A 72,089-nucleotide genomic window follows, 5' to 3' on the forward strand; every position below is an offset into this window, starting at 1 on the left:
GAAGCTCAAAAATCCAGTCTCATACACCATGAAAACTTGGTGTCTAACACAGAACATGTAAGATAACAAACTCTGAACTGGTGTCATAAATGTGAAAGGTTTCTTCCATCTATTAATTTGGTTAAAATAATTCATTACCCACTCTGTAGCTGTCATCTTTGATAACAGTTTAGAAATTGCAACTAACATTTTTAGTTGCAATTTCAGTCCATTTTATAGGGACTGATGATAATTATGTCAGTCTTTTTGCTTACTCTTAGACAAATGCTTTATTATGATATTTATGTAATGCAACTGAGCAGGTAGACAATATTTTTGTTTGTTTGTTTGTTTAGTTGCATTCTTGCATGATAGCTAAGTAGTATGCACTGCTATTTTTATTGTTAGCATTATATAATGGTTTCAAATTAGGCTGTAATAACACAAAGATAGTTATATAAATCCCCCAAATAGATCAGAATAGAGGTTTATTACAGACTTCTGTAATATTAAAAATTATCTGTATGGTAGATGATGGTCTGATACACTGATTTACGCTTGTGGAAACTCACATGGAAATAACAGATGGTTAAAAAAAAAAAAAAAAAAAGGATTATCTTCAACTTAGTATCAGAAAAAGATGGACAAAACTTTTCTGTCTGAAATTCCTGTTTGTTTTTGTTGCTGTTTGTGTGTGTTTTCTTGTTTGTTTATTTGTTTTTGACTAAGTAAAATGAAAAAAAAATAGTGAGTTTAAAAATGTTTACATGAGCATTGTTATATTTTAAGAGACTTTAGATTTGAAAAAGCAAAAATAAAAATTGCTGTATTGTTACAAAGTCTGCAAAAGCACCCTAGTTCTAATCGGGAATATATCACAGACATCATTACATTTTTTTCTAAATTTGCATAAGTGTTTTATATTTTACCCTCAGCTAGATATCCTTAAAGAGTGGACATTTACTCATACAAACCAATTTTGTCTCTTATCTAAATGTTATAATTCTCCAAGTGGTAAATGTATAACAACTATTGTCTTACTACCACTTACTTAGCAAGTGATTGTGGCATGTCTCACTTTGAAATTTGAGAATTTGTGAGCTGATGCTTATTGTCCTAAGCATGTTGGAAGAGTAAATTTTAGTTTCATTCTAATGTTTGAATGAATGTGAGATGGAAAAGATGCTAAATGAAACATCTATTGTTTAAAATACACATAGTAGTATTTGTTGTTGTTGTTGTTTGGTTGGGTGTTAGAGTACTGTCTGTTAGGAGAGAGATTACTTTTTCTGTTATACAAATAATAAAGGCAAATTAGCTTGTGTCCATGTTTTAAAATGCAAGGAGATGTAGAGCACTTTGTGTTCTTCTGATACAGATGTTGTAGGATATATATATACATGTATTTACACAGATATATGTATGTATATATATATGTTTCTGGTTTTGTTGTTTGTTTTTTTTTTTTGTTTTGTTTTTGTTTTTGTTTTTACATCAGCTTGCCAGTTAATTCACTGGCAAATGCTCTTAGTGGATCCTTTCTCATTCAGAGTCTCAGAGGAACAATGCAGGCCACTAGAAGCGTGAGAAAAAGAGTGCTTCAAATGAAAATATCAGAAAATTCTAATTCTAATATTGAATGTTCTTGACTGAGATTTCCTCACATTAGGTCTTTTGGGAAATAGTCAAGACAGGTACATTCAGACAAATATCACACTTACTTTCAAAAATAGCTTGAAGTAAGATCCAGGGAACTAAAGGCCAGTCAGCATAACCTCTATCCTAGGAAGACTATGGAGCTAGTACTTCTGAAAATATGCCTATGCATATGAAGAAAAGAAGGAAATTGGGAACAGTCAGTGTGGTTTTACTAAGGGCAAACAATGCCTAATCAACCTGACAGTGTTCTAGGGTGAGATGAACCACCTAGTGAATAAGGGAAGAACACTGGAAGTTGTTCATCTTGATTTTGGAAAGGTTTTCAACTAGAGAATATTACAGATAAACAAACCTCCACACATTAATTGTAAAATATATATAGAACTGTTAAACTTTTGCCCAAGTGATCATTTTTGCCATCACTGTTTCTTAAAAATATATTACAATTCCTTTTCAAATTAAGTATCTCCCGTAACCAAATTCAGATTTTAACTGACATTTAACTAACATTCTGACATTACTCCCACATAACAACACAATACCCATATGTGTTCTCATATTCTACTTTCGGTTTATTTATCTACACATTTTTATATCATGGATGCTTATTGGGATACTTGCAGTCCTCTTCACTTCTGAAAGCAAAATAGATTTAGATGCTTCTGAAATGTGTTGAAAATCAATTTAAAATAATGTTCATCTACTGAGCTTATTAATTTTCTTCCCTGAATTTTCAAAAATCCTTTACTTCTGACTTCTGAAATACAATAATGTTTATAGTGATTTTAATCTGTGTTGACTAAACCTGGGAATGATTATTAATGATACAAAGCATCTATAAATTAGGAAGGGTTATCTTATGTCTCTTTGGTGTACCATTTAATATATGTATCAAGCTGGAAAGTTACAAAAACAATCAGAGCCTTAGAGATCCATACTCATTATTAGGGTAGAAAACGTTAATGATTTGCTACTTAATTTGCTCTTTCACTTACTCACCTGATTTTCATGCAATACTGAAAAAGTCAGCTTTAACACAAAGCCACCTTGAAAGATTCAGGGGATATCTGTTGCTGGAGGACCAAATAAAAGCTAGACAGAATGCTGCTTTTTTTCCTGAACTTCATATTGTAATCCTTTACTCAGAGAAATTGAGAATGATGCAAATTTTAGTAACTGATTCACAGTAATATCATTATATTTATTACACCTGTTGCATATGTACTTTTAATATCAGAATCTTGGGTTTTGATTTATTAAACCATTAAATAAAAAAAAAAAAAAAAAAAAAAGGAGTTTAACGGTTTCATTTAAATATTTAAAATACCTTTAATACCACTTTAAAAGGAATGACTTAATGGAGAATGTTTTGGGGGCATAATAGCATAATACAGATTTTAACAGTTGACATCAGTTAAACTTGAATACAAAAGTTATACGTAACCTCTCTAGATGATAGGGGTTGCAGCATTGAGTCAGCCTGTAATTAGCAGAAAGATATAGCCTGCTTATGAAATACAAGGTATGTAGAAGCAAAACATGCCATTTTTTGAGAGGACTGCACCTGTTATGCCCCAAAAATGACTGAAGTTTCTCTTGTTTTAATATAACAGTAGATTAAAATATATCCAGAACTGAAATAAAAGGTGTAAGTGGTAAGCAGAGAACAGTTGTACCATTAAGGTAAGCAAAATTATAGAACTTTGTAGTCTTATTACTGAGGGTTTTCTTTTATTATTATTATTATTTTATTTTTATTTTTTACAAAACTTAGAAGAAAAAATGGAAAAGTGGAAGGTTATATCAGACATAATGTAAAAAATACGTAAATGTAAATGTTTTATGTTTATGTTTGACATAAATGTAAAAAGGACAGCTGTGAGAGATTATACTTGGCTAACTGAGAAATATATTAATAGTTTTTCTGTGCATGTGTCCTTACCAGGTACTTGCTATTTCTTCAGAAGGATAGCACTCCTCATAGTATGTGGTTTTATATAGATGGATTTATATGTTTCAACATATCAATATATTAAACTAAGTTGTAAAGCTTCTGGTTCTGTATTTTTTTTGACAAAAAGAAACAGTAATATTTGAAGCACAAAATGAATATACCTCTGCTCCTAATTTCTGCAAAATACAATCTGAATGCTGGTTGTGTTTCAATAGATGTTAGCAAACATTGACTTTGGAAGTAAGAGAAGGATCTTCAAAATCATTAAATACAAAATCCACAAGTATTTACCGTATTTACAGTATGGGTGAATGAAGGTGACATAGTAATTGTACTGTGCTGGATTTTGTCTGGTGTACATTGTTTGTACAACAAAATGTCTAAATATAAGAAGGTTTCTATAATTCCTTAAGCTAAAATATCATGAATTCAATGAGAAATGACATGGCACAGAGAAATCTATACAGAAACAGAGAATATTGCCAGGGCTTCACATATAAGGTTCAGTATTATGACCCTGAAGGACAAGGTTCATAGTCATAGAATCATAGTATATGCAGAGGTCAAAGGTACTCACAAGAGTCACTGAGTCCAGCTCATGGTTCCACACAGGACAATCAAAAAATCAGACCATATCACTGAGAGCATTGTCCAAATGCTTCTCAAATTCCAGTGGGCTTGTTGCTATGACCGCTTCCCTGGTTAGCCTGTTCCAGTGCTTAACCACTCTCTTGCTGTAGAAACTTCTCCTAATATCCAGCCTGAACCTTCCCCGTCACAGATTCATGCCATTTCCTTGAGTCTTATCACTGTTCACCTGCCCTTCCATTCCCCTCATGAGAAAGCTGTAGGCCGCTGTGAAGCTTCCCCTCAGCCTGAACAATCCAAGTGAGAAATCCAAGTGATAACTCCCAGCCACTGGGGCAGGTGCTGTGGGTGTTCCCAAACCAGATGCTGGGAAGAGGGGGGACCAGCATGAGAGAGGCAAGTGCAGGGATCTGCACTAGCCACTGGAACAGCATGTGTAGGTTGCAGCCCATGTGCCTGGTGCTGGCTGCTGTCAGGGTGAGGGTTGGGGGGTTGGGGGAAGAATGTGGTTTTCCCAACCTTGTTTGCATGGGTGTCCATGTGTGTTCTATAGCAAGCTTGAAGCTGGACTAGCCAGAAAGTGATGTGGCCTTGAATCTAGACCAGGGTATGAGGTGGGTGGGCAGTCCATGCTGGTACACCCAGAGGGACTTGCAAATGTGGTGTACATGAGGGATTGGTGAGTGAGTACTTGTGTGCTTGCAGGAAACTTCCAGCCGGACTAAGCAGCAAGTAGGTGACCTGTGAAGTGGGTAAGGGGTCTGGGATCCAGGCAGGGATTCTGGACAGAGAGGCTGCACCTGTATTTGAAGAAGCCAAGCAAGGAGCCCAGGATGCAGGCAAGGGTGCTGAACAGACATGCATGCCGGGTACTCAAAGGATCCACATGTGTGGATATATGCTTCTGAACCTAGCAGGTGGTGTGATTGCATGTGCCTCCAGTAGGGACCTTCTATCCCTACCAACCAGAGAGGAGGAAAGGGGTCTCATCTGTCTGTGTCTCTTTCATGTGTGTTGTTGAAGGCAGACATTGACTGGGGCAGCCTCTATGAATGGTCATGCCGGTGTCTTTTCACTGTCTGTGTGTCTCTGGGATACATGCTCAGCTTTGCTACTGGCTGAACATGCAAAAAAGGAAGTGGCAGCTGCATCCCCCAGCCTGGGCAGAGACCCTTGTTTCCCGGGCACTGGGCTGGGTGCCAGTGGCCCCAGTGGCCAGATAGAAGCACTGCTGGTCCAGAGCAGCTGGAGGTGGAAGCCACATGCTTTATTTTCCTTAGCAACTATGATTTCAGTAAAATTAAAATAAAAAGTTAAAAAATGCTAGTTCAAGGCAAATGCAACTTTCATTTCTGAATTCAGAATAAAAGGAAAGAACAAAAAATCATAATGTCAGAACCCTTAAGGCACTTCTTTGCCTCACTGGCCCTGTCCAGCACTCCAGGGCTCCCCCAACACTTCCCGTGGCCCAGGACCCCATTTCATTTACCTTGTGCTGTCAGCCCCTGCTTCAGGAGTGTCCTGGTTTCAGTTAGCACAGAATTAATTTTCTTCCTAGTAGCTGGTGGAATGCTGTGTTTTGGCTTAGAATGAGAAGAGTGCTGATAACACCCCGATGCTTTAATTGTTGCAGAGCAGTGCTTATACTAAGCCAAGGACATCTCAGCCTTTGCTCTGTCCTGCCAACGGGCAGGCTGGGGGGTGCAGTAAGAGCTGGGAGGGGACAGACCCAGGACAGGTGACCCAAACTAGCCAAAGGGGTATTCCATACCATCTGACGTCATGCTAAACAATATATAGGGGTGGCTAGCCGGGGGGAGGGGGCCGGACTGCTCGGGGTTAGGCTGGGCATCGGTCAGCGGGTGGTGAGCAATTGCATTGTGCATCACTTGTTTGTACATACTATTATTACTTTCGTATTATCACCATTGTATCATCATTATTATTATTATTATTATTATTTTCCTGTCTTATTAAACTGTCTTTATCTCAACTCACGGGCTTCACTTTCCATTTCTCTCCCCCGTCCCAGAGAGGGAGGGGGGAGGGTGAGCGAACGGCTGCGTGGTGTTTAGCTGCCAGCCGGGTTAAACCACGACAGTCTTTTTGGCGCCCAACGTGGGGCACGAAAGGTTGAGATAACGGCAGATCTGACCAGAGTGTGTTAAACTAAAATTGGTATAAGTATTAGACCTGCTTAATAGTCACTTGTCATAATGCTGATTGCTTTAATCTCAACTGTGCTGCGCCTGTTTTCCAAATTGAGTATTATAGCACGTTATTTTCCGTATGTGCTCTCTGTCATGTTGTTTATCCTCTCCGGGCCCTGGTTTCAGACCATTATGGTACTGTGTGTTGTATCAGTGGCTTATGAGATGATGAAATATCTGGCCATGACTCTAACCTGGTATTTGTACTCAGTAACATCTTCGATTCTATACTTTGGAAACTGTATTTTGGAAACTATTAGCAATTGTATCTGTTGCCTTTTTTCATTAGGGAGTCAATCTGTGGAGGGGAAAGGGGAAGATAATTTTTCTTACTTGATCACTCTCCCTTTCTCCTTCACCACCCCTGTACCCTCCTTGATCACTCTCCCTTCCTCCTTCACCACCCTCTTATCCTCCGAGTTTATTACAATAGCTCTCCAAGATATTGAATATCCTTGGGATACTCAGACCAGCATAGTCCTGTTGTTCTGCCTCCTGAATGCACTTCAGGTTCTGCTTAAAGTTAAACAACTACTTAGGAAGCTCATCCGGAGATCTGCCCGGAGGCAGTATAGTTGTGGGTGGCAGGGAGTATGGGAGGATATGGGCAGGCATCTAGACCAGTTGGCACCCCCAGTGTTTTGGAAATTCACCCCTGAACAAGTGCAAAATCCTCAAAAACTGGCAGAATGCTTGAATAAAAGGTGTCGCGATTCGGGAAGTTCCAAAGTAACACAAATCATTGTAACATGCTGGGGCCTGGCTTACGCCTATCGAGCTGCCATGGATACTGCTATCAACTTAGTGACAGACCCTGCGGCCACTCCAAGTCCCGTGACAGATCCAACGGCCACTGTGACCCCTACGGTGGACTCTGCAGCCGCTCCAGCTCCAGCTCCTGCAGCTGCTCCAGTCCCAGTTCCTGCAGTCGCTCCAGTTCCAGCTCCGGCCGCTACTCCAGTCCCAGTTCCTGCAACTGCTCCAGCTCCAGCTCCTGAAGTCGCTCCAGCTCCAGCTCCTGAAGCCGCTCCAGCTCCAGCTCCTACTGCTGCTCCAGTCCCAGCTCCTGCAACTGCTCCAGCTCCAACTCCAGCTCCTGTAGCCGCTACAGCTCCGGTTCCTGCAACTGCTCCAGCTCCTGTAGCCGCTCCAGCTCCTGTGGCCGTGTCAGAGAAACGAGCTGTAGCAGTGCAAGTTGACCCTGCAGAGGGCATTCCAACCCCTGTGGCAGACCCTGTAACAAAGTCAGAGAAACGAGCAGTAGCAGTGCAAGCTGCCCCTGTAGAGAAGGTGAAAATATGGTATAGAAATTCAAGTCGTTTAGAACGCAGAGAGTCTTCTGCCAATCCAGGTAAGGCTTCTGCCAAAACTAAGTATAGAGATGACGAAGATGATGACGACGCTGGGCCGTCAAGGATTCAGGAGGAGGAAGATGAGGATGCCGAAAGAGCAACAGTAACTACCCGAAGCCTAAACGAGCGCGAGCTACGAGATGTGCGAAAAGATTTTGGTCGCTGTATAGGTGAGCAGCTTGTCACCTGGCTGCTCCGGTGCTGGGACTCTGGAGCCAATTGTGTGGAATTAGACGGCAGGGAAGCCAAGCGGCTGGGATCCCTTGCTCGAGACGCCGGCATTGACAAAGCAATTGCAGATGGAGCACGACCCACCAGCCTCTGGAGGCGTCTCCTCTCAGCTGTGAGGGAAAGGTATCCCTTCAAGGAAGATATTTTATGTCTACCAGGCAAGTGGACCACTATGGAGAAGGGAATCCAGTACCTGAGGGAATTAGCCGTACGGGAAGTGATTTATGAGGATCCAGACCTCAAACAAACATCCACAGATCCAGATGAAGTCAAGTGTACACGACCCATGTGGCGGAAGTTTGTACGGAGTGCACCATCATCATATGCCAGCTCATTGGCAATAATGGCCTGGAAAGAGGATGAGGAACCCACAGTGGGTGAAGCGGCTAAACAACTCCGGCAGTACGAAGAAAGTCTCTCCTCTTCCTTACAGGCCTGCGTCTCAGCTGTGGAGAAACTTTCTGAAAAGGTTCACCAACTTGAAGAGAATCTATTGTCCTCCCCACCTGAACCAACCAGTGCCCACCGACCAAAGGAGAACACTTGGGAGAAACTTTCTGAAAAGGTTCACCAACTTGAAGAGAGATTATTCTCCTTCGCACCTGTACAAAGCAGTGTCTCAGCTGTCAGGGGTAGGCGTTCACCCACACAAGGAAGACGATATGGTGGGTACTCACCCCGTGCCACCCTGTGGTTTTACTTACGAGACCATGGAGAGGACATGAGAAAGTGGGATGGAAAATCTACCGCGACCCTAGAGGCACGGGTACGTGAGTTGCAAAAGAAAACAATCAGGAAAAAGGGATTCTCCGAAAAGTTTGCTGCTCCAACTTCCAGCAGACAGTCCTTCAAACACAGAAACGAGGAAGATTCTGACCAGGATTAGGGGGGCCCTGCCTCCAGCCAGGGGGAGGAAAGGGACAATCGAGTTTATTGGACTGTGTGGATTCGATGGCCTGGCACATCACGCGCACAGAAGTATAAGGCTTTAGTAGACACCGGTGCACAATGTACTATAATGCCATCGAGCTATAAAGGACCAGAGCCCATCTATATTTGTGGAGTGACAGGGGGATCTCAGCAGTTGACTGTATTGGAGGCTGAAGTGAGTCTGACTGGGAATGAGTGGGAAAAGCACCGCATTGTGACTGGTCCGGATGCTCCATGTATCCTTGGCATAGACTATCTTAGAAGAGGATACTGCAAGGACCCAAAAGGGTTCCGGTGGGCTTTTGGTATTGCTGCCTTAGAGACAGAGGGCATTAAACAATTATCTACCTTGCCTGGTCTCTCAGAGGACCCCTCTGTTGTGGGGTTGCTGAGGGTCGAAGAACAGCAAGTGCCAATTGCTACCACAACTGTGCACCGGCGGCAATATCGCACCAACCGAGACTCCCTGATTCCCATCCATAAGCTAATTCGTCAATTGGAGAGCCAAGGAGTGATCAGCAAGACTCATTCACCTTTCAATAGTCCCATATGGCCAGTGCGAAAGTCTAATGGCGAGTGGAGACTAACAGTGGACTATCGCGGCCTGAACGAAGTCACGCCACCACTGAGTGCTGCAGTGCCGGACATGCTGGAACTTCAGTATGAACTTGAATCGAAGGCAGCCAAGTGGTACGCCACAATTGATATCGCTAATGCATTTTTCTCCATCCCTCTAGCAGCAGAGTGCAGGCCACAATTTGCCTTCACTTGGAGGGGAGTCCAATATACTTGGAATAGGCTGCCCCAGGGGTGGAAACACAGCCCTACCATTTGCCATGGGCTGATCCAGTCTGCACTAGAGCAGGGGGAAGCTCCTGAACACCTGCAGTACATCGATGACATTATTGTGTGGGGTGACACAGCAGAGGAAGTTTTCGAGAAAGGGAAGAAAATAGTCCAAATCCTTCTGAAAGCCGGTTTTGCCATAAAACAAAATAAAGTCAAAGGACCTGCACGGGAGATCCAGTTTTTAGGAATAAAATGGCAAGATGGACGTCGTCAAATCCCAATGGATGTGATCAACAAAATAACAGCTATGTCTCCACCAACTAACAAAAAAGAAACACAGACTTTCCTAGGTGTTGTGGGGTTTTGGAGAATGCACATCCCAAATTACAGTCTGATTGTAAACCCACTCTACCAAGTAACTCGTAAGAAGAATGAGTTTGAATGGGGCCCTGAACAACGACAAGCCTTTGAACAAATCAAGCAGGAAATAGTCCATGCAGTAGCCCTTGGGCCAGTTCGAACAGGACCAGATGTAAAGAATGTGCTCTACACTGCAGCCGGGGAGAACGGCCCCACCTGGAGCCTCTGGCAGAAAGAACCTGGGGAAACTCGAGGTCGGCCTCTGGGGTTTTGGAGTCGGGGATACAGAGGATCTGAGGCCTGCTATACTCCAACTGAAAAGGAGATATTGGCAGCATATGAAGGAGTTCGATCTGCTTCGGAGGTGGTCGGTACTGAAGCGCAGCTCCTCCTAGCACCCCGATTACCGGTACTAGGCTGGATGTTCAAGGGAAGGGTCCCCTCTACGCATCATGCAACTGATGCTACATGGAGCAAGTGGGTTGCACTGATTACTCAGCGGGCTCGAATAGGAAACCCCAGTCGCCCAGGAATATTGGAAGTGATCATGGACTGGCCAGAAGGCAAATACTTTGGGATATCATCAGAGGAGGAGGTGGGTCGTGCTGAAGAAGCCCCACTGTACAACCAGTTGCCAGAGAATGAAAAGAAATATGCCCTGTTCACTGATGGGTCCTGTCGTATTGTGGGGAAGCATCGGAGATGGAAGGCTGCTGTATGGAGTCCTACGCGACGAGTTGCAGAAGCTGCTGAGGGAGAAGGTGAATCGAGTCAGTTTGCAGAAGTGAAAGCCATTCAGCTGGCTTTAGACATTGCTGAACGAGAAAAATGGCCAGTTCTCTATCTCTACACCGATTCATGGATGGTAGCAAATGCCCTGTGGGGATGGTTACAGCAATGGAAGCAAAACAACTGGCAGCGTAGGGGCAAACCTATCTGGGCTGCTGCATTGTGGCAAGATATTGCTGCTCGGGTAGAGAACCTGGCTGTGAAAGTACGCCACGTAGATGCTCATGTGCCCAAGAATCGGGCTACTGAAGAACATCAAAACAACCAGCAGGTGGATCAGGCTGCTAAGATTGAAGTAGCTCAGGTGGACCTGGATTGGCAGCATAAAGGTGAATTATTTATAGCCCGATGGGCCCATGACACCTCAGGCCATCAAGGTAGAGATGCAACATACAGATGGGCTCGTGATCGAGGGGTGGACTTGACCATGGACGCTATAGCACAGGTTATTCATGACTGTGAAACATGTGCTGCAATCAAGCAAGCCAAACGGTCAAAGCCTCTTTGGTATGGAGGACGATGGCTGAAATATAAATATGGAGAGGCCTGGCAGATTGATTACATCACACTCCCTCAAACTCGCAATGGCAAGCGCCACGTACTTACAATGGTGGAAGCAACCACCGGATGGCTGGAAACATATCCTGTGCCTCATGCTACCGCCCGGAACACCATCCTGGGCCTTGAAAAGCAAGTCCTATGGCGACATGGCACCCCAGAAAGAATAGAATCAGACAATGGGACTCACTTCCGAAACAACCTTATAGACACTTGGGCCAAAGAACATGGTATTGAATGGGTGTATCACATCCCCTATCATGCACCAGCCTCCGGGAAAGTTGAACGATACAATGGCCTGTTAAAGACTACCTTGAAAGCAATGGGCGCTGGGACGTTCAAAAACTGGGATACGCATTTGGCAAAGGCCACCTGGTTAGTCAATACTAGGGGATCTACCAACCGAGCTGGACCTGCCCAATCAAACCTGTTACGTACTGTAGATGGGGATAAAGTTCCTGTAGTGCATGTAAAAAATATGCTGGGTAAAACAGTCTGGGCTACTCCTGCCTCAGGAAAAGGCAAACCTATTCGTGGAATTGTTTTCGCTCAGGGACCTGGATATACTTGGTGGGTGATGCAAAAGAACGGAGAGGTCCGGTGTGTACCTCAAGGAGATTTAATACTGGGTGAGAATAGCCCATGAACTGAATTGCACCATGTTAAATAGTATATTATACTGTATGTTATCACTACCATGATTACTATAGGTGACTAATTAGAATGTATGGAAAAGAGTGTAACCTGAGCATGACATAAATGGTATGGAATAAGGGGTGGATAGATGTCCTGGTTTCAGTTAGCACAGAATTAATTTTCTTCCTAGTAGCTGGTGGAATGCTGTGTTTTGGCTTAGAATGAGAAGAGTGCTGATAACACCCCGATGCTTTAATTGTTGCAGAGCAGTGCTTATACTAAGCCAAGGACATCTCAGCCTTTGCTCTGTCCTGCCAACGGGCAGGCTGGGGGGTGCAGTAAGAGCTGGGAGGGGACAGACCCAGGACAGGTGACCCAAACTAGCCAAAGGGGTATTCCATACCATCTGACGTCATGCTAAACAATATATAGGGGTGGCTAGCCGGGGGGGAGGGGGCCGGACTGCTCGGGGTTAGGCTGGGCATCGGTCAGCGGGTGGTGAGCAATTGCATTGTGCATCACTTGTTTGTACATACTATTATTACTTTCGTATTATCACCATTGTATCATCATTATTATTATTATTATTATTATTTTCCTGTCTTATTAAACTGTCTTTATCTCAACTCACGGGCTTCACTTTCCATTTCTCTCCCCCGTCCCAGAGAGGGAGGGGGGAGGGTGAGCGAACGGCTGCGTGGTGTTTAGCTGCCAGCCGGGTTAAACCACGACAAGGAGCATGCAGCAGGACTAATCTCCAGATCCCCACAGCCCCGTCCTGCTGTCATGGGCCCTGCTGAATCCATGTCCCATCCCAGCCTCTGTCTGTCCTTTTCCAAAGGGAGATGTTCAATGCCCAGGCTGGGGCTGCCCTCTTTGCCCTCTCAACTGCCCTGCTCCAAGCTGTGTTGTTGGAACAGGCCCTGCCCTGCCCAAGTGCCTGGAGAGCTGTCACCATTCCTGGCCCCAGCCCCAGGAAGCCACCAGACTGTGCTGTGCTAGACAACTAAATTAACCAAATTTCCTTTAAAAGAAATTATGTATATTTGAAAATTATTAATTATTTATTACACTTAGCAATCCATACAGGTTATGGTCAATTATTTTTGTTTGTTTTACCGTGTAAACTAATGCATGCCCTGAAAATTCTGGTTTCACACAGAAAAAAATAAAACAAAATAAAATAAAATTCCCTTGTATAAAATAGGAGCCAAGAGAGTATACTAGCAATGCAAATCTAATAGATAACTTTTTGTCAGTAACGACAAACAAATGGTTTCTTTCATTTCATGTCAGATATAATCTCTGTTCCCACAGTGAGAATAAGGGTAATCAAGAAATGTTTCCTAAGTTAATTTAATTAAAAAAAAAAAAAAAAAAAAAAAGAGTGATGTGATAAACATTTAATAAGAAAGAACACAGAACTCTTTGAGTTTCATGAAGCTGACATTAATTTTGTTTGTAAGATTCTAAAATGTGTGACCCAGACACAAACCTCCCTCCCTCATCTCTGTGGGAACACAAAACTGAGCATAGGACTGTTAAACAAAAAGTACTATTGTGAGGCCATAGACCTTTTACAGAAAGGCTATTGTATTCATTGTATTTGAAGTGCAGCATTTCTCAAAGATGCTGATTTTTGTCCAAAACTTAGCCTATAATAATCTATTGGACATTATCTTAGCTCTTTTGTCATGGATCTTCTTGGATCCAAATAAGTCATTTTTGTCAAACCTCACTACAAAATGGGAAAGTATAATTATGTTGCATAGTAACAATTTGTGTCCCAATCCTTGCTGCCCAATTAGACAAACATCAATACAATCTAAATGGATTTGCATTTAGCAGTATAAACTGAACAAATTCAATACAATATAAATGGATTTGCACTCAGTAGTATAAAGTAAACTGAACAAATTCAGAGTGGTGAAGTTCCTTCTACAATGTTCATAGACCTAGTCTGGCAAATTTTCAGGGCAGACAGATAAAAATGGTTTCCTCACTCATTGCTTTGCTGTCATGTGTGATCACCTCATCTGATCTCATAACACTATGTTATAATGCTTGCATTTCTTTGCAATGTTAATGATTTTTAAAAGACACAAAATTTTATTTCAATCATGCATTTTTAAAAGGTCATTTTCAGTGTTTTATGGTTTCCTCTATTTATTTATTATATTTTTTTTGGTATTATTTTCTCTCAGAAACCTAAATTAGTATTCCCTACGAATGACAATTATTTTTCATTTAGGTATTATTGATCTCAGCTCTGCAAACCACATTTAGTTGATAGTCTAGTGGACCCAATAGTGCATAGCAAAGTAGACTGAATTTTGAGGAGAAAAAAAAAGGAAAGAAAAAAAAAAAAAAGAGAGAGAGAATCATAGAATCATAAAATCACTTAGGTTGTAAAAGACTCCAAGATCATCAAGTCCAGCCATTAAACTAGAACTTCGAAGTCTACCACTAAACCATGTCCCTAAGCACCTACACAACTTTTGAATACCTCCAGGGATGATTACTCAACTACTTCCCTGGGTGTCCTATTCCAATGCCCCACAGTGATTTATTTTTTTTCTTAATATCCAACCTAAACCTCCCCTGGCACAACATGAAGCCATTGAACATGAACATGAGCCATGAAACCAGCTAGTGGCTGCCATTCCTTGTTTGTACCTATGTTACTGCAACAGTCATTCATAAAAAGCTGAAATCTCTATCTCCACCTCTGGAGAAGGAAGAAGAGGAGGACAGCTAACCTCACTGAAAGAAATTGTCTTGAGACTTTCCATGGGCTGTCTAGTGCCATATACTGTGGTGGGTGAGAGCCAGGGGAAGGAAGAGGGAAGAGGGAAGAGGGGAGGGGCGGGGAGGGGAGGGCCCTTCCACTGTCCCTAGGGGAAGGGCAGGGACAAATTCCACTAGACCAGGTGGCTCAAAGCCTCATCCAGCCTGGCCTACTTCTCCTGTTCCAGTGCCTCGCCACCTTCTGAGTAAAGAATTTCTTCCTTTTATCTAATCTAAATCTACTTTTTTTTTTTTTTTTTTTTTTTTTTTTTTTAAAGCCATTACTCTCTGTCCTATCACTACATTTCCTGATAAATGTCCCTCTCCAGCTTTCTTGTAGGCCCTCTTTAGGCACTGGAAGTCCACTATAATGTCTTCCCAGAGGCTTCTCTTCTCCAGACTGACCAACACCAATTCCATCATTCTGTCTTCATAGGAGAGGTGTGATTGTCCTCATGGCCCTCCTCTGGACTCATTCTAATAGGTCCATGTCCTTCTTATGCTGTGGGCTCCAGAGTTTAATGCAGTACTCTAGGTGGACTCTCATACAAGCAGAATAGATGGGGAGAATCACCTCCCTCGCCCTGCTGGTCATGTTTCTTTTTGATGCAGCCCAGAATACGGTTGGTTTACTAGGCTGCAAGTACACATTGCCAGCTCATGTTGAGCTTCTCATCAACATAATCTCCAAGTCATTCTCTCCAGGGCTGCTCTCAATCCATTCTCCACTCATCTTGTATTTGTGTTTGGAATTGCCCTGACCCAGGACCTTGAACTTGGCCTGGTTGAACTTCATGAGGTTAACACTGGCCTGCCCCTCAAGCCTGTCCAGGTCCCTCTGAATGGCATCCCTTCCTTCCAGCATGTTGACTGCACCACACAGCTTGTTGTCATTGGAAAACTTGCTGAGGGTGCACTTGATCCCACTGTCTCCATCACTGACAAAGATGTTAAACAGTGCTGGTCCTAATACCAACCTCTGAGGAATACCACTCATCACTGGTCTCTGTTTGGACATTGAGCTGTTGATCGCAGCTCTTTGAGTGCGACCATCCAGCCAATTCCTTATCCACTGACTGGTCAATCCATCAAATCTGTGTATCTCCAATTTAGAGACAAGGATGTTGTGCATGACATATCTCAAGAAAGAGAAAGTTTCCTTCCTTTGAATTAAAAAGCAGTTTTGTTTTTGCAGTTTTATTTTTCACACAAGAAAATACTTAGGGCTGTAGAGAGTGAAAAAAAAAAAAAAAAAAACCATTTTTGGATTCTGCTTATTAAGTTGTAAGAGATAAATAAATAAATAAATAAAATGTCATCTTTAGACAGAAAATGGTGGCAAAGAGAAGGGAAGAGAAAGAAACAAGCTTTGAAAAGGAGAATTCAGAAGAACTATGGAGAGGTAAAAGTGAAGAAGCTTGACGTTGGACAAAGGCACAGAAGTTATACATGTGAGAGTATGGAGGGATCCACATGAGAAACTGTTTTGTACACCACAAAAATTATCCGCTAACAACATCTGGTAACTATATATAAAGCCAGTTTCTACTGTACAGTTACAGAAAATGCTTGAATCACAAAAGATGTGTCACACTCTCCTACACATGTTTTGGGCAAAGGTCTTTCACCTGCCTGCCACAAAATACAAAGCAAGCCTATGCTGATATGCCATGTAAATGTTCTGTGTGCATTAAAAGCTGTTAGAGTGTAAGTGTTGATGTCAGATGATGTCAGATTCAATCTGAGTAAATCTGAGGAAAGTGACTTTTGATCACCCTTTTTGTAATTATTACCTCAGCCTTGTGTGAGAACAGGAGGCTAAGAGGTGACCTGATTACTCTGTACAGCTTCCTGAGGAAGGGAAATTGAGAGGGAATTGCCCTGGACTCCTGGAAATGAGAGGATGCATAGGAATGGTGCAAAGCTGGGCTAGGTTCAGACTAAGTCTGAAGAAAAATGTCTTTAACTTTAGGGTAGTTGAACATTGGAACAGACTTTCTAGAGAGGTGGTTCATGCACCATATCTATTCAAGAGGCATTTGTGTTCAAGAGGATAATGCCCTTAGTAATATGCTTCAAGTTTTGCTTACCCTTGAAGTTGGACTTGATAAGCTTTGAAGGTCCCTTCCCACTGAGTTAATTTAGTCTAGTCCAGCCCAGCCTATGATTTCCACTGCCCATGAGCAAGTCACTCTGTTCCTGCTTCCACAACAATGTTAACGGAAAGAGCTACTCCTTTAGAGAGGTCCTGGTTCACTCTAAGAGGTTCACTCTAAGAAATACCATTTTTTTTCTCTTCCCAAAGAAGTAAAATCCTGATAGCTAATTGTTGCCTGCTTCTAAAGGGAAGAGATAAGTACTAGAAGTACTAGACTGTGCTTGGAGGAAGACCGTAATAGCTAAACTTGAATTAATGCACCCAAAAAAAACAAACAAACAAAAAAACAACTCTGGATTAAGAATCTAAGTGTTTAACACAAAAATTAAAAACTACCTTCTGCAAAATATGTTCATATGCATTTATGTACAAATGCACTAGGCATTCGGATGTATACTGTGGAATAGGGAAATGCTGGCAGAGAAAAGGCATACTACACAAGGTAAGGTTTTTTGTTTGTTTGTTTGTTTTCCCCTGAAATACAAATGCATGTTGAGGGGCTTTAGTAAACTATTTTCCTTTAATATAATCATTTAAGCAAAATACATTTGCTGCTCTCAGAAACACACCATGCTCTCTAAAGTGATCCATATTCTATTTCAAGTTAAAGTCTTCACATGGTTATTTAAAATTCTTAGTAGATAAAGACCTTCAAGTCATAAAGGTACATTATACTCCAAAATACTAGTGATAATAAAAATGCTTAATACATTATATTGTATAGCAAATAAACAGACTAAAACTAGAAAATCATTCAAAATTAAGGAAAAAAAAAGGCAGGAAGGAATTCCAAAATCTCTACAAACTAAAAAGTCTTACAACCTATAAACTTTCAAAGACATTAATTATCCTACATCATCACAGAGATTTTTAATATTTTGCAAAGGAGGGCTAGATTGTCTAGCTCCCAGTTATATATTACATTTAGAAATGTATACAATTTAGTAAAATTAATCTTGTAATCCTATAGTTTCCTATAGTTTGCCTGCAAAGATAATTTAATTTTAACTGTAAATTTGTGATGGGTATTCTTCTCAATTCCATTAATTTTTTTAAAATACAGAATTCATTATTCTGAGCAGACTTCATATGTTTGCCATGACATTATTTAAAAACAATGTATTCGCTTTTCAGAAGAAAAATCTGACTGAGTGAAGGGGAAGTTATTCTGAAAAATGTAGTAAGATCCCTCAGCTTTTAGAAAACCTCTGCAAATATTACAGTGAAATAGATTGTATTTAATTTAATTGCTTGTATATTTCTACATTTGTGAATATTGACAGATATTAAGGTGAAAATTAAAAATATTTTATTAAAAATATTTTCTTTAAGGTATTTCTGTTAGTGTTGGTTTGAGTCTGAAGGAAATCTTCCCTGCCCCCTCCTCCTTTCTGAATTCCTATGTATTATGTTATCTCAAACTGAAAACCTCAATAACAATAGCTATCTTTTTATTATGGAATTATGGCATGATCTGCACATAATGCAGATCAATTATTTTATTTGTTAATATCTGGAAATCCTACAATGGCTTTACCAAAGTAAACACTGGCTTTCCCCAAACAAAGTTTGGTCACAAGGTGAATTCATTCTTTATTTTATTTCATTTTATTTCATTTTATTTTTTTAAAGGCGTTTGGAGTTTTTGATCATGAGTTTTTTGTTGTTTTGTGGGAAGAAAAATATTTATATGTTTTGAAGGTAAAAGAGAGTCTCTGTAGATGAAGATACAAATGCCCAAAGGATAGTATACTGCATACTAATGCCATTCTTTGACTAAAGAACAATTGTCTGAGATTTTAGGTAGAATTTAGAGAATGAAAAAGAAATATCACCCCATAGCCATGGGGGGTGGGGGGAATATTTTATTAGGGATTTCTCAGTACATCAGTCTAAATAAGACCCAGAACAAGGTCAAGATGTTTTTTGTTTCTTTGTTTTTGTTTTTCAGAAATTAAGAACTGTAAGCATGAACAAAGAGGTTTACTACATTTATGAATGCAAAAGAAAAATAAATTTACTTATGTACATATCTGTATTACTATTTCTGTTTTCTCCTACACTATATATTTATTCAAGAGATCTAAGAAGATGATTTAAGTGATCTAAGAGGGAGATGAGACAGGCAGTTTCATTAATGTTTTAGCATATATCAATAATAATAAATATTCTTAGAAAGTAGCCCCATGCTTATTGCATTTTTGTTTGCATTTTACTTTATCCTACTCTACATTTCTCTTTTGGATCATGCACTAGATCAGCATAAAAATAACATTGATGAATGAATATGAATTCAGTGTCAATGTGTCTTTGTGTTGGTACATGACCAGAATGCGCATCTGTTCCATCATGAATGCCTACACTTTGTTACGCATTTTTAGTTTTTAGTTTTGTTGTTGTTGTTTTTTAATCAAAAATGCTAGAAGACAATCTGATTTAAATGGTTTATGGCACCATGCACCATATGCACCCTCACTGTGTGTACCACACTGTGGCATGACACACATTTTACAGTCATAACTATACTCAAAATATAGAAGGTACAGTACATGAAAAAAATGTGGAAGGCCTTGGACTCTTACCTTAGAAACACATGCTTTATTTTTTTTTCATTTTTTCTTTTTTTTTTTTTTTCATTTACATATATGAATCACTGTCTATTTGGCATTATAGAGAGCATAGACATCTACAGTCTAAAGGTAAATTATACTCAAATCTGTTGAGTATATTTGTGACTTCAAATATAAAAATATGAGCTAACTCAGACCAGCGTATTGCCTGCCTGCATTACTGCAGGCATTACTGGTGACCCACAGCCACACACTGATTCACTTGATCAAATATATATCCAGGGTCATCTGAAATACTCTCGTGATTTCCTGCCAGGCCTTCTGTCAATGCTCCATAATGACTTGGGTGTCCTGTAGCCCCTATTTCATGTCTGCCAACCACATGTGGATATCTTGAATCCCTTAGGGCATGTCAAGTGATCAAATAAAACTGGATGACTATATTTAGGCAATTAATCCCACACCCATTTTCTCTCAAGTCCCAATTTGAGGCTGCTGTCAATGTAATAATACTGCAAAGTATTTCATGAATGTGTATCACCTATTTCATCAAAAAATTACCATGTCTGTGTTGGTGTATCACACAGAACTTGATCAGGTTCCTTCTTCATTTTTCAAATTCTAAATAAGCAACATTCTGAGAATCAAACAACATATAAAAATTTTCAATGCAGAAATGTATCTAAATGTGCAATACACCAGTGAAAGTGAACATATTTTTCAAACAAACAAGCAAACAAAACCACACTGGCAGAGCAACATCTGATTGTACAAGTTCCTTCTAGATCATAGAATCATAGAATGGCTTGTGTTGGAGGGGACATCAAAGATCATCTAGTTCCATCCTCCCTGTCTGTGGTGGTTTTACCGTGCTGGGCAGCTAAACCCCACAACCGCTCTCTCACTCCCCCTCTTTTAGATGAGGAGGAGAAGAAGTAAAGCAAAGAACAACTCACAGGTTGAGATAAGGATATTTTAATTAAAGGGAAATAATAATAACAATTAAATAAAGATTATTATGAACTAAACAATTTAACTAAAGGGAAATAAAAAGGGAAAGGGGAAAAGTGAGGGGGAATGGGAAAAAATAAAAAGAAGGGAGGAAAACAAACAACTAAAATAAATGAAGGCTATATGGAAGTGCAGAGGAAAGAAATTACTCTCTACTTCCCACAAATGAGTGATGATTGACCACGCCCTTGAAGCAGGGCCTCAACGCAGCTGGTGTTCGAGAGGAGGACCGACGTTTTCCCAACGAGAGCCCACCCCTCCCCTCTTCTTCCTGTTTCCACCTTTTATTGCTGAGCGTGATATCACATGGTGTGGAATATCCCTTTGATTGGTTTAGGTCAGCTGCCCTAGTGATGTTTCTCTCCTCACTTTTTGCCCACCCCCTAGGAGGGTTAGAGAAAGGCCCGATGCTGTGCCACTGCTGCTCAGCAGTAGACACAACACTGGTGTGATAACACTGCTGTTCCAGCTACAAGTGCAGAGTACGGCACTGTATGGGCTGCTGCCGGGAAAGTTAACATTCCAGCCAGACCCAGTACACTGTCATAGGCAGGGATGCCATCCACTAGATCAGGTTGCTCAGGGCCTTATCCAGTCTGGTCTTGAACACCTCCAGGGATGTGACATCCATAACCTCTCTGGGCAAACTGTTCCAGTGTCTCACCATCCTCTGAGTGAAACACAGATGTAAGCATAACACATACATATATGTATCTGTATTATACATTTATATTTATGTCTGTGTATACAATGTTTATTATTTGAGTATGTATAACTAAAATATACATATCAGCATATTCTATTTGTATGGTGTATATATGTAGAGAGAATATTCTTCAAAATGGTAATTATAATATACAACGGTCAAACAGTCGACTATTAAATGTAAGTAAATAAAATAATATAGATATAAACATAAGGCAAAAAGGGTAAATCTCAAAGATGAAGACCAAGAACTCTATTCTTCAGGAACTGCTTAACCTTTATTAGCAATTCATTATGACCAAGGAATTACTATTATGCCCTTTGCATATTTATTAATCCTTTAAAAATGTATTTACTCCAGAAAAGTAATTTATTTCTTTTTAATTCATTCATGATTTGTCTTCATGATAATCAAAATGTTTGATTATCTAAGACAAACAAGGTGGCAAGAGGAATGAAACATTTTTCACCAAACCTTTATAATGAGACTTTCAATATTACATTTAAAACACTTAATGTCTTTGTGCTGTATTTTGAAGTAGTTAACAGAAACTTTTAAGTAATTTTCTTCAGTTAAAGCTTTCAATACTTAGGCAGATACTAGAAATTATGTGTAGACCTATATAAGCTAATGTTTCTATTTTCTTTAAATATTGCTTCTTATTAGATTCTCATATATATCCATACCATTTTAAATTACGGTCTGTGCTATGTTTATACTTATGGAAATTATTCATTCACATTCATTCATCCAATCAGCCACTAACTATTACTGCTTATTCTCCTATTCATAAATCTCGTGTTTAATTACTTTAAAGCTCCACACAGAGGAGTAAAATCAGCATGCTGTGCAACTGAAAGAACAACCCACCGGCCCTACACCCTGCTGATATTTATTGTGTGTTGACAGTGATGGAACCTGATATAACTGAAGTTAATTTTTTATTTTAGTAAAAACTTCAAGATCCTTCATGCAGTGTGAGTCTAGTCATTGTAACAGAGCTAGGGCTCATAACAGAGATTTTTCAAATCTTACTTTAAATGAGTGAAAATCTGCTCAGCAAATACAGAAGTGAAGCATTTTTCTTTCATACCATAGATTCTCTCTGCAGAATTACAAGATTGTAATCAAGGGTACCATATGGAAAGCTGTTATTAATTAATATATTTTTAGTAATCAAATCAAGGTACTAACCACTAGCATGCCAATTATTTTATTTGTTGCAAAAATAATGAATTCCAAATGACCTGTAAATTATATGTATATATTTAAAATCATTTATATATATATCCTATGATATCATGACATGAAAGACTTCACAGACTTTACTAGCACTCAAAATTTTAAATTTGAAAACAAAATAATTAAAATGCAAATCACTACAATGAATCCTAATGGGGAATTTCAGCCACCCACATGCCTGCTGGGAAAGTTATGCATCGGGCTGCAAGCAATCCAGGAGATTCCTGGAGTATGTTGAGGAAAATTTCCTGGCCTGAGTATTAGAAAAACCAAGTGTTACTGGACCTGGTGCTTGCCAGTGCAGATGAACTCAATAAAGAGGTTAAGAATGTTAAGACTGTTAAGATTGGCAGTCTGAGCTGCCAGCCATGCCCCAGTTGAGTGCCTAAGAAGCTACTTAGATGGCAGTATGTAACTAACAGTACAAATGAATAGCAAGCCCCTTTTCAGCTGATATTTTTGCAATATGTCTCTCTTTTCCCTCTTTCAGCACTTCTTCAGAATGTATTCTGAAAATAAGGAAGCTGTGCCATGGTTATTAACTGCAAAATGAATCTGAATATTTACAGTGCATGACATAGAGAATATATTCCTAACAGGTAAACACGTCAAAGAAATACTGCTTCTGTTTTTCCTAAGATGCTGATATAATCGTGCTTCTGGTCTTGACAGCACTAAATCTGTGGTGTAATATGCCAAATAAAGAGGAAATACTGCTGAACAAAAAGAAAGAACTATGTTCTCAAAATTAATATGAACCTTCCCTGTGGCATAATGAGATTTCTTTATTTTTCTTTAAAGAAATTATTGTTTTCTCAATGGGGAAGAAAATGCATTATAGTTAAAGAAAAAATGACAAAAAACTGAAAGGAAATATAAGGAGTTTTAATTTACTTTATTATTAGATTCTTACTTTGTTAGTTAAACCATTTGCATATTTACCATTTAAAAATGATAAAAGGTAAACAATCACTTATATGATACATTCACTCTTGGTGTCTTTTAATTCCCTTTGTTTGTTGTGGGTGCCATTTGATATGGAAATTATTTTAAATATAACAACAATACATACATTTTTCCTTTTTAACTTGATTCCATCAGAGACATTTTACAGCCAGAGGCATAACTGAAAGGAAGTTGGCAAAATCTTTTGTCTAAGATAGCCAGAACTGTTCCACCTCCTTCATATGCAATTCTATCTACAGGTAACAGGAAGTCAGAACTGAGCTGTAGTAGATGATGAAAATCTCCCTTCAGCTATAGAGATTACAGGCAGGTAAACAGAGCAATACGCATCCTCAGTCTACATCCCGTCAAGTACTGTAACTGAAAATTACCATTTTATGCTTATGCTCTTGATGATATTGTGATATTTGTTCAGCTATTTTTCAATTTCTCTTGGATTTGTATTGATTTAACACACTTTTATCACTTTTTTGTTACATTAAATTTAGAAAATAACAAATAATGTTACAGAGTATATTAAAATTATCAGAAATGCTTTTTATTATTTTGGTATTTATGTTTCCTTCTTTCAGTATATAAGATCTTAACACATACGAGTCTTCACTGCACCCAGGAATTTCCAGCTGCATATTTTTCCTAAAATGGAGTTCATAATGTTTACTATATCTTAAGTAGCAGATTTCCTCCTATTAGTGATAAAACAAAACCTGGCACATGGAAAGAATTTATTTTCTTGTAATAAAAAGAAACATTTTATAATGTCCATTGTGATTTATCAGTTGTAAATACAGAATAAAGGCAATGTGATGGAGTTAAACAGCTCTCCATGGGCCACTCTCAGATGCTTTGTAACCCCTCAGATTGCTTTCAAACCCCTTAGCAGAAATTTTCAGAATAATTACATCCATAATACTGATGTTAAGTAATTTACCAGTAGGACAAGAATTCTTCTGTGAAGAATTCTTTTCCTTGGAAAGAAAGAGGTGAAATAATTTTAATTTCTCAGAAACAGAGCACTGCATTGTAGAGTGAATATTGTATTCACTCTGTGGTTCTCAGACCTACTAATTGTGCTGGGGAAAAAAAAAAAAAAAAGAGAGAGAGAGAGAAAGAGAGAAACATAAATCAAGCATTAATTTCTGCCAAGTAAGAAAAACAATTCAGAACTGACAAATCAAATTTAGAGATGGAGGTACATGCCTACATTTACATGCAACAGACTCTGAATTTTTGAAGTTTTAAAAATAAAGTAGGAACACGTGTTTTTAATTGAAATGCAAAGAATATAATCACCTGTTTTAAATATCAGCCAGCCCTTCATTAAATATTAAATGATTCAAAATGTGGTTCAAAACTATTCCCAGTAGCAATTAACTCCCCCTTTGCACTTAAGAATTCCTCATCTAATCTGCAAGCCACACACTTGGAAAAAAGTCAAAGCAACATCTTTTATCATAAAGTGTATTTTTAAATGAGAAATATATCTAACAGCATATCACCTGGACTTATTTTAAATGTCTCATTGATGTCTACTAACTGAAGTCAAATGACTTCTTCACTGTGTTTAAAATAATCATAAATACCAGTCAGAGAGAAAAAAAATGCACAGACTTTTGATCCCTTTGCCAAGAGAAGAATTAAACCTAATTCTACTGAATGCACTTCAGGACAGGAATCTGAGCAAAAGCAAAGTTAGAAGTTATATCAAAGAACCTATGTCCACATGGGAAAAAAAAAAATAAATAAAATAAAATAAAATAAAATAAAATAAAATAAAATAAAATAAAATGTGAGAGTGACATGCCTGAATGATATGACTGAATTATGACTGATTTCAGTGATATGACTGAAATATGCATTCTACACTGTCTGCACCGTGTAGTGCTTATATTACATTTAATTTTTGTGGGACATCAAGGCCTGATGCAATTTTTAGATGAACATTAATCCAACAAGGAGCATAATGTTCTCTGTGCCTCCCTCCCAAAATAAATGAAGCCTTTTAGGAGGGTGTTTTAAAATACATAGTGACACTTATATGTAGCAGGCAAGATCCTTTGCACTCTGGGGACAATGCTGAACTCTATGCAAAACTTTGCTATTTGCATGGACTATAAATTAAAGAGACTTTGACATACATGTATAGTGTAAAAATAGTCTTCGTCTTTCAGCCATAATGAAAGTATTATATAATTTATATATTTTTTTATCATTTTATAACATGCAAATAGAAATCATGTCTCCAACTCCATTTCATCCAAAGGAAAAAAAATAAATAATTTGAACACAATGTATAGTTTTCTTGAAATAGTAATCCAAATATAAAGAATGTTTGATTGATGCTAGTAAGTATATGAAACATAAGCTTCTATTGATATACAAATATATATTTATTTCACATTTAATTTGAAATGAAAAAGTACAGTGGTTTTGTGACCATAAAATGGCTGTCATTTTCTTCCATGAGTGATTGTCTTTTGAAGACCTAGAGACTATTTCTGTTGTCCATCAATTTTAGGAACAATATAAGATAAAGAAATGAAACAAATATGAAAAAATATATATATATTAAAAAGAAAAAAGTAACATTCAAAATCTGCAGAGTCAGTTTCAAAAAAGATACTTTGGAAAAGATACACTTGGATACTGGTGCAGAAAGCAAAAACTATTATCATATTCCTCCTGGCAAAGGACTCCAGAGGCTGGCAAGTTACAGTTTTATCTATACGTGCATGTAGAAAGACAGTATCAGCTACTGGAGAGTGTGAGGATCCTGGTGTCAGTAGCTGGAGAGGGGCCACAGTTCTCCGGATCTAAGGAGGACTTTGATACCAGAGTGACAGCCACTGGAGGAATTTGTATGACTGGGCTGAGTGCCAGCTGCTAGAGTGAGACCAGGGTGGGGGTGCCCCTGCCCTGTGCTGCCAGCTACAGAAGCCAGTGGGGCATTAACTACTGGAATGGGAGGGATGTCGTCAGCCTCCATCCCCCAGGGCAGGAACAGTGTGTGTTACCAAATCAGCTGCTCAGGGATAGGGTTGAGCAGGGTGAGTGTAGGGCTGGGCTGGTGGCTGGAGCAGGGCTGCAGGCCACAGCATGGTGCTGGGGGCAGCATCTGTGTCTGCCCCAAACTGGGTGTGCATGGGAGGGGAGGGGTGCATTCTATGGAGCAGCCAGCAGGAAGGGGACCCGTGGGCAGGTGAGAGGGGCTGGGATGAGGACAGGGGTGCTGGTTGGGCAGAGGGGCCCTGCTGGCACTCGGGGCACCCGTGAGTATGGGTGTGCTGGTGGGCCTGGAGCGGTGTGTGTGTGCCTGCACCAGGGAGCTGCTGTCTGTGCCAGCCCGAGGGCAGGAGGGGGCTGGGCTGTCTGTGCTGGTGTGGTGTGTGAGTGCACTGCGCCAGGCACATCCCTCAGTGTGGGTAGAGACCCCAGGCACCAGGCAGACCTCCAGTGGCTGTGAAGTAGTTGTCCTGAGCTGAGGCTGCTGGAGGAGACAGTTATGCTCTAACATTGCTTAACTCTATTCTGTCAAGGAGTCCAAAGCTAATGACTTTATTGTTACAGATACATGATTTTTGCTTCCTCTTTGGCCATACACAATATTTTGAGCATAACACTAACTTGTTTTTGATTATTCTTTAGCATAACAAGTTTGTTTCCACAGAGGAAGCCTGGTTTCAAATTACTTATTTATATACCCTGATTCATTCCAGTGAACTTCAGGCATTTAGCTAAGACATCTGAACAGGGCTAGACTCAATCAACTGCCTTTTAAAGTTAGTGCAGAGACACCAGCATGGCTAGAGGGCAAATCTGTTTCTAGTGACACTAAAGTGAAATTGTACAGTTCAAGAAATTTAGAGAGAAGAACCAGAACTGAATCCTAATTTAAGCACCTCAAAGAAGTGCATGTGCAGAAGGATTGAATGATATAAAAAATTAATGTCACTGTAAGCCAAAACCTCAATTTTCTGATAATCTAAAGTAGTACAAACTGTATAAAGTGAAATGGGGAGTTCTGTGGCAGCAGGCTATGTTGAATTATGATTACTCAGCAGGAATCAGGGAACACAGATGGTAAAGTGGTGTGGTGGTTTCATACCATAAGGTAGCCTAGCACCACCACACCACTTTATCCTGCTCCTCAAAAGAACAGAGGGAGGAAATATGATGACAAAAGCTCAAGGGTTGAGATAAGGACAGGGACATCATTCACCAGGTACAGTCATGGGCAAAACATACTCAGCATAATGGAAATTTATTGTTTATTGATAACAGACTAGAGCAGTGGGAACTAAAAGCAAATTAAAACCACCTTCCCGTTATCCACTCTCTTCTACCATCTCCCCCGAGCAGCACAGGAGAATGGGGAGTAGGCATTACGATCAGTCCATAATACTTCATCTCTGCCACTCCTTCACCTTTACTCTCTTCCTCTGCTTCCCCTGCTCCAGCGTGGAGTCCTTCCCATGGGATGCAGTCCTTCCTGAACTGATCCAACAAGGGCTTGTCACAGATGTCAGTTTTTCAAGAACTGCTCCAATACGGATATATACCATGGGGTATGGATCCCTTTAGGAACATGGAGCCCTTTAGGAACAGACTGCTCCAGCATGGGTGCTACATGGACTGCAGCTCCCACCTGACCTTCTGATACACCGTGGGCTCCTCTCCATGAGTTGCTGTTCTGCTCAGGAGTCTGTTCCTGCAGGGGCTCTTATCTACTTGCTCTGGTGTGAGCTTCTCCATGGGCTGCAGCATGGAGATCTGCTCCACCAAGGTGCACCATGTGCTGCAGGTCAACAGCCTGCTCCACCGTGGGCCTCTCCACAGGCCACAGGGGAACTTCAACTCTGGAGCCTACAATACCACCCTCTTCACTGACCTTGGCATCTGCAGGTTGTTTCTCTTTTCATTTTCTCACTCCTCTCCCAGTGGCTGTTGAGCAGCATTTTTTTTCCTTTTCTTAAATATACTCTGACAGAGGCACCACCAATGTCTCTCATTGGTGCAGCTTTGACCAGTGGTGCTCCCAGCTGGAACAGGTTGTTATCTAACATCTAACATTTCTTCACAATGAGGGCAGTGAGGAACTAGAACAGGTTGCCCAGAGAAGTTGTGAATGCCACATCCCTGGAAGTGTTCAAGGCCAGATTGGATGGGGCTTTGTGCAACCTTCTAGTGGAAGGTGTTCCTAGTCATTGCAGGGGGGTTGGAAATGGATGATCTTTAAGGTCCCTTCCAACTCAAACCATTCTGTGGTTCTATGAACATAGGACAGCTTCTGGACTCTTCTCACAGAAGCCACTCTAGCAGTCCCCCACCCCCAACACACCCTTGCCATATAATCCCAACATGAGTGGATAAATATAGGAAGGACATAGAAGAATTATCTGGGAAGAATACTTACTGAAAGGAAATAAATAATCAATACTGATTACTTGCCCCTGCATTGTATCTTGATCATTGTTTTTTTTTTTTGTTTGTTTGTTTGTTTTTTTATTCTCCCATCTCTAACGAAAATTCTAAAAAGACTTGTAGATGTCTGTGGTTCATAGTGATTTGTCCTGGGACCTGCATGTAATGGATAATTTGGAAGCCAGTCAGTACCCCAAATTTCCAAATTTTAAGTCACAGATGGCAGTCCATCAGGTACCTAGAATTCTTGAGTTTCAACATTACATGTCATGTTCAACCTCATTCAGACCTTCCACAGAGATCATGTTTATCACAAGCTGTCTCTTTCAGTCCGCAAACTCAAGAGCTAACGATAGTATGTAATCCTTCTTCCTCATCTTTTCTGGTTAATAGTTATAATATACATGAATTAAAGTACATATTGAATAACACTGTAAGTGTTGAATTAATAGCATATTTCTGGAGGCTAAGAAGTGTTAGTTTGAAAGACATCTATTACCTTACCTCTATTACCTTACCTTACCATCTATTACCTATAAGAAACACCAAAGAAAACAATTTTTTTAGATAATGTTAAATAAGTTTTAAAGATTTTTTTTTTGTCTTCATAAGATAGGCTAAGTTGTTAATGCAGAAGAAGTGAATAGAATAAATTGGTTGGGATTGTATGTAACATAAAAGTTTATTGTTGTTTACTAAATCATTGCTGCTTAAAGCCATTGCTAGTGCATTTCAATCACTTAATTTCATACTGGTTCAATTTCTTGAACTGAGTATAACTGTATACAATAAAAATGGCTTAAACTCATGCATGCTTATTTACCATAATCCAATGCATGATCTGTTAGACTCTGAAAAAAATGAGTTGTTCTTTGTTTGTTTGTTTTTCTTAGAGAAGAATTATAATTTGATTGAAAATACATATTAATTATAGAGACATTTAGGTTCAAGTAGATACGCACAGATGCAAAGGTGATCTTTAGAACAGAGATTTTTTTAGTTTTTATTTAATTTTGAAATAAGTGTTCTCCAAAGAATCTTGTACCATCGTTTTGCATTTCTTTCTTTTTTTTTTATTTTTTATTTTTTATTTTTTCTGGGGGGGACACACAATAAAACTGATCAGGTAAAATTGAAACAGATGTCATCTCATTAAAAGTTTATATTTTTTCTTCTGTACTATATAAATAACATTGACATTTACATTTTAGTTGCTTAGTTCCCCATAACACATGAATTAATACATTTAAGTGATAGATGTTTACAACTCTGCTTAAAAGGATCATACTGGTTTGGAAACCCTATTAATGTGTTATATATTTATATGTAATTTAAAAAAAAATTCTTAAGTCAGGCACCCAGTATTTATATTTAAGTACATATTTCTTTCTGATCAATTAATCACATTGAAAATGAAACCATGTGTCTACCATGACTTACAATACCGATTAACACTGTTTATAATGACTATATAAATAAACAATTTAGTCTCAAGTATTCTTTATCACAAAATTAAATCTGGATAAAGATCTAAACTTTTCTTTCAGTTTTGTTTAAGTCAGCCAAACTGAAAGAAAGAAAAAAAAAAGTAAGAATAGGAAAAGTAAAATAATACTAGTATGCATAATCTAAATTCTAAAACTTCATATTGGCTGATCACCAATTATATGTATGCAGACAACCATATGCCCAAATTACAAGAAACTGGTGCTTGTAACACACCAGACACCAGACAACAGAAAAGTCTAAAACTCTAGAACTAATCTGCTACACTATATATATACATATTTATTTATTTATTTATTTTTATTATTATTTTTCCTAGAATACTAAAACAAAGACTAGCTTGAGAACTGGGCACATGTGAACCTAATGAAGTTCAACAAGTCAAACTGTCAGGTGCTGTACCTGGGCTGGGGCAATCGTGGACAGGAATCACAGAATCATAGAATCATTAAGGTTTGAAAAGACATTCATGTTTATCTGGCCCAACCATCACTCTAGTACTAATATCACCCACTAAACCATGTCCCTAAGCACCAGGTCCAATCGTTCCTTCAACAGCCCCAGGGATGGTGACACCTCCACTTCCCTGGGCAACTGTGGTGGTTTTACCTTGCTAGGCAACTGAACTCCATCGCAACCGCTCTCTCACTACTCCTCCTTAGAAGAGGCGAGGAAGAAGAAAAGGAAAAAAACAACTCATGGGTTGAGATATGGATAATTTAATTAAAGGAAAAATAATTATTAAGGAAAAAGTATTAATTAAATAATTTAACTAAAGGGGAAAGGGGAAAGGGGAAAAGGGAAAAGAAAAACAAAACAAACAAAAAAGGCTGCATAGAAGTGCAGAAGAAAGAAATTACTCCGTACTTCCTACCAATGAGCAATGCTTGACCATGTCCTTGAAGCAGGGCCTCAACACACATAGCTGTTGTTTAGGAAGACAGACGTTTTCAGAACAAAAGGCCTACCCTCCTTTTTCTTCCTTTTTCCACCTTTTATTGCTGAGTGTGACATCATATGGTATGGAATATCCCTTTGGTTGGTTTAGGTCAGCTGCCCTGGTGATGTTCCTTCCTTCCCTCTTGCCCACCCCCAACCTCCTGGCTCTTGGGGGGTTTGAGGAAGTCCTGATGCTGTGCCAGTATTGCTCAGCAGTAGACACAACACTGGTGTGATACTGGTTTCTCTTCTGGCTACAAGCGCAGAGCACAGCGATGTATGGACTGCTTCAGGGAAAGTTAACTTCATCCCAGTCAGACCCAGTACCTCAACCCGTTCCAGTGCCTGACTAATCTTTCTAAGAAACGTCTCCTAATTTCTAACCCTTCTGCAACTTGAAGCCATTCCCTCTAGTCCTATCACTAGTTATCTACAAGAAGAGGCTGACACCAAGCTCCCCACAACTTCCTTTCAGGTGGTTGTAGAGAGCAATAAGGTCTCCCCTGAGCCTCCTCTTCTCCAGACTCAACAACCCCAATTCCCTCAGCCAGTCTTCACAGGACTTGTGTTCCAGACCCTTCACCAGCTTCATAGCTCTTCTCTGGACAAATTTGAGGGCATCAATTTCTTTCTTGTATTGAGGGGCCCAAAGCTGAACACAGTACTCGAGGTGTGGCTTTGACAGAGCTGAGTACTGGGGAACGATCACCTCCCTGGTCCTGCTGCCTGCACTATTCCTGATACAAACCAGGATGCCGTTGGCCTTCTTGGCTACCTGGGCACACTGCTGGCTCATGTTCAGGCAAGCACCAATCAGCACCCCCATATACTTTTCCTCTGCACAGCTTTCCAGCCACTCTACCCCAAACCTGTAGCACTGCATGTGGTTGTTGTGGCCAAAGTGCAGGATCCAGAACTTAGCCATGTTGAACCTCATCCCATGGGCCTCTGCCCATCGACCCATCCTGTCCAGGTCCCTATGCAGGACCTTCCTACCCTCCAGCAGATCAACACTTCCCCCCAGCTTGGTGTCATCTGCAAATTTACTGAGGGTGCACTCAATTCCCTTATCCAAGTCATCAATAAAGATATTAAAAAGGGTGGGCCCCAATACCGATGCCTGGAGAACACCACTCATGACCAGTCACCACTGGTCACTGGGCTTGTGTTCACCACCACTCTCTGGGCCCAGCCATCCAGTCAGTTTGTAACCCAGCAAAGAGTGTGCCTGCCCAAGCCATGGACTGTCAGCTTCTCCTGGAGAATATTATGGGAGAAAGTGGCAAAAGCCTTGCTGAAGTCTAGGTAGACTACGTCAACAGGCTTTTCTTCATCTACCAGGTGGGTCACCGGGTCATAGAGGGAAATGAGGTTGGTCACGTAGGACTTGCCTTTCATGAATCCATGCTGACTGGGCCTGATCCCACAGTGGTCCCGCATCCATTGCGTGATTGCATTCAAGGTGACTTGTTCCATCACCTTTCCTGGCACCAAGATCAGGCTGACAGGCCTGTAGTTCCCCAGGTCCTCCTCACAACCCTTCTTATAGATGGGTGCCACATTAGCAAGTCTCCAGTCATCTGGGACCTCTCTGGATGACAATGACTGCTGACAGATGATGGAAAGAGGCCTAGCAATCACATCCATCAACTCCCTCAGCACCCTCGGGTGGATCCCACCTGGCCCCATGGACTTGTGATGGTCCAGGTGGAGCTGCAGGTATCTAATTGTTTCCATCTGAACTGTGGGAGGATTCTTCAGCTCCCCATCCTAGACTTCCAAGTCAGGAGGCCAAGTACCCTGAGGATAAGTGGTCTGGCTAGTAAAGAGAGATGCAAAGAAGGCATTAAGAACCTCAGTCTTTTCCTTATCCTCAGTAGTCATGTTCCCCCCTGTGTACAGTAAAGAATAGAGATTCTCTTTGGCCCTGTTCTTGCCATTAATATATTTATAAAAACATATTTTTTTTTTGTTATCCTTAACTATACTGGCCAGGTTGTGCTGGGCTTTTGCCTTCCTGATTTTTTCTCTGCATATGCTGGCAATTTCCTTGTACTCTTCCTGAGTTGCCTGCCCCTTCTTCCACTGGACATAAACTCTCTGTTTATCCTAGACACTCGGCAAAAGTTCCCTGTTCAGCCACGCTGGTCTTCTTCCCCAGTGGTTCACCCTGCAGCACACAGCCTGCTTCTGCACCTTTAAGACTTCCTTCCTAAGGAGCATCCAGCCCTCCTGGACCCCTCTGCCCTTCAGGACTGACTCCCAAGGGACCCTCCCTACCAGTGTCCTGAACAATGTAAAATCTGTTCTCTGGAAGTCCAAGGTAGCATTTTTACTGACCCCCCTCCTGAATTATTCTGCCGATGACAACTCCCTACCACTACATCTCCCACTTCTCTAGACTACTTCTAGACTGCTTCCTCAGGGCTGTATTGTATTTCCAGTATATGTCCAGGAAGTTGAAGTACCCCATGAGAACAAGTGCTGGCAATTGCATGATTTCTGCCAGCTGCTTGTAGAATGCCTCATCCATCTCTTCATCCTGGTTTGGTGGTCTATAACACACCATCAACAGGATGTCCACCTTGTTGACCAACTGCCTGATCCTTATCCATAAGGACTCTACCTTATCATTCCCAAACCTGAGCTCAACATGGAAACATTCTCTAATATACAGAGCCACACTACCACCCCTCCTTAGTAGCCTGACCCTTCTGAGGAGCTTGTAGCTGTCCATTGGAGCACTCCAGTCAAGAGAGCGGTCCCATCACATTTCAGTGATGGCAACTAGGTCATAGTTTACCTTCTGTACAATGGCTTTCAGTTCCTCATGTTTGTTGTAGAAGCTGCATACATTGGTGTAGATACACTTGAGTCGCACCCTCAACCCTGAGACTGCTCCCCCACGCTCATCACTAGAAAGTTTTATTCCCTCCCAACATCCCTCTTCATAACTAGTTTAAAGATCTCTCAATGAGCCCTGCCATTTCCGGGGCTAGAGTCTGTTTCCACCTTTGGGACAAGTGGGACCCATTGGCAGCCATCAGGCCAGGTGCTAAGTAAACCTCCCCATGATCTAGGACAAGAACTCATTGAGAACAGATGTGCAGAGGACTTGGTGGTTCTGGTGGATGAAAAGCTCGACATGAGCTAGCAGTGTGTGCTTGCAGCCCTGGAGGCTGACTGTGTTCTGGGCTTCATCAGCAGAGGAGTGGCCAGCAGGTCAAGGGGGGTGATTGTCTGGATTTACACTGCCCTTGTGAGGCTCCTCTTGGAGTACTGCATCCACGTCTGGAATCACTAGCACAAGAAGGATGTAGATCTGTTAGTTATAATGGATCCAAGAGTGGACCATAAAGTTAATCAGATGGCTGGAGCACCTCTCCTGCAAAGAAAGGCTGAGAGAGCTGGGACTGTTCAGCCTGCAGAAGAGAAGGCTTCATTGTGGCCTTTCAGTTCATAAAGAGTACTTATAAAAAGATGGAGAGTGACTTTTTACACAGGCAGATAGTGATAGGACGAGGGGGAATGGTTTTAAACTAAAAGAGGGGAGATTTAGATTAGATGTTAGGAGGAAATTCTTCACTCAGAGGGTGGTGAAGCACAGGAACCGGTTGTCCAGAGAAGTTGTGGATGCCCCATCACTGGAGGTATTCAAGACGAGGTTGTACAAGGATGTGGGCAACCTGCTCTAGTGGGTGGCATCCCTGCCCATGGTGGGAGGGGGGAGGGATTAGAACTAGATGATCTTTGATGCCCTTCCAACCTAAGCCAATCTAAGATTCTATGATTCTGTGATCAACAAATCTTACTATTTGATCTATGCAGCACACAAAAAAAGAAGCTGACTCCTCATGCATGACTCCTGTGGAGGGAATTAATAGATATAGGAAACTATTGCGGAATATATACAATTGATTGCATAAAATTATAGTAACCATCAGGACCAATTTACTTGGGGTTATTCTGACAGAGTTTGTTCTAACTTTCTTCCTGTAATTTAGATATTTTACACTGTGTAGTAACACCAAAACCCTTTGCAGATTGTTTTTACAGGAATTTATCCAGTGATACCAAACTGAAGCATATTGTTTCAGCTTCTGAAAAGGCATGCAGACAATGAGCAGGGAAGAGTCTTGAGCAGATCTATATTTCACAAAGGCTTTCCAATACCACTGAGCCAACATCTAGAAAGTTGCATAAAATTACTGCTATCACAGATGTTCCATGATTTTCCTTAGTAATTTTTTATGATGATTAATTGCTGCATAATTGTTTCCTATTCTACATTTAATTTTAAAAGGTTTCATTATTGATTAATATTGATTTTGTGCCTTTTTTTGATAGATTAAAAAGACCTGAGCTAGTCTCCATACATGAAACACCCACCATATGTGAAGCAATACAAAACAAAAGGGTTCTGAGTCATTGACTCAACATACATGAGTACATATATGTTGTAATTACTTTAGAACAATATTTCACAGAACCTCAATTTCATGGCCTGTAATTCCACAGTACAGTTTTGCTGGCAGATACAGATCTTTGCTGACACAGAGATTAAAATGAATAACAGAACAAAAAATTACACATCATATTTTTGTGCTTCTGCAAACATTATTGATGTATTAATTTGCAATATTAAAAAAAAAAAAAAATAGCACCAAACTCTGGCAACCACAAACCATCAAATATTTATTTATATGGAGATAAAAGGGAGGCAATCTTCATTTTTAAGTACAAAACTCTACAAGCTGATTTTTTTCAAATAGGTCAAAACCCTGATAAAATCAATATGAATCTAGAAATCTTAATACAATGTACCACTGGCATCAATCTGCCAGTTCACCTTGATGCATTGTAAGGAAAGTAATAATATTGACAGACTAAAACAATTTTCCTATCGTAACTATCTTACTGTATGATGACAGGTTGAATGGGGCTTTGAGCAATCTGGTCTAGTGGTTGTTTCGAGCAACCTCTGTGCCTGCCCACAGTAAGGGGCCTTGAGCTACATGATCCTTAAGATCCCCTCCAACCCAAACCATTTGATGATTCTATCATTTCATGTGACATTTATTTCACATCCTTTTGTGACACCTTTATTTGAATTTTCTTTAGAATATAAAGAACAGTCTTCAGTATGAACCCTAGAAGAATACTTAAAGAAAGGGCATCCAGGCATTTAACAATGAGTCTGCTCATTATTAAATGGCTGTTTCCTTTGAAAAATGACTAATAAAAATGGTATTAAATTTTACATATACGCATGTTTTTTATAAGGGTGTTCTGTTTTTTTTGAAAAGTACAATTTAAAACTCAAGTGATTCAAGGAATGTCAAAAGGATTAACTGTTGAATTCTTTAGCCCACACTGTTCTTAAAATTGTATACACAATGAAGTAGTAGAATGTAAGTTATAGATAGTGGGGCCTTAACAAATCTCATATTTGTAGTTTGGTATTTTTTTTTTCTACTGATCTTAAACAAAAAAAAAAAAAAACAAAAAAACACTTTTTTTTAAGTAATTGTGGGTCTTGGCATGGTGAACAAAAAGTAGCTCGACACTTCGGTACTGAAATGTGGAGTTTCTACCTATGGCACCAATTATCTTTGCTGCAAGTCTTAATTGCTCTGGAAAAAAAAATACACAACAACAACAAAAAACCTTTTGTATGGACTTTTATATTTCTTTCAGGCTAAGAATACTGGATATTAGAGGTGAAATGAAAGATTTTTCCATTGGCATAATAATGGTTATCTGATGGCTATAATAAGCTATATAATGGCTATATATATAGTAAGCTATAATGGCTATAATAATTGGCTATCTTCATCCATGCTGGTTCTCTTACAAGTTTATTTATTTATTTTATTAGGCAAATAGATAACACTTACTTGTTTGTGCAAGCATGATAATTAAATTAGTCCTAAATTATTTGGAGTATGTGGTGCATCAGTCCTCTTGAAATAACAGCTTATTAAGGCAAATATCTTCACTTTTTTTTTTTTTTTTTAACATATTACACAGAAAAAAAAAGTGTTAATTTGTTGGAATTAAGTGTTAATTTGTGAGAGAGATGAATATGATCTAAAATTACAAAGACAAGTCTTTACAGAAAAGAGTTCATGTATTATATTTTAAAGCTAGTAAAAATAGATTTATATAGTAAACTATACATGGTGACAGAAGCTATGTAAACAGAGGAAGAAATATATATATTCACATTCATGAAACATGAAAGCTCATAAAACCTAAGCAATTCTGCTATATTGGTTTGTTTGTGTATTATTGTTGTTGTTGTTGTTGTTGTTGTTGTTGTCATTATTATTATTATTATTTTATTATTATTATTATTTTATATTGTTGTTATTGTTTTCCTATGGTAAAGAACTGAAAAATAACTCAAGAATGTATGAATATATGTGGAATGTCATCACTCTTTGGTTTGGTCATCACTACTTTACCTACTGTTTTGAAGAAGACCACTTATGCAAACCCAGATCAAACTAGAAAGAACACAGAAACTGATCCTCACAACTATGTGGTCCCTTCCCATTATTGGAAACTAGAAATGTACAAAGACAGTAATGAAAGCTACAAATCCATGTTTTTGTTTGTTTGTTTTCATTTACCATATCAATTAACTATTCATTTCCATACTCCAAAGTGGCAAGTTACTTAGATGAAATCCTCATAAAAATAAAGCTCCTACAACACCATAATAATAGTTTTCACTATTCATAAGGATGACTAAAAATTATTCCCATATTGATTTAGTCTACAGTGTTTTATATGGCTATGCAGTCTAAATGTTGTGAACATATTTTTTTTTTCTGTATTTTTCTAGCAGCTATTCTTCTCTAAATTTGTTTTAGACTTTTTGCTACTGTGTTGGGTCTGTCTGAGCTGGAGTCACCTTTTCCCTGCAGCAGCCCACACAGTGCTGTACTCTGCACTCGTAGCTGGAACAGCACTGATATCACTCCAGTGTTGTGTCTATTGCTGCATAGTGCTGGCACAGCATCAGGACTCCTTCCAAGCCCCCAAGAGCCAGCAGACTGGGGGTGGGCAAGTGATGGGGAGGGGACATTGCTGGGGCAGCTGACCTAAACCAACCAAAGGGATATTCCATAACACCTGATGTCACACTCAGCAATAAAAGGGGGGGCTCTCGTGGGGGAGGGGGGTGTTCCTCCTGAACAACCACTACGCGTTTGGGGCCCTGCTTCCCAGGACGTGGCCGAACACCGCTAGCTGATGGGAAGTAGAGAATAATTTTTCCTCTCTCTGTGCTTCCACACGGACTGATTGCTTCTTTTGTCTCTGTTTTTTTCCTCCCATTCCCTTTCCCTTAATTAAACCTTTCTTATCTCAAACCTCGAGTTCTCTGTGTTGTATTTTCTCCCCCTTCCTCTTTGAGGAGAGGGGGAGTGAGAGAGCGGTTGTGGTGGAGCTCGGCTGCCCACCTGAGTAAAACCACCACAGCTACCTTGTGCTACTGAGCATCAGGTACTTCATAAAATTGGCTGTGACAGTAATCTGTTTTATTCAAGGCTTTGAGCTAAATTTATTTGCACCTTTTCTGTGAAGTAAAACATTAAGTTCAGTAAAATTGTTTTTAATCTTGAAATCTAGGTTTCATTACTTAACAGAAAATAATATTCAATGAACAATGAATCATAAACAGAGCAGTTACTTTTCACTGCAGCAGCCAGTCCATCTCTACAGTGTGCTTTCTATCATTATAATGGAGCTTTTGTTTATTTCCTTTAGGAGGAAAATAGCAGGTATTTCATGTAGCCAGTAAATTTCTACAATACTCCTGTGACAGGTTTCCTATTATAATGACCTGCTAAACAATCCAGATACCCATGTGTAGCTTTAACTCTTGCCTCGCTGGCAATTTATTTATCAAAAACCATCAACTGACAACACCACCACAACAACAGTAACAACAACAAAAACTTGGACTCTTTTTTGGATCATGGATATATTAACAACCTAAGAGATTCTATGATTCTGTGCAAAAGATCATTTAGAAATTATTTGTGTGATGTTGCACTTGATGCTGAGGAACAATTAGCTGGAAAGCAGCTTTCCAGAGAAGTACCTGGGGGTCTTGGTGGACAATCATAGAATCATAGAATCATAGAATATCCTGAGTTGGAAGGGACCCTTAAGGATCATCAAGTCCAACTCTTGACACCGCACAGGTCTACCCAAAAGTTCAGACCATGTGCCTTAGTTCACAGTCCAATCTCTTCTTAAATTCAGACAGGCTCGGTGCAGTGACCACTTCCCTGGGGAGCCTGTTCCAGTGTGCAACCACCCTCTCTGTGAAGAACCCCCTCCTGACGTCCAGCCTAAATTTCCCCTGCCTCAGCTTAACCCCGTTCCCACGGGTCCTGTCACTAGTGTTAATGGAGAAAAGGTCTCCTGCCTCTCGACACCCCCTTACGAGGAAGTTGTAGACTGTGATGAGGTCTCCCCTCAGCCTCCTCTTCTCCAGGCTGAACAGGCCCAGTGACCTCAGCCGTTCCTCGTACGTCTTCCCCTCCAGGCCTTTCACCATCTTCATAGCCCTCCTCTGGACACTTTCCAACAGTTTCATGTCCTTTTTATACTGTGGTGCCCAGAACTGCACACAGTACTCGAGGTGAGGCCGCACCAGTGCAGAGTAGAGCGGGACAATCACCTCCCTTGACCTACTAGCGATGCCGTGCTTGATGCACCCCAGGACACGATTGGCCCTCCTGGCTGCCAGGGCACATTGCTGGCTCATATTCAACTTGCTGTCTACCACGACCCCCAGATCCCTCTCTTCTAGGCAGCTCTCCAGCGTCTCATCGCCCAGTCTGTACATGCAGCCAGGGTTTCCCCGTCCCAGGTGCAGGACCCGGCACTTGCTCTTATTGAACTTCATGCGATTGGTGATTGCCCAGCTCTCCAACCTGTCCAGATCCCTCTGCAAGGCCTTTACGCCCTCATTTGAGTCCACAACTCCTCCAAGTTTGGTGTCATCAGCAAACTTGCTCAAAATACCTTCTATTCCTACATCCAGATCGTTTATAAAAATATTGAAAAGTACCGGCCCTAAAATGGAGCCTTGAGGGACCCCACTGGTGACCGCCCGCCAGCCTGACGCAGCCCCATTTACCATAACCCTTTGGGCCCTGCCCGTTAGCCAATTGCTCACCCAGCAACAGACAAGCTGAACATGAGCCGTCTACATCCCTATGTAGGAAAGGTATACAAAACAGTGTATACCTCTTACAGTGTATACAGTGTCTGAATGACAGAGAACATTACTAGCAGATTGAGGGAGATGATCCTACCCATGTCGTCAGCCTGATAAGGCCACATCTGAAGTGTTGTGTCCAGGTTTTATGGGAAACCTATGGGCTTTTTGGACTGGCAGCTTGATACCAAGACCTTAGGTCACCCCAGAAGTCTATGTGTAGCTAACTGAATTATTTGCATAAGTTCTGTGTAGTCTGCTGATATACCAAGCAGGGTTTCAATTCATCTGCCATGTGAATAGGTTTCTCGTGTCATTTCAAATACCTGAGCTGTTGTGGGTATCTTTGCCCATGGTGTAGGTGCACTTTTTTGAAATCCACCAGTGTATCCTAAATGTTACTAGACATCTTTGCAAATGAGAACTGGAGAGAACTTCAAATCTCTATAAGATATATACATATATATATACATACATACACATCATATTTAGCCAGCTATATTTAGATACCTAAGTTTACAAGTCCACCATCTGTGACTCCATTTTACCCAAACAACCACTAACTGTGTTGTATAATAGCTAACAATCCTTTCCAAATTGTTGAGTCCTCAGGCAAAGAATAACTCTGAGAGTCAAATCCTGATGTGCTAATTTGGACAACATCACTTCCATTTGTTACACAGTTTTTCACTGACATTAGAACAACACAAACATAATATTTGAACTGGAATTTCATTTTAGTTCAGGGGTAGATAAAACTGCATTAATTTCTCTAGAGTTTAAATTTTCTATCTAAAACAGTTTTCTTGTTTAGATATTTATATTGGTCAAATATCTGGACAAATGCTCGAGACCTGACACTGATGTTACCTAAACATAAAATATCAAGAAAACCAATCCAGCAAAAAATAAGAAAAAATATAAATCTTTGAATATTCTTGGTTTTGATCAGTAGGACCAGTGTTGTGATTCAAGCTTGGAAATATGTACATACATAGCCCCTACACATACACCCCCACACACATTGTGTTTTTATTTTTTTTTATTTTTTAATATATCTATTCTTTCCACTGAAATAAAGGAAAGATTTATTTAAATTTGCTTAATCAAAGCTATTTTTACTTAAGCAAATAGAGTTAAAAGTGCTGGCAGTTGGATTCAAACAGAAATCTGCAGACCATCTGTGCCTATAGAGAGACCACAGCACATACCCAGACAATCCCTGATATCGGCAAAACGCTAGCCCAGTTGACTCTTAAACGACCACCTAGAAGACATATTTCCTTCTGTGATAAAGAAATGGGAGTTCTAACATGTACTTTTAAGTACAGTGATGTTGCACCCTTGTTTTAATTACCTATTGCTAACAAAATCACAGGAAGACTATGGGGATTATTTTGCATTATTTTTTCTAATTTACTTTCTAATATATATATATTATTTTTATCTAGAACAGTTAGGGGTTTTGTGTGTGTTTGTGTTTGTTGTTTTTTGTTTGTTTATTTTGTTTTGTTTTTACAATGCCAGAACCTTTGAAATATTTATGTTTTATTGTTTCATTCATAAACTATCATAGAGAAGATCATTCTAAATGACCACAGAAGAATCCACCAGGAAAGTCTTCAGTTTCTTTTAAAAAATTCTATCTATCTATCTATCTATCTATCTATCTATCTATCTATCTATCTATCTACCTACCTACCTACCTATCCACCTATCTGTCCATATATATATATAAAAAATACTATATATATATATATACATATATATATATATATATCTGGAAATGTTAAAAAAAAAAAAAAAAAAAAAAAGTGAAAATAAAACAGGATAAAAGTTTCAACTGTAACATCTAGGATGAGCTGTAAAAGTGCTGGTGAAAATTAAAATGTAGGTACCTCCAGAGTAATGCAATGAATAATTTAGCTTCAAATCAAGGAGAAATGCAAGACTCAGAATATGGAGAACATCTGAACATTGTAGATGCTATTTTAATTCAGGAAACAAAGAAAATTACTTAAGACCTTTTCAGACAATATACAATATAAATTTGATAATACTTGTGTAAGTAATCTGTTTTTCCTTTGTTTTTCATGTTGTTTACCATATTGAAAAGTCTTAGTAAATACATACAGTATTTTTCTGGTAACAGTAATTTTATAGGGAATATATATTTTCTACTTAAAAAACCTATCACCTTATAGCTATGTTTCAATAGCATGTAACCCCAATCTTTATTGTCTTCAGAGTCATGGAACTGAGAAACAATTAAATAGTGCCTATAATTTAGATCATATTATGGTTTCTGAGTGGGATACAAATTATTGGCATTAATTATGCATTAATTTTAAATAGGTTTTGCCTTCTAATATAAAACCAATTTCCTGATGTCTGTGGATATTTTCATCTTCCTTTTCTGGCTTGTAAAACCATTTGTTTACTCTATGCACATGTGTTAAAATAATGAATTCCTGCTGAAATCTGGTGCAAATGAATGTTCTGTTCTTTCACTTCAAAGCTCAGTGACTTCTGGACTTCTGACAGAATTGGTTCAAGACTTATATATTTACAGTATTTACAGAAGACAGAGGTTACATGTACAGGAGGTACATGTAGACGATGTATTAGGTCCCATCCTGCAACCATTATTTATTTCCTCATTAAATTATTACATTTTACTATAGTATGTCCAAATAAACATTTGCATTGATAATAATATATAAATAAATAAACTTGGTCTTGGAAATAAAGTTTAGTGATTAACAAATATCATAAGAAATACAAATGAAACAAATGAATTAAGAATATTAAGAGAAAAAAAAAAATGGATTTAAATTTCAAGACCCCTCAAAAATAATTGAAGTCAATACAAGTTATTTTGACTCAACAAAGTCTTTGGTCAGTCCAAATGTTAATGCTGAATGAATCTTTTTTTTTTTTTTTCAGGATTAACCATGCATAATAAAAATCAATAAGAGCATTAATATCCAGATATTCTTTCCAGAATAATAAAAAGAAGACTTCTTAAGGAAAAGCTAGACTATTAAAAATATCACAAGTTCACATTTTTGTGTTACTCTTGAAAAAGATGAAGTAAATGATACTCTAAAAGAAGTAAAATTGCATTAAGAAAATAAGTAAATATAAAGTGTCTTTGCTTGAACATTGCAGGATATGGTTACAACCAAAACCAAGATTCAAAACAGGGAAAATTTTTGCACATGTTAATATTCAGAGTAATAATGAATTATGCATAATCAGTAGTTTTCAACAATAATGTACTACTTATTGGAAACAGAATCTGAAAACTTGAAGTAATACTGAGATAGATACATATATGTGCATACACAAAGAAGCAGAGAAACAACATGTGTGATGTATATATAACTTTGTGTGTAACATATTGGTTTTTATCACGTTGTTTAACTATATTAATCTTAAAAATTGAAATCTTTCCCAGTGCCTTCCATATGTACCTAATTTCCAGAAATTTCTAAGCTTGAATGTAACTAGTTAGACTATAAATATAAAATTTTAACTTACCCACTAATATACTTATATAGTAACATAATCACAATTTTTTTAAGAAAAAGACTGAAGTGGTTCATTAAAAAGTTTAAAACTCATGCTTCCAATCATTTTACCAATTACATCTTTATTTTAATATTTTAAACAGTTTTTGTTGTTTTTTATTTGTTTCTTTCAATAAATAAATAAATAAATCAGTCTGTTGCATGGTTCAGATTGTATAGGTCACATCATCATGAAATAAATGCATAGTGACATTATGCCACCTGAAATGTCCAACCAGCACAGACCCTTGTCACTCAGCCTCATTGTCATTTTTAACAATTATTTATTTTTGTTTGTTTGTTTGTTTGTTTGTTTTTCCTGTGAAGTTAGAACATAGATTTGAAAAGCTCCTACAATAACAATGGAAACAGCACAAAGCTTCTGTATTTAGTGGTCAAGAAAAATTGTCTGATCTCATGTATAAACTGCTTAGTGTGTGAGGGTTTTAGGTGGTACAATTGTACTTCAACACGCATTACTGGAGTAAGAGAATTTGATAATACAGTCATTATATTTTTGTCTTTTTTTTTTTTTTTTCTTATATACTTATGGAACAGCATGATTTAGCCTGATAAACTTGGTATTTCTGATCATGCAAAGAGATTTGATTCTAAATGTCAGCATGATGCTTAAGTAATGCATAATGTATGTAGTGAAGGTAACTATTACTTAGTGTCATTTTTGTTCAATGAAATAACTCACTTTCCACTGTGACCTGCTAGAAGGTAAGGATTATGCTTTTTCAAAGACTGTGCTCACAGTTAAGTGAGATGTGAGATAAAAAAGAAAGAAGTGCTGGAAGACTAGATAGACACAATCTCAAGATTTTGCCCTAAATTGCTCTGGTAACTAAAATCAGGAAGTTATTCCTACAGTTCACTAGATCTTGATTTTCAGACACAGAACATACGCTTCATTTTACTAACACAAAGGGGAAGATCATAAAATATTGTAATGAGACACTTTTTTATCATCCTTCATTTCAGTTAATCAAAATATGGTACCCATTTGCTATGTAGCATGACAGTGAAGAAGAGAAGTGCAAGGAAAACTGGATAATGTGTGTCAGCACCCACATCAAGTATGAATTCAGTGCACCAAGCAAAATGAAAACTTAAGTTAACAGAAGGCCTCCTGAGATTGAGAAGGTCTTTCTTTACTCCATTAGAGAAGCAATTCCTAGGAACTGAGGATGTGGAGTAAGAAGATGCAGAATTTCTTTCTCTAGTAAAGCATTTTGTTTTTCCTAACTAGGAGCTTGCAGATCTGTGCTCAAAAGCTACAGTGTTCCATAGTAGCAAAGGAAGGAAAATATATAAATAGAGGTTACATAAAGATGTTGTAATTGCTTGCACAAAAGACAAAACAAACCATAAAGCTTACTTCATTTGATTTCAATGAGATTTTTTTTTTTTATATACTCAGTTGGAGGCAGAGTGGTTTTGTTTGTTTTATTTTTACTTCTCATAAGAGAAACAAGTGTTGGGAGACTGCATCGAGTACACAACGCAAACCATGCTATATTTATGTTATTTATGTTCTATCAAGTCTTGATTTTCTAATTAAACACATTTTTCGCAGAGACCAGGAGTCTAGCTAACTTTGCAAGCACTATTGTTTAATAATAAGATAATTGTTTAAAATATATGTGTTGCCTCTCCACACTTGATAGCTTTAATTTATTCCTACTACTGGTATCTGAGTTTCTGACTGCACTAATGCTTAGGTCAATTTATAATTGACCTAATATTCACTTCTATAATTTTATCATTCTAAAGACTAGTCTAAATATATGATAGGCTTCAAATAGCACATTAATTCAGCATCTGACTGAAAGCTATGGTAGGAATGTATGTGTGAGATGTTATTTTGTTTCCAGGAAATAAGAGACATGGCCATGTTTCAAAGAGTTGTTATTTTTTTTTATTTCAAAGAGAATGTTACTAAATTCATTTAATATTAAATATAATATCATGTCATGTTTTGGTGCTGAAAGACAAAGATTTAAATAAACAACAACAACAGCAAAGGTGAATCAGTAATATTGTACAAACGGAAGTAGTCTCATAATATCCAGTAATAAATCAAAAATTTATAAACAGAAATTTTGTCTATGACTTATTTATTCATAAATCTCTTTCAGATGAATACATTTAAAATAAATACATTTAAAATAAATTATTTTCAAAACAAGATTCGTGAAGTCATTTACAACTAATGAACTTTCTCAGTGATAGTAAAATAGTAACAAAGAAGGACTTCAACATCCTACATTTCCATTTAAAAAAAACTGTGCCCACAGAAATCTTCTCCTACTTTGGCATTTTTAGCAAAAATAATCTATATCTTCATATACTTTAAAAAAATATAATGTTAGAATTTACCATCCATAATAAAAACATCTCTTAAGCCATGTTGTTTTTTAACCCAAAAGACGTTTAGACGTAGATCTTAGGGATATGGTTTAGTGGGGACTGTTAGTGTTAGGTCAGGGGTTGGACGCCATGATCTTGAGGTCTCTTCCAACCTACTAATTCTGTGTGATTCTGTGCACCACAAAGACGCTTATTCAGTCACCCACAGTGGGATAGGGGAAATAATCAGAAAGGTAAAAGTGAGAAAACTTTTGAGTTGAGATAAAGACAGTTTAATAAGAAAGCTAAAGCTGCATGCACAAACAAAGCAAAACCAATGAATTAATTCACTGCTTTCCATCAGCAGGCAGATATTCAGACATTTCCAGGAAAGCAGTGCTTGTCACATGTAACAGCTACTTGCAAAGACAATTACCATCACTCCAAAAGTATTCCCATGACACCTTCTTTACCCAGGCTTTTATTGCTAAGCATATGAGCATATGAGCATATGAGCATATAATGCAATATCCCTTTGGCCAGTTTAAGTAAGTTGTCCATGCTATTTCCCTTACCAGCTTCTTTTGCATGCCCATCTTCCTCACTGGCAGGGCAGCACAAAAAGCTGAAAAGTCCTTGGCTCTGCATAAGCACAGCTCTGCAACAGCTAAAACATCAGTGTGTTATCACTACTATTTTAATAAAAAATCAAAAACTTAGCACTATATGAGTTACTATGAAGAAAATTAACTTCACCCCAGCCAATATGTCCATAGACAGTGTGTCCCTACTGAGTCATTTGCTAAGCTTTCAGGTAGTATAAATCAATGTTTCAGATGTTATTAGTCTTACAACATTTAATGTAGCAGAGCACTGGCAAGATTTCATGTAATTTAAAGTTAGTTCTTATCGTCTGCTCACAATGCAATATGGGAGCTCCTGTAACAAGTAGCTTACACATCCTGTCCTCTCTAGTACTTTTCACAGTGCTACTGTACCTCTGGCTTTCCTGTTTTCCTCCTGAATACTGCGGTTACTCTCTCTCCCCGTCTTTTCATCTCATCATGTATGGACTGTTCTTTGTCTTCTTTTCTTCCTTGTTATTATATCCCACATTTTCTTCCCTCCCTATATTTTAATTTTTAACCTTTAGCCTCATTTTTGTTAACAATTGCTGCATTCAGTTGTCTGATAGAAGCAATGCTGCCACAGCCCCTGTCCCTTGGTAAAACCTGCAGAGAAGCTGAGCAGATATTCCCAGCAGGCAGGTAAACACGTGTACATGTGAGTTAAAAACATATATATGTGTCCAACCACACAGATCAACACAGACATAAAAATCAACACACACAAGAACACAGACATCATCAATGGCCTTATGCTGCTCCAATTTATGATTATTAAGAGATAGTAAATAAATAAATATATATATATATATATATAATACATACAGTGTAGGTTCCTTCATAAGCTGAGATCAGACACAGTCTGCCCGGTAGCTGTCCCTGGATCCCAGTCTGCCCAGTTGCAGGCACCTAGTTATATGAGCCCCCAGTGCCTCAGCCTATCAGCCCCTTTCTACCGACTGGCATTCACACCCACTTTTAAACATCAACACACCCATACCCATGCCCATTGTGTCTCTCTACAGTTGCCCTTAAACACTCAGTCTACTCAGTAGCTGGGCTCTGGATCCCTTCGTCTTTCAGTTTCCATGTGCACAGACATGCACATATGTAAATTGATATTTCTGATAGCTGATTTAGACTTATGGTCTGACCAGCCTGCAACTACACCATCAATGGTATGGACCTCCTGGTTACTCCAGTAGCCAACTCACAGGCCATTTCCTCTCTCCAGTCAGTATCTGTCACAGACAGACATATGGCTATTTCAAACAGGACTCTCAAGCCGTTATTCTCATTTATCACCTATTCTGTCTTGATATTCATTACACCAGCACACCAGCACATGTAGAATGCCTTTTTTTGCTTCAGTCTTTACTGCTAAGTTCAGCCCTCAGGAATCTCAGACCCTGGAGACAAGAGAAGAAGTTAGGAGAAAGGAGGACTTTCCCTTGGTTGAAAAGGGTTGGTTCAGAGATCATTTAAGCAAACTTGACATCCACAGATCACAGAATCAGAGAATCACAGAATCATGTTATTGCTAGGCCACCTTCCATCATCTTTTAAAGGTTTTGGAGAACAGGAGAGGTGCCTGAGGACTGCAGGAAAGCCAATGCGACACCAGTCTTCAAAAAGGTCAGGAAAGAGGACTCAGGAAACTACAGGCAGGTCAGTCTCACCCCTGGAAAGGTGATAGAAGAGCTTATCCTGGAGGTCATCTCCAAGCATATGGAGGATAAGAAGGTGATCAGGAATAGTTAGCATGGATTCACCAAGGGGAAATCGTGCTTAACCAATCTGATATCCTTCTATGATGGGATGACTAGCTGGGTAGATGAGGGAAGAGCAATGGATTTTGTTTACCTTGACTTCTGCAAGGTTTCAACACAGTCTCCCATAACATTCTCACAGGCAAGTTCAGGAAATGCAGTCTGTATGAGTGGACAGTGAGGTGGACTGAGAATTGGCCAGATGGCAGAGCTCAGAGGGTTGTGCTTAACGGTGCAGTTTGCTTGGAGGTGATTAGCTAGCAGTGTCCCCCAGGGGTCAGTACTGGGTCCAGTGTTCAACAACATCAGTGACCCGTATGATGGAACAGAGTGCACCCTCAGCAAGGTTGCTTGATGGCACAAACCCAGAGGAGTGGCTAATACCTCAGAGAGTTGTGCTGTCATTCTCAACAAGCTGGAGGGATGGGCTGAGAGGAACCTCATGAAGTTCAACATAGGCAAGTGCAGGGTCCTGAACCTGGGGAGGAATACCCCCATGTACAAGTACAGGCTGGGGAGTGTCCTGCTGGAGAGCAGCTCTGCAGAGAGATACCTGGGAGTCCTGGTGTACAGCAGGCTGACCAGAAGTCAGCAATGTGCCATTGTGGCCAAGAAGGCCAATAGTATCCTGGGGTGCATTCAGAAGAGTGTTGCCAGAAGGTCAAGGGAGGTGATCCTCCCCCTCTACTCAGCCCTAGTGAGGCCCACACCTGGAGCACTGTGTCCAGTTCCAGGCTTCCCAGAACAAGAGGGACATGGAGCCACTGGAGTGAGTCCAGAGGAGGGCTACTAAGATTATTAGAGGACTGGAGTACCTGTCATACAAGGACAAGTTGAGCGAGCTGGGCCTGTTTAGTATGGAGAAGAGAAGAGTGAGGGGGGAACTCATCAATGTGTATAAATATCTGACGGGATGGTGTTCAAGAGGATGGAGCCAATCTCTTTTCAGTTGTGTTCAGCAACAAGAGGCAAGGAGCACAAACTGAAGCACAGCAAGCTCCGCTGAATATGAGGGGGCATTCTTTACTGTGAGGGTGACAGAGCACTGGAACAGGTTGCCCAGAGAGATTTTGGAGTCTCCTTATCTGGAGATATTCAAAACCTGCCTTTCTCTGAAGATATTCAAAACCTGCCTGGATGCTATTTTGTGCAATGTGTTATAGGTGATCCTGCTTGGCAGGGACATTGGACTAGATGGTCTTCAGAGGTCTCTTCCAACCTCAACCATTCTGTGATTCTATGATTCTATGATCCCTGAACTATGACAGCTCTAGTTGCTGACATCATGGATATGTGGGCCCTCTAACCTCCGTTCCCCATCCAGTGGCTGGCACTCAGACTCCCATGAACACCCTTCAGTCATTTATAACTTTTTATTTATTTATTTATTTATTTATTTTTAAATAAATGGAGTTCAGTAAGAAGACAGGTGAGACTGTACTAATGTATCTGCAATTACAATATTTTTTAAGACACTGAAAAAGTTTTTTCTTCTAATGTAGATACCATCACTGAACAGACAAAACAGAAAGAATTATAACTACATGGAATAAGCTGAAAAAAATGTTTTTAAAAAATGGTTACATTGATTAACTTTAACTAATGTTGAAGGAACATATTGTATTTTATGGCAATTTTAATCAGCCGAACTTCATAGGAAGATACTCCATGTTAACTGACATTTTCAGTAAATTCAAGAACACGGATAACCCTGCCTTTATAAAATTTAGATACCTTCTTATACCTGTAAGCAATGAATTTTTATATAACTGTGGAAAAATGGTGCTGACTATCTTCAGTCATGTCTTACAGATGTAAAGAATATTTCAGAGCTCTTAGTTGAATGATTTTTTTTATTTATTTTTTGTTTGTTTGTTTGTTTTTAAATTTTATTGACTTTGAAGTTCTCATTTAAGCTTATGATATGGCACCTGGAATATGAGTCCACTCCTGTACTGTGAAGATGACTCCACTTTTCTTTAGGGAGTCATTTCAGGTTTTTATCTATTTTTCTTTCACTATTGCCTTAAGTGATTGACCCTCCCTATTTCTTTTGTTTTTGTTTTGTTATTATATCATCTGTCATTGGCCAACCTTAGGCTATACTCATCTATATGTTAAGGCTGAATTACCTGACAGAATTGAAATAGTTGTTTCAAGCTTTTCATAAGTCTGAATTTAAAATGACAAATATATATATGTATATATATATAAAGCCTAAATTTTAGATGTTTTCACCTAAGATAGCTCCATTTAAGGGTCATATTTAATAGTCAAAGGACAACAAGACAAGTTCTTAGACCATTATCTATTTCATCTTAATGGAAAAAGCATAAGCTGGTCAAATGACCCTTCCCCCAAAAAATCAGAATTTAATATCCAATATAATATGAATAAACCAAATTGAAATTCATCAAACTGATGATTCACTGAAATCCTGGAAACAAATGATATTTGAATATCCATAGCTAATTAGAAGTTGATTCTGCTGCTCACTAAAACTGTGTGTTTCTTCAATATTATCTGAAACATGGTCTTTAGTGAGCTATGAATTTGTTGTTGTTTTTATTTTTTATTTTTTCCCCAATTTATTGAGAATACATACTTTCTGTACTTTAAAATGAAGCTAATGAAATTACCTAAAAACTAGTGTTAAAAATAAACCCAGGATGGAAGGTGCAGGGCAGTCCCAATGGCTGAGGAGCAGCCTTTCTCTCTGGCAAGCCAAATGGCCCGGGGGAGCCAACCCCAGGAAACGGACCCTCAGACTCCCAGCCCTCCTCCTTGTTCACATGAGGGCATCTTCCAGGCCGATCCCAACATGGCCTTTGGCCATGTGTAGGCTGCTCCATCACAGAGGCTTGCTGAGGTCACAGTGGCCACCACTGCCCCGCCTTTGCTGCGGGCCCTATAAAACAGACCCCCTGCAGCTGGGCCACCATTTGCTCAGCATTGTCGTGGTTCCGCTCGAGTGGGCAGCCGAGCTCCACCACAGCCGCTCTCTCACTCCCCCTCCTCAAAGAGGAATGGGGAGAAAATATGTGAAAAGGACTCAAAGGATTGAGATAAGGACGAGAAAATCCACGCAATAATTATTGTAGCGGGCAACAACAGACTCGGCATAAGGAGATAGTAAGATTATTGCCTACAACTAACAAGCGAGAGAAGTGAGAAACAAAGGGAAAAAAAAAAAACAAAAGCACCTTCCCCCCCCATCCACCCTCTTCCACTCCTCCCCCCGAGCGGCGCAGGGGAATGGGGTTGTTATAAGTTGCCCCCTTAATTAATTTTCAGAGAGCATTGCATTAATAATAGAAGGAATTTATTGAGTAAGCAACAGCAAGCAAAACAGCGCTGGGCGGCCGGGGAGTCTCGGCTCCGCCAACGGCGCGCACCCTCACCCCCCCCCAGGGTCCCTTTTTATATCTTATTACGCAGCACATCTTGGTGTATTCTGCGACTGCGCGCACTGTTGCTAGGGGGTCGTCTCTGTCCCTCTGGTGGTCGTAAAGATGAAGGCCGTAGTCTTCCTCAGCGTTGTGGTTCAACTTCTTTCTTTATTTGGTCATGTTGGCCCCAGCGTGGGACAGGAAGGCGAAATGTTGATACACTAGTTTAACAACTTATCAGGAGATGGTTACATGAACTTTGCAGCAGTGTTTTCTAAACAAAAGAGGCTACTGAGATGCAGAAGGAGAGAAGGGGAGAGGGTTCTCTTTTTGTTACATTAAGCAAAGGAATTTTCATAGTGTCTAGCTAAGCATTATACATCTCCTTACTTCAGCAGGAAACAACAGAACTCCTTGTTTTTATAATAAAAAAGACAATGAACAAACATTTATGGTGTATGTATTACAGGGGTTATGGTCAGTCTACAGCACTTCTTCTCTGCCGCTCCTTCTCGGTCACTCTCGTCCCCTGTGCTGTGGGGTCCCACCCACGGGATGCAGTCCTTGATGAACTGATCCGGCGTGGGCTTCCCACAGGCAGCAGCTCTTTCAGAACTGCTCCAGATATGGGTCCGTACCACGGGTCCATCCCTCAGGAGAAAACTGCTCCAACCTGGCTCCCCTACGGGCAGCAGCTCCTGCCAGGTCACCTGCTCCTGCATGGGCTCCTCTCCACGGGCTACAGGTCCGGCCCGGAATCTGCTCCGGCAGGGGTCTTCCACAGGCGGCAGCCTCCGTCGGTGCAGGGCACCTGCTCCACCGTGGTCTCTTCCACGGGCTGCAGCGTGGAACCCTGCTCCACCGTGGTACTCCATGGGCTGCAGGGGGACATCCTGCTTCACCATGGTCCTCACCACAGGCCGCAGGGGGACTTCTGCTTCCGGCGCCTGGAGCACCTCTCCCCCTCCCTCTACACTGACCTTGGTGCAAGGCTGTTCTCTCACTCCCTTGACTCTCCCGGCTGCTGTGTGGCGCAGCGTTTTTTCCCTGTCTTAAATATGCTCTCACAGAGGCGCAAAACAACATTGCTTATTGGCTCGGATCTGGAAAACAATGGGCCCTTCCCAAACATGGGGCCGCTTCTAGATCTTTCTCACAGAAACCACCCCCTATGGCTCCATGCTACCAAAACCTTTGCCACGTAAACCCACTACAAGCATCTAGGCCCTCTGACTGCTAGTTTGCCCAGAAGGAAGAAGACTAGAAAACCAAGGCAAGCAGCAGGCCTGCTTGGTGTGCGAGGACAGCAATGCAGTCCAGTCAAGCACCAAGAAGGAATGCACCTGACCAGAAGGAGGTGTGTCATGGGTGGAGGGATTAGTGCCGGCGGCACAAGACACCAGTCCCCAAGGGACCTCTGGCTCCCAGCCCACAGACACAGGTGGTACCATTGGCACTGCAACGATGTGGGGAACAGGCCAGCCCCTCAAACACCCAGCAACAGGGTGCCTGGGCTTTACCATAGGAGCAATGGTGACATGGGACAAATATGGGAGTATCAGGACAGACAGCTGTGGGATCAGAGGTGTGTCCATAGTCTGGAGCACAGTGAGGGACCCAGTAATGGCTGTAAACCAGACGGCACTGTCGGACCTCTGCATGAACAGTCTCCCCAGTGAAGTAGTCACTGCACCAAGCCTGTTGGAGTTTAAGAAGCATTTGGATGTGCACTCACTCACATGGTCCGAATTTTTGGGTTGACCTGTGCCGGTACCAGGAGTTGGACTCGATGATCCTCGTGGGTCCCTTCCAAATCGGGATATTCTATGAGTCTATGATTCTATTAAAGGTATTCTAAGTGTCTGTGGCAAACACAGATTAGCCATTTTTCCTTTTACATCATGAGCACCTAGCAGATGTACTATTTTGCCAACAGCTTTTCTGCTGTGGGGTTCATAAGAAATCATCAAAAAGAAGGTAGGAATTCCTTGTGGACAACATTTTGTGACAAGATTTTGTGTCTACTCTTTACTGATTTAATCTATTGGCATTATTAATGATAATTTCATAAAATGTATTTACTTAGGAAGGCATTATGAATAAAATGTAACTTTTTGACTTATATCATTAAGACCAGGCATGGAGAACTGGTCTGGGAAAAAAAAAAAAAATAAAGAAGAGTGAAAGAACTATCAGGGTGAAGGAATTGAAGGAGTTACAAAATTAATTTCCACTAGAAATGTAGGAACCTAAAATACACAAAATTAAAATTGCATTTAATTGTCTCAAGCTCATTAACATGATTATGCCTAATGAAGGAAAGTCAAAAACAGATCTTTCTTTCAAAGTCAGGTGGACATAGATAACACTATGAAAATATATAGAAATTAAGATTGGAGTGCAGACTTTAGAGCAAAGTGTTGGATTAAGAATTTCTGAAATAAGAGAAGGCGGGAAATTGGTGAGGCAGGTTGGAAATAAACAGGCTGTCAATATCAGCCTCCCACATATTAAAAAGATATCTGGAAAGCTCCAGAATAAAGTACAACACGCAGAATCCAGGTTCAGTATTCAAGTATTGAGAAATGTATGGAAAATCTGAATTACTATTTATATTTCCTTTTCCTTTACATTATCCAGAATAAGTGTTTTCTTAAATCTGTTCAATGTCCCCTGAAACAGAACATACATGTTTATTTCTGTGCTTTAAAATAATACTGGCAGGACTTCAGGCATGTGTGGTTTTTTGGGTTGTTTCTTCTCATCTTACAAAAGCAGTGTTTCTCAAGCCATATAAGTAGATTCCATTTCTTCTCTCTCATTTTTTTATTTTATTTTTTTGTTTGTATATTCCCATATGTACAAGAATTAATACTCAGACTTAAGAGAAATGGCAGTTTGTTATGCATCTGTGAGAACATACAGCTCGGTACAATATTCATAATTCCCCAAGGGGAAAAACAAAGCAAACCCAAAGTAGTGACATTAATATTGAAATGAAGAGTAGCTTCAGAAACAGAATCTCACTTATATTTTTATCATCTCATCCTCAAAATAAGAATAAAATTTGGGATTAGCTTTTCTGATCGTTAACTTACTGTAGATACACTTGCAATATAAACAGTAGAATACATAATTACTCATTTAAAGATCTATCCACAGCTACTGTAGAGACTTGATTGAAAATATTTCATCACTTTATCTTATACTGCTTAAATTTTACACTTTCATTATCTCAGAAAGTGTTTTATATCTTTCCAAACTGAAAATTATTTTATTTTATTTTATTTTATTTTTATTTTATTTTATTTTTATTTTATTTTATTTTATTTTATTTTATTTTATTTATTTTATTTTATTTTATTTTATTTTATTTTTGTTTTAAGTATACTTTAGTATTTATGTAGGACAAAACATGTTCATAAAAGAATTGTTCCTCCACGTGTTGATTTTCAAATAGCTGTGCCTTAATGTTACTGGTTTTGTTAAAAACAGAGCCTTACAGCTCATTCTTTGGTCTGAATAAAATAGACCATCAGAAGAAAAAAAAAAAAAAAGAAGCATAACAAATAAAAAGCATTTTAGTGCACAAAATTTAGAAACTCCTATTTCCCAAAAGTTCCTGTGAGGCGTAAATGTGGATCACTGAAGATCAAAGTGAGGTCATGTACAATTCTGGGTGTTCAGAGAAAATAATTTGTACTGAACTAATAAGGAATGCCCTGAAGCACCAGAAGCGAGGGACTATCGTCTTTTCTTATATAGCAAGGGTTTCTTCGGGAAACACTAATTTGATACAGTTCCTATGTACTTTTGCAAATCTTGTTACAGGGCAAGGATCATCACTTTTAGTCTCTGAGAAAACTTTTAGTGGCGACATGCACCTTTTATGTATGGAATATTGGTAAGCCTGAGATGTGGACTGTCAATTTCAAATAATAGGACGGAAATGAATAAGGAAAAAACAGAAGAGCAAAGAGGCAAATGGAATGATGGACTATGTCAAAGTTTACCTTGTTTGCCTTCCTCCTATGCTTCTGCGTAACTAAATAACTATAAGAATTTACAATAAAATCACTTTTTGATTGCAATATTTGTACATCATAGTTCCTTATTGAAGGCTGATGTATATATTTTCGTGTAACTTCAGCAGTCTGGGATAAGTGAGCATAGCAGAAGGTGTATACTATACACTGAATGAATTCTAGATCCATCAGTATGTATCTGATTACTTATTGGTACATTGACTATATTTCAGCAAATGGCTCAGTATGCAGCAGAGACAGTTGTGCTGTGGGGTATATTTCTTTTTTTTATATGACAAACAGAACATAATGAAATATGTTCACTGATATGAAAGGGCTTTGGTCAGTTTCTCATTGGCAGTCACTCAGAATGCTAGATTTTTCCTGGTGCAACATTGATTTAAGGAAAAATGGGAAAAAAAATCACTGAAGAAAACAAGATGAAAAGAAGTTTTATTTATATATGTGGTACTTTATTTCATTTTCCATTTGCCAACTATGAATAAGTTTCATATGATGTATCGTTTTTTCATTATCTAATAATGTTACTACTCTACTAAAACTCTTGAAAAAAGAATACATCTTGATAGATAGAAAATAGGTTCGTTTTCACTACAAACTATAATTTTAGTTAGGTTATTCAGCCATAGTTTTCCTCCTGGACTTGTGCTGCCAAACTGGATAGGAGGCTTTCTCCCAGAAAGTATCTACATCCATGTTAAATTGGTATTACCATAGAAACATAGAATGGCTTCGGGTTGGAAGAGAACTTGAAGATCATCTAGTTCCACCCACCCTGCCATGGGCAGGGATGCCACCCACTAGAGTAGGTTGCCCACATCCTTGTCCAACCTTGTCTTGGCATCCATAACCTCTCTGGACAACCTGTTCCAGTGCCTCACCACCCTCTGAGTTAAGAATTTTCTCCTAACCTCTAATCTAAATCTCCCCTCTTTTAGTTTAAAACCATTATTCCTTGTCTTATCATTATCTGCTTGTATAAAAAGTCGCTCACTATCTTCTTTATAAGCTCCCTCTAAGTATTGAAAAGCCTGCAAGGAAGCCGAGAATATCTGGAGAAAAAGAAAACATCAATAATATTTTCAAAAGTGTTTCCCCACTACAAAATTTCTGTTTAAAACCATCCTTTCCTTTTTTTCAAGTTCTTCCTGCAACATATTAAATATACATGACTGATGTATGGTTGTTTTAGATGAGATGTTTTTGCTGCCAGGGCTGTCTTGAAAGCTTCTGAGTATTTGGGGAAAAAGAATAAGAAACTTCAGCTTTCCAAACAGGAAAGAAGCTTGGCCTACAGATGGTTATGCATATGTGCAGTACTTACACTTCATATGTTGTAACTTCAATTCAATTCCTCCTCCATCTTTTTCATGTAATTTATTTAAGTGGCCTGCAATAAAACTGTGGAACAGGGGCTGGTGACATTGAAGGAGTCCTTCCAAATAAGCTTTGGATGTCTAAGAACATGTGCTTATGGTGACAAATGACAGTGCTCATTCATAGAAGGTTTCATTTTAAAGAACAGAGCTGGTCTAAAAACTTGAAAGAGGAAATATTTGCCTTAAGTTTTCATCTCGTACCAGCAATAACTGATTCAACACTTCTGTGGTAATAATCACACAACTTTACAAATGTTAGAATAAAATGAAGTAAAATAAAAAATAAAACAAAGTAGAATATATAAAACAAAACAAAACAAAACAAATAAAATAATTTTCAGTTTGGAAAGATATACTTCTGAGAAGTGAAGGAAAAGGAATTAAATGGAAATATGTGTTCTGGTCTGTACTCTCTAAAAAGCTGAGAAAAAAAAAAAAAAAAAAAAAAAAAAAAAAAAAAAGGCTGGTTTACATTGGATTAAGTTGTTTCTTCAATAAGAAAAAAGAGGCACAATGCAGTTGTGTAGACATTGGTATAGCTTTCGTAATTGTACCACTGTTAATGCTTGACATAAAAATTACATTTCACAATGTTCTACACTGACTATCAAACAACAATCAGTGAGAATCATGGGGCCTGTGTCAGAGCAACAGATAAAATGATAACTTATTGTTTCTTCTGGTGTTTTCTCCAATAAGCAGTATTGTCCAAAGATCTGTTGTCACACACGAAGGTATGCATCTTGTCAATATGCATCTTGACCCCTGAAGGTGAGATTCATATCATATACTTCTAAATATCTAAAAGTGTAATGATTAAGTCTGAACTAATCACTGTATACTCCTTTAATTCACAGTATGCTTCCTGAATAGTATGATCAATATGATTTATTTCAGTTACCTGCTCTCTGAATAATATTAATTGTCCAATTCTGGTGTTTATTTCTCTCTAGAGACTGCAAAGAGTCTGGGGTTGACTGGGGTGGGATAACTTGTGAAAACTTGTCAAAAACCTAACTATGGAAAATAGACCCTAATTATATCTTCTGCAGCTTGCTTTGATATTTCATACTGCTAAAGGTCTGAAACACTGCCTTGTATGTGCCATGAAAGGCCTGAAACACTGCCATGACAGGGCAGATGGTTGCGTTAGAAAAGAGAGTAATGTGGTGTCCATAAATCAAATAATCAATCAATCTTGCCACTGGGAACAAATTTGGAGATGAGGCAGCAGAAAAGAGGAAAGGTTTAGAGGAAACACAGAAGAATGAATGGGTTTATTTAGATAATGCAATTAAGAAAAATTGATCAACATCTCCTTGAGAGAGAATAGTTGGTAGGGTGTACGTACTTATCTGTCTGAAAAAAATATATTGATGTTTCATTCCAAGATGGAATCACCTGATCTCTTTTGTGACTTTAAGATGATATCTACACTAGCATATAATCAGGCTCAGTATGCAAAGCAGATCTATGGAGAGCAGCTGGTGCTGAGGCCTTGATGTCCATGCTATATATGTATTTTATAGAATCATAGAATCATAAAATAATTAAGGTTGGAAAAGACCTCCAAGATCATCTGGTCCAACCATCACCCTACTACCAATGTCACCCACTAAACCATGTCCCTAAGTATCAGTTCCAACCTTTCCTTGAATCTACCTCCCTGGGCAACCCGTTCCAATGGCTGACTACTCTTTCTGAGAAGAAATATCTCTTAATTTCTCTGTCTTCTCTTTTTTTTTTTTTTTCTTTTTTTTTTTTTTTTTTCTTTTTTTTTCTTCAAACTAGTTTCACTCTGGTGTCATCACAGGCTGAATATATTTATGGCATTTTGGTATACATCTGAACCACACATCCTTCAACTTAGTGTCATCAGATAGGTATTCATCACATGGTTCTAACACTCTGTTAGCACCACTCCATGATGCACACCAAAGCACAGTAGCAGTGATAAACAGGAGATTAATTTCAAAAGCTCACTCTTGATCCAGACTGAGACAGTAGTGTAGATGAACTTGGTCTTCACCAACACATTATGGAAATAAAGCTCCAGAGTGCTATCTCTGTCCCATCATGCAGTCAGCATGACCCCTGAACAGGGCCATTTTGATTCTGTGAAACTGTTTCTCAAAAGGTTATCATAAACCTTCCATTGAATTTTAATTTGGAAATAAAGTTCAGGAATGCACACAGATGATAACAACAGTCAGTACATAGATGATATCAGCAGTCAGTACCACAGAAGGTACCACAAAATGTTTCTAGTTTATATTTCAGATACAAATGTAAAGAACCAGAATAATCTTTGCCAAAAGGCAGTGGAAATTGTTGATATTCATATTTGACTGTTAAAAGAAAAAAAAAAAAAAAAGACAACCTCAGCTTTTATCTTTAAAATCAGTCCACTTCTTACACAGGATATGGCTAAAGAATTTTAGGGAGAGAATTTAGAATAAGGCAGAAGCCAAACTAGTTCACAATTTCTGATATTCCTTTTCCTGTTCTTGGGGGGAGGAGGGGGGAAGAGGTAGAGAATGGGGGGGGGGGGAAGCGGACAGAGCCCCAGGCTTTTTTCACACTGTCCTGGTTTCAGTTAGAACAGAATTAATTTTCTTCCTAGTAGCTGGTGGAATGCTGTGTTTTGGCTTGGGATGAGAAGAGTGCTGATAACACCCCGATGGTTTAATTGTTGCAGAGCAGTGCTTATACCAAGCCAAGGACATCTCAGCCTTTCGCTCTGTCCTGCCAACAGGCAGGCTGGGGTGCAGTAAGAGCTGGGAGGGGACAGACCCAGGACAGGTGACCCAAACTAGCCAAAGGGGTATTCCATACCACCTGACGTCCTGCTAAACAATATATAGGGGTGGCTAGCGGGGGAGGGGGCCGGACTGCTCGGGGTTAGGCTGGGCATCGGTCAGCGGGTGGTGAGCAATTGCATTGTGCATCACTTGTTTGTACATATTATTATTACTTTCCTATTATCACCATTGTATCATTATTATTATTATTTTTATTATTATTTTGTTATTATTATTTTCCTGTCTTATTAAACTGTCTTTATCTCAACTCACGGGCTTCACTTTCCATTTCTCTCCCCCGTCCCAGAGAGGGAGGGGGAGGGTGAGCGAACGGCTGCGTGGTGTTTAGCTGCCGGCCGGGTTAAACCACGACACACACTAAGAACTGTGTTTAGTTAGAATAAAGTATATATAACTGGGGGAATACAAAGATGACAAAGTAACCTAATTCATAAATAACAGTATTCTACAGAACTTTTGCATCTCAACTTCCCTAGTTATTCAGGAGCTGTACCTAGAAATACATTTCTTTGATAAGTGACATGATTTGTTGGACTACAGAAATTGTACTGATACAGATGAAAAGCATTCAGACATACAAACATTGTAGACTTATTTTCCTATGTTGTCATTTCTCTTGAAAGAGGAAATTGTAACAGCAGCATTTTTAAAAATTAATTTCCTCCTGAAGTATTATAAAGATCTGTCCATGGTGTTACCATTACTATTGTTTTCCTTCACTAGAGTCACCTATCATGGCAGATTAGTTTTAGGTAATACTAGAGACAGGGTGTCAGGAATTAGTGTGTGAACTCTTCCTGTCTATCACAAGAGAGTACAAAAGTAATGCTAAGGAGCAAAAGCTATGCTGACTTTGCAAGCAACTTTACCAGCATAAGTATCAAGTTGGATCACTTAGCTAAAGTTATTTAAATCCATTTGTCTACAACATACATAATTTCCTATTTTACAGAGGACTTGCATTCACAGGATCACAAAAAAGGTCATTTTATACACAAACATTCTGATTAAATAATAACAAAGGTGGGAGGGGAACAATAACACTTTAATATTATAAGCTTGATATTTAATGACATTGCAATGATAGACCAAGGCTCATGACAGCTGAGTTCAAGTGGAATCTTTCAGTACAGCATGTGGCATGATTTGTTAAATATTTTTCTTTTACTCTTTATTTGAGTAGGTAATGATAGAACAAGGAGTAATGGTCTTAAACTAAAAGAGGATAGATTTAAATTAGACATTAAGAAGGAATTCTTCACTGTAAAGGTAGTGAGGCACTGGAACTATGGCAGGGGGGTTGGAACTAAGTGATCTTTAAGGCCCCTTGCAACCCAAGCTGTTCTATGATTCTATGAATCCACATAAGAAATTCTTCCACATAAGAAATTAACTGGGTTGATTTCTTTTTCCGTTCCTTTTCACAGAGAATTGAAATCAAATGGTCATGAGCTGTTAGTGCATTTCTAATGCTAAAAGAACTACTTCAGTGATGATCCTCATTATGTAATTGCTAGGGTCTCAGTCATAAGTGTGCAATTAGGAGAACAATTTGCTTCCTTGGAAACCCAGTACAAAATTTGTATAGTTTGTATAAGGCTTGAATTACTCCTTTCTTCATCTACCATTTAAAATGTCATGAAATACTCCTCTCTGTGAAGAAACAGAAGTGTAAGTTTCCTCTATTTAAATGGTTGTCTTTAAAATCAACGAGCAGGAAGTATTGTTTACATTTTGATAAATATATTTAATTTGAATTGAATTATATTGTGTTAACTGTTCTGCCATTTCTGAAAAGTCTTTATTAAATATTGCTAATAGAGAAGGATTTTGTTACATCTTACCACAAGCCTTCCATATCTTTGTCAGTTTATTTATTAGATCCTGTGAGATTGAGACAGTTCAGTGAGGAGTCATTTCACAGCAATAAAACAAATTATTTTAAAATATTATTTTTTTTCCTTGAATGTTTTCTTCTTCAATATTCCATTGTTGTGGCTTTTTTGTTTTGTTTTGTTTTGTTTTTTTCTACTAGAATGCATTAAGTGTGAAAAATATTTCCAATAAAAGTTGGTAGATTCATTTGATTCATTTTGTTGCTAATTTTGAATTGAGATCATTTACTGACAGAAGCAAGCATAAACAGCTTCAGGAGGAATAAGGTAGATTAAGAATTATCAGAGAACTGTTTTCTTCATCTCTCTCTCGCTCTCTCTCCCTCCCTGCTCCCAACCACCACCAGATGAGCCTCTTTAACATACATGTACATGTATACCTTATTTCAACTGGATCTAAATGTTTATAAAGTTCCTTCTATCCTCAGTATTTGCACACAAGCAAATAAAACACTGTTCTAACAGTTTGACAGTCCTTTGTGACCTTTTTATTGTGACCTTATTATTGTGACCATTACTAAGATAAAACTGTAGATCACAAGAAACCCCTAAAGCATGAAAATTGTCAACAAAAGAAAAATAAAAGAAGCCATCCTTTAATTGTTAAAATAGAACTTGAGTCTAGGAGAAAAAGGTTGATTTTGGGCGGCAGTGGATGAGTCTTATTTTGTCACATGACAAATGAGTCATGTAATGAGTTCTGCCTTCTAAATATGCAATAAAAGTGTCAAAACAAGACATATATTTGGCTGACATCTGGTAATTAAGAGCAGGATCACCTCCATGCTTCCCCAACAACCCCCCCAAAAATATAAAGTTTTTATAATTGTAAAATTATACTTAATTTTCTCTAGAGAGCCCCACAAATATGCATTTTTGACATATTTTCTTAGATATGTGGTGGACGAAAGAAGCTTATCTAGATTGGCAGATTTAAAGTTTTTTTTTTTTTTTTACTTTTTACTTTTTACATTGATTTGATGAAATATCTTGGATAAAGTGGAAAAACCCCACTGTTCCAAAAATCATTTATTAGCAACACCATAATGAGTTCAATTAGTTCCACTAGGCATAATATTGGGCTCTGATTTCTGTTTCTTATGCTTTGGAAATTTTATATATGCATATGAATATGTATATTATATATGCTATTTTATACACTAAAAGATATATATACACACATACTTTTTACATATATATATATATATATATAAGTGAAATAATATTTTTAAGCGAACCACATGTTAAATATCATTCTAGCTACAGCTTTTGAATAAGTAAAGTTGTGTGGGTTGACCCTAAAAAAATCTATTTTGCCATCACCTCTGACAAATGCCTCTTGAATTATTACAATTAAACATCAAATTTATGAGTGAATGTAGAGCCCAAAATTGTTTTTCAAGAAACAGTTCGGGGACATGCCATCATATGAAAGGAACTTTCCTGACATCCTTGAAATCCTGACCAAGTCCTTGTCCAGAGGCCTTGGAAGATTCATAACAAAACCTTTTGGTATTTCACTAGCAGTGGTAATATGATTTAGGCTTATAGAGTACCATATAATCCCATACAGGTTATGCAGGGAGAGGAATTAAGTCTGTTAACATCTAAAATTCATATTTCATGCTTCAGGCACTTAGAATAAGGTAGAGGGTAATAGGTTTTTCTCACCACCCTAAGAATTATTTGCATGTTTTCGCTAATATATGTTTAATATTAAGATACAGTTATGTTCTTTAGTGAGTGAAACCTACAGCTCTTAATAAGTGCAAAAACTTTTTGGTAGAAAAGAATCTTTGGTAGTAGGATTGTGCTACTATTTTTGACCTAGTCAAGAAAAGAGGGTGTTAGACAACTGCAAAGTAAGAATAGAAACTCCTCTGACTGCTTATAGCTGTTTGGTTTTGATTTTATTCTGGGCAAGTGTATCTTTCTGCTTAGAGAAAATTGAATGTAGGCAACTGCTTTATCTCCTAATTACTGTTTAAAAAGAGAACACAATCACATGGATTTTTCTTTCCTTCTTTCTTTCTTTCTTTCTGAAAAGACAGAAACAACAACAACAACAAATCTTCATGATAAGTGTGAACTCAACAGTGGTATTTCTAAGTATTTTCTATGGAGCAGATTATATTGCTCTCCATTGTTCTCACCAAACATTTCCTGTGTAACTAACACCAAGTAATGGTGAATGATTTGTTTGGGATCTGTGCATGCAGCAAGAGCAGGTGAGTGGCCCAGGAGTCTGGAATACAGGCTCCTAAATGTTAGCCATTGCAGTACTTAGCATTATGTCACCTACATATGTCTCTCTTCCCAAATTCCTCACAGTTCATGGAAAACAAAGACAGGAAAATTTATCTTAATACTTCCACTCAGGTGTTTACAGAAAGAAAACAGATCCTTAGCTCAGCTTTATGAACTCTTAGCTGGCTTTAATCTTTCAGTCTGCAAGACCTGCAGACTGCCAAAGAACTGTCTTTCCTTTTATTTCATTTGAGTTCTTTATCAGTAGGTTTACTACAGTAAACAAAACTATGCCTCTGACTGTCCATTAAGCAGGACAGTCTGACTAGTTGGGTGGTGGATGGAATCCCTAAGAATCCTGAGAATCACTAAGAGTATTTTGCAATACTAATTTTAAGTAAATCTTAAAGAAGGTATTGTGAACACTGTAAATGGACTGAAAACTTAAACCTGTATTTACACATCATGTTATGACATGCTGTGCTCTTCTCTCCATCTTACTACACATTGTGTAAACTTGTCTCAGCAAAAGTCTGTTTTCTGGGAGTAGGGGAGGAAAGTATCAGCATTATCTCTAAAAACAAACAGATCATTTGAAAATTCTTGTCTTCTATCCAAATATACTTTCAGATTAAAGTATCTCTTCTATAAAAATAGCTTTATATTTATGAAAATTAAAATATTCCCAGATTGTTCTCTGCTATGTATTGTTATAGAAAAAATATGTTTGTGGTGGCAAAGAGATAAGAATCATCTGGATTTGGTTTATAGATGTGGGATAGAAAGCGATATTAACAATGAGAACATTTTTAAATTTAGCTAAATCTAAACTGCTTATCCTTCCACTAGACATGCGTGAATTACTGCACGATCATTTCAATGCTTTGATTTTTTATAAATCAAAGTGCAGTGGCAAAAGACTTTAGAATTACTTCAGTACTCTAAAGTTAAACAAAGTTGTTTGCCTTTTTTAAATACAAATTGCATCATAAATCATGCCTTTATTAAATATTTTACCAATTTGTGTGAGAAAATGAATGAAACTTCATCTTACTTGATATACGGAAGTAACAAAGACAAAGTAAATTGCTTAAGGTCACAAGATGCTTCTTGGCAAAGGTGAGTTTCAAGATTTTTAAGCCCAACTAACAAATCTTTTCCTAAAAAAATCACTATAAACATTTATAGGAACAGTAATGTTCCTATATAACACATATATAACAGTATTGAATATCTAGTGGGTGTCAGATTGAATCCCAACCTTTCCAGTCTTCTTGATTTTCGCACTGGTAAAATACTGGATGAAAGGAATATAATCAGAAAGTGTTTAAACTTTATTTAATTATTTATCCTTACAAGTCACAGCTGGTGCTGATGATTATGACGGAGGTATACAAATCATAGAATCATAGAACACAACTTCTCCAGGCTGCCATTCCTGTCTGTACAAGCTTCAGAAACAGTAGCTTCATTGTACAACTGGGTCCTTTCCTAAGCTTTTCCAGTGGAGGTTCAACAGTTACTTATTGATTGTAACAAACTCAGTACGATATCCTTTTGGAACCTGTTTCTTCCCATTCTGAGTCTGGTTCTATATTCTCCTTACCAAGGAATCTTTCTGTCTTTATTTACATTACAGGCTACTTACTACTTATGCCTCATTGTGTGCCTGCCCTACTTAGCACTCCAGGATACACTACCAGCTGAGCAATCTCTAGGTACTCCAAAAAGGAGCAATTTATTCTGTCTTACTTAGTTACGATTATTGTAACAATGTATTGTACATTGCAACATTGTAACACATTGTAATGGTGTATTGTTACATGTATGTAACAATTTATTGTACAATGTATTGTAACACTCTGGCCAAGAAGGCAAGAAGGTGATTTTCCTTTCTGCTTCCCCAACCTGAAATAGTAATAATACTCATTACACATATAGCAAACAGAGCCCAAACAAATTGAAATTATATCACTTACCACACTAGGCAAGAATGCAGTGACAAAAGGTTTCAGTTAACTATAAAAGCCCTGAAGCAGGCTGCAAAAAGCACAGCCTATGCTGTAAAAAAACAGAAATACATGATAAGGTAGATTTCAGAGAACTTCTAAGAGAAATTGCAATATGACTCTTGCACACATAGACAAGAAGTGTAAATAAATAGGACAAATCAAGCATATATAATCTGAATTTCTTGCTGCAAGCTGAGCTAAATAGATGAGCATCTACTTTCTGATAAAACATATTCCAAGCAGTTTAAATATTAGACTGTACTGATATGTATGAAGGCATGTAAAGAAGGAAGGACATCAACTGCAAATTCTTGTTCTTACAAGTATGGCAGGGAGATTACAATTAATCGATCTATTGCAGAAAACTGTTATCTATCCTTGTCCCATGTCCCATCCTTACCAGTTTAACAAAGGTGTAGTATTGTCCTCTTCTGGAAAACAAAACAAAATAAAAACAAATAAACAGACAAATATAATATATTATTTAAAACCTCCTAATGCAATCTCCAAATTCTCAAACTGGGAATTTAAGCTGGTGCTTTCAAAACAGATTTATCCTATTTAACCCAATAAAACTGTTTATGTACTGTGCCTTCCAAAAAGTCTCTAATTAGTATCTTACTCCTCTTCAGTATTGGAATTAGTTAATTTTATTGCAGTGAAAAAAACATCATGAAGAACATGCTGATGCCAATAACACATATTGCCAACAAAATAAAATAAATAAATAAAAATATATCTTGACTTTCTCTCTGAGATGCATTCATTTAAATGAAGTGTAAAAACTCAATTTTTGATCTTTACAGACACCATTTCTCACCATATAGCAAATTTATAAAACTCTGAATCACAAACTTCTGAATAATATTCAAACATGAATTAGTTTCTAAGAGGTGTCTCATTAGTATACTGAGAAGTGCTTAAGTTTTAATACTGAAATTAAATAAGAACATAGCTTAAAATAACAACTGTGTGAATAATAATAAACTTCTCCAAGCATGCACTAGCAATAAATTCTAAAGTTGTGTCAGAAGGGGGAAATACATAAATGTCTTAAGTGTACAAGCTTAGAGAATGAGCCAAAACAAATTTCTCACAGATTAAATGTAGCTTAATAGAAGTCAGTAGACTAGTACAATTTTGTATATATGCATAATATTTGTTGCTCCAAATCTTTCAAGTATGCAAATTGCTGAATGTGGCAGTTCCTTTTCCCATAATTGTTAATTTTCCTTTCCACAACATATCCCCAAATTAAATGCAGAATTTTTTCACTGAACTAAATATTTCTCAAAATATGAAGCCTCCTTTAGTCACCTCAGATTCAAAACATGAATGAATATTATACCATGGATAATAGAGCTAATCTTACAGTTAGCAAATTGAATTCTTGGTCAGTGTAAAACCCTATATAAAGCTTTGTTTGATTAAAGGATAAGCTAAGATTGTCTGGAGTATGTGGAAAGTTTCACTTCATCTAACTGGAATAGACCATGACTTGTCAAAATTAAATAATTTCTGCCAAACTCCTCTGTCACATAAAGTATGTTCCTTATGACTTTCAGTGTTTTCTCACACGTTCACAATACAGAATACTACGAGAAACATTTTATTCTTGGGAACCTAATTAATCCTGTCTTTATAAATAAATCTTTCTTCCTTTCTCAGCTCTATCTTACTCTCCTGGGGTTTTCATGTCCTTTTGTTCCAAGATTCCAGTTTACAGCTTCTTCATTTCCTCTCTGATCCAGGAAGCTTTTTCGACTCTCACAGTAGCTCCTAAATTCTCTAACGACTTTGTTGTTGCTGTTGTTGTTTTCTTTCCACATCTTCCCTTCCATTCAGTCCTATTTTTGTATATGTATGGCTGTATATATGCATATATATCCAAAGTGGAACTGTCCTTGGCCCATGCTGTCCTCTAACTGTGTAAAAGCAGTTCCTAAGAGTCCTAGCAGGCCTATGCTTGGGAACTTCCTTACAAGTAAGCTGAATAATGGCAGTGTTTGTAACCTTGCTCTCACGACTTTTCTGGAATGGGACCCAATCTCTAAAACAGGTTGCCCATTGGTGATGGAGTCTCTGTCTGTGGGGGTGTTTAAGGAAAGGCTGGACCTGATGCTTAGGGACACGGTTTAATGGGTGACATTTGTAGTTCAGTTATGGTTGGATCAGATGATCTTGAAGGTCTTTTCCAACCTTAATGATTCTATGATTCTATGACTTTGCTAGTATTGATTTTCAAAAGGGTTTCAGACTCAATTTCTACCTGATTGGTACCTGCCTCCAATTTTGCAGCATAGGCTCTGCTCCCATTTAACAACCATTTCACTCAAGGTTTAATGACACAAAGTAAAGGACAGAATTTGGATCTGCTAGTTCTTTTGAAGGAAGACATCTCTAATGCTCTAAAGTACATTGCAGCTCACTGTTTTTGCAACACCAAGAGGCTGAGCTTAGAGCAAAGAACTACAACATTTTGGCAACAGACACTATAGTAAATCAAATAATGCTGTATAAATGTGGGGAGAGTTTATAGGAGTGTTATCAAGCTTACTTATAGAGCTCAAAAGGGATATACCAACTACTCTTAGATAATTTTTTTTTTCCAAAATAAGGGAGAAGAAACCAGGGAAGTGGCCGTAATTGAAGAATATATAGTATCTCTCTTAAAACAGTATAAATAAATAAATAAATAAATAAATAAATAAATAAATAAATAAATAAAGTGCCTCAAGTTAAAAAAAAAAAAAGTTAAACTGCTTTATACTCCGAGTCATCTTACTTACCAGACTAGCAATTTAAAGAATTCTTTTAAAGGCTGCTTAAAGTGTCAACCTGTACAATCAGGAAAGCATGAAATTGAAATACGTTCCTTTTAATGCTGCACCATGCAATAATGCACCATGCCATAACCTTTTTTTCAATATCATTCCACTACTATATGAGAAGACTGACAGGTCAGAAAGACCAGGACCTTCTTACCATGTAATGGGACATCTTACAATATTAATTGTAAGTGGAAATACTGCTTGAAGAATGTCATCATATTGCTAGTGCTATCTGTAGTCACATTTTTTTTTTTTTTAATTTGTATTTTCTATTGGTATTAGCTTTTATTTTTTGATTCATTAAAGAAGTCTCCCTGAAATTAGGTCTCCTTGAAAACAGAGGCATAATTCTTTTGAAGCTTGGCAACATGGCTCATATGCTAAATAGACGTTTATTATGTTGACATGAGTTGAGCAATATGTCATTTCAATTCTCTCTTCAAAATTGTTTCCTAGTTATTATTTAAGACCACAACAGCAGCTGTAACAGAATGTTTCTGAACTGATTTTCTACAGTGAGGTAAAAACCTAGATAACAAAACATTAGTACTGAAGTAAAACCAGTGAACCAATAAAGAACAAGCTAAAGAGTTTTAACTGAGTATAGTGCAATTTGTGAAGTGAAAAGAAATATTGATAGAGGAAAGCGAATGGGGAAAATATTCCAATATCCCAAAGTAAAGCTAACTGTATGTTGCCATTGATTAATTAATGTTACCAGTCAAAAAAGTTTGCAAGATTATAATAAACAATTGTTTTCAAGTTAGTTTATCTTCCAATATAATTCATGTCGTATGGAGCTAGAAGTCCTTCCTTTTCTTACTAATGCAAATTTAAAGAGATCACAAGGACATATTTAACACAATTTCATGAATAAACATGTAAATCCTTTTTTATTTATTTTTATTTTCCCTGCTGCAGTGTTTTTTTTTTTTTTTTTTTTTTTTTTTTTCCCACATTTTACCTCATCTCTCCATTTTTCACAGTTCTTTTAATAGTTCTTTTAATAGTTAAAAAAAAATCACATAAGTCTGTGGTAGAGTTAACATAGGCAAATGTACATGCCAAAAGGGATATTTACTAAAAAGTGCATTTTTTTTCTACAAAATCTCCTGGGGAAATAGCTTAAGTAAGATATTTCTATTTATAGCAGCATCATAAGGAGATGAAGTCTCCCAAAGCCATTTTTAAAGATTAATATTACATGCCAGGTGTGAGCTTTCATTTTAATCTCTTTTACGAAGTTGCTATTTAAAACGTCAGATTATGTGTAGGTGGTAATTTTTTCCTTGTTAACTTTCAAGTTTGAAATAAGAACTGTATAAAATCAAAAAGGATTTTCATGTGAAATGGCTTACTACATTTTGATATACTATTTAAAAAGTCTGTTGGATTAGGGACTGGTTCTCTAAACAGCTGCTCAGTCTATAAGAAAAATTCATCATAGAAAACTGATTTAAATATGGGAAGTATAACCATTCACTATCACAACATAGCATAGACATCCAGAAAGTTATCTGAGTCATGAAAATCATATTCTAACACAGGAAAATCTGAGTTACAGCATTTTCAGTGAAATGATATTGTAAAGTTCTGTACAACTCTTTCACCAGGTCTCTGATTTGTTCTTGTAGGCAAAGACCCAAGAAGGAATATTTCTCCTCTTGGATCTGTTTCTCATTAGGCGAAACATCATAATGACTTAAGACATAATATGACTTCATGTGATAATTTTCATAAATTAAAGATAAATGTCTTTTATGTTTGTTTTGTTTTGTTTCTTCATTCTCACTTTATTAAAATTAAAATCTAGTGAGGTAGTTTCAGAGCTCCAGAAAGATATGTGTTTTTTTTGGTGTTTCAAAGAAGAGGAAAAAAATAATAGCTGGTATTCCTAATATCTTAAACGTAATAGTTATTTCCTTCACCTGTTCACATGCACACAGTAATTAACAAAGAAATTGTACAGACTAATCAAAGCTCTGAATTATAGCTTAATTTTTACTACATATACCAAGAACTTAACAAATTATTAATAATGCAAGTGATTATCAAGGAACTTATTTAATGATTTTGTTTTCTTTAGGAAGTCTCATTTTCTGTCAGCTACACTTTGCTACATAGAATCATATAATCATTTATGTTAGAAAAGAACCTCAAGATCATGAAGTACAACCATCAACTTGACCTACTGTGTCCCATCACTAACCCATGTCCCTTAGTGACACATCCACAGGTGTTTTAAGCACCTCCAGGGATGCAGACTCCACCACTTCCCTGGGCAGCCCATTCACTCACTGAAACTTCCTCACTGTAACTTCCTTTTGTTTAGTTGTAGGGGGCTATGGGGTCTCCTTTAGCCTCCTTTCTCCTGACTAAACAGCCTCAGTTCCCTCAGCTTATTTTTTTTCACACAATTAACTGGGGTACATATAATAAATATATGATGAAAGAAGCCTATGAGCTACTATTTTGAAAAGTTTTCACTTAATTCTATAAAAGATGCACCACCAATGCTCCACCATACATATAGCTTTGAAAATGCTAACCTTTACCCTTCCCTT

Source organism: Aythya fuligula, chromosome 1 (genome assembly GCF_009819795.1).
Source record: "Aythya fuligula isolate bAytFul2 chromosome 1, bAytFul2.pri, whole genome shotgun sequence".
Classification (NCBI taxonomy): Eukaryota; Metazoa; Chordata; class Aves; order Anseriformes; family Anatidae; genus Aythya; species Aythya fuligula.